This window comes from Hemiscyllium ocellatum, chromosome 6, assembly GCF_020745735.1.
Source record: "Hemiscyllium ocellatum isolate sHemOce1 chromosome 6, sHemOce1.pat.X.cur, whole genome shotgun sequence".
In the NCBI taxonomy this organism is placed as follows: Eukaryota; Metazoa; Chordata; class Chondrichthyes; order Orectolobiformes; family Hemiscylliidae; genus Hemiscyllium; species Hemiscyllium ocellatum.
In genome coordinates, this window is record NC_083406.1 from 103,620,217 (window position 1) to 103,681,836 (window position 61,620).

At 40.3% G+C, this 61,620-nt stretch overlaps 3 protein-coding genes across 4 annotated transcripts in view; 2 read left to right on the plus strand and 1 right to left on the minus strand.

Moving 5' to 3' along the window:
• mgat4a (alpha-1,3-mannosyl-glycoprotein 4-beta-N-acetylglucosaminyltransferase A) overlaps positions 1–5,520 on the plus strand; it is a 270,750-nt gene extending 265,230 nt beyond the window's left edge. The window contains exons 14-15 of the mRNA XM_060826225.1: positions 3,062–3,174; positions 4,350–5,520. Of these exons, the coding sequence (XP_060682208.1) occupies positions 3,062–3,174; positions 4,350–4,376 (140 nt within the window). The 3' untranslated portion in view covers positions 4,377–5,520. The remainder of the gene's footprint in view (positions 1–3,061; positions 3,175–4,349) is intronic.
• A 30,685-nt stretch (positions 5,521–36,205) lies between these two features.
• Positions 36,206–46,168, minus strand: unc50 (unc-50 homolog (C. elegans)). 2 transcript variants are annotated; one of them, XM_060826824.1, is made up of 6 exons: positions 46,002–46,168; positions 42,967–43,248; positions 41,633–41,753; positions 39,743–39,882; positions 38,187–38,288; positions 36,206–37,178 (listed from the first exon to the last, which is right to left on the minus strand). In XM_060826824.1, the coding sequence occupies exons 2-6, from the start codon at positions 43,244–43,246 to the stop codon at positions 37,042–37,044; spliced, it is 780 nt and encodes a 259-aa protein (XP_060682807.1). In that variant the 5' UTR covers positions 43,247–43,248; positions 46,002–46,168; the 3' UTR covers positions 36,206–37,041. The 2 variants fall into 2 exon arrangements, with proteins under 2 accessions (XP_060682807.1, XP_060682806.1); XM_060826823.1 differs by having other exon boundaries at positions 42,967–43,251.
• Positions 46,169–46,387: 219 nt separating this feature from the next.
• On the plus strand, positions 46,388–49,544 carry LOC132816847 (cytochrome c oxidase assembly factor 5). Its single transcript, XM_060826825.1, has 3 exons — positions 46,388–46,691; positions 47,631–47,714; positions 48,921–49,544. Exons 1-3 carry the CDS (start codon positions 46,590–46,592, stop codon positions 48,960–48,962), a joined length of 228 nt encoding a protein of 75 aa, XP_060682808.1. The 5' UTR covers positions 46,388–46,589; the 3' UTR covers positions 48,963–49,544.
• Positions 49,545–61,620: the final 12,076 nt, after the last annotated feature.

The window sequence follows — 61,620 nt, forward strand, 5'->3', positions numbered from 1 at the left end:
CCTTTGATCAATTATATCAAGCTAATTTTGTGCAGTTGCTAGAGAAGATAAGACAGGACCTTCGACACTAGGGGGCTCTTCCGATACCCAGGTTGGATAGATTAGCTCTGTTCAAAATGAATGTTCTTCGTTGTTAATTATATCCCATGAGAATTGTTCCTTTGATGCTGCCCAGGCAAGCACAATGGAGGATTAACAGTTTGCTTGGATCATTCATCTGGCATCATAGGCAGCCTCTCTTGTTAAGCTTGCCAAGTTGCAGTTTCCACAGGGGATGGGAGGTGTGGATTTCCCAGATTTTAAGAAATATCAATTGAGTTTCTTACTATTCTGTGTGGCTGACTGGGCTTGCCAGGACTCACGGTCCATTTGGCTGGACTTCGAGGCCTCCCAGGCAAAATGCCCCCTTATCAATTTGTTGTTTATGGACAAGATGAGGGCCATTATGGACCATTGCAGAAATCTGATAGTCCTTAACACGGTTAAAGCATGGAGAATGATGTGACAAGGTGAGGGCAATTTACAAAAAAAGAAACTTCTCCTTTTACTCCCATAGGAGGAATGTTAGGATTCCGGCCAGGATTGATGAATTCTGGCTTTAGGGTCTGGGAATCTAGAGGAGTCTCCTGTTTGGGAGATCAATTTGAGGGGGAGGTCATGATGTCTTTCAAGCAGCTGAGCCAGAATTATGAACTATCTAGGAGGGATCTCTTTCATTACTTTCGGATAAAGACAGATACAGAAAAAGACTACCTTGATGGTTAGTCCCTATAAGTCGGATATGGAGAGGAGAGTGTTTCGGTCCACAGGTGCTCTCTTGGTCGGTGCCCACTATCATTTATTAGGAGGTAGTACCTCAAAGGACATTGAGCAGCTGTGTGGAATCTGGACTCAAGAATTGGGGATGGAGAGCTCATCAGAGGCATGGGAGGATATTTGGGAGAATGTAAGGAAGATTTTGATTTGCAATAAGAGGCAGGCTGTGCAGCTAAAGGTACTCATTTAGCATCGGAGCAGCTTGCGAAGTTTAAGACAGGAGCATCCCCAATTTGCCTCAAATATAAAACAGAGGTTTGTACTCTTATTCGTTGCTTGTGGTCATGCCACAAGCTTCATAGGTATTGGGGTGCCAAAGCGAGTGTTTTGGAAGGAGTCTTGGGAACTGAGGTCAAGGTGGATCCGGTGTCCCTCCTCTTGGGTTTCCCAAATCCTCCCCTCTTTGGATGCGCATGAGAAGAAACTGTTTAATATTCTTCCATTCTGTGCAAGGAAGAACATTCTAATGAGCTGGGTGACAGAGAATCCCCCGGCACTCAAGGGATGGTGTAGATTAGTTATGGAGCACATCCCCTGGACTTTCTTGCAAGTATAGTGCACCAGAAAATGGAACTGTTTTATAGAAAATAGCAGCTCTTTCTGAATTATATAGAAGCAGACTTGTTGGCTATATTGATCAGAGCCTTTGTTTAGTTGTGACGGCTATGTCTGGTGTGCTTGCCTATACAGGTTTGCCTACTGATGCTCCCAGTGGTGGGGAGCTTTGGTGGGATTACACTGAGTGCGGTAACTTAACTTAATGTAATTTAATTTGCTTTGGTTCAACTCTGTTTAATTTAGTTTATTTTTAATTGTTTATTGAATTGTAGTTTGTGTAGGTTTTTCTTTCTCTCTCCTCAGTGATTTGTGTAGAGTGGTAGTTTGTTTTCTGTTATTATTGTTATAGAATAAGATCGCTATATTGTTTTGTAGAGATTTTATAATTTTGTAAAAAAATTTTAATTTTTTTCTCAATAAAAAATTTACAAAAAAATTTTCTTTTTACAGGTGCTATCTTCCTGAGAAAATAATACTTACCAAGATGGCAGCAACCAAACTGCCTGAATAAACAGTGTGATAAATGATACTTGTGAATTTCAGGCTGTTGTTACCCTTTCTATGCCTATTCAATTGACCCTGTTATCTTTACAATTGCATTCTTAGCCAGGAAGAGTTGTTGCCCTTCATGTGTATTGTATCAAATCTGTGTTGTTCAAAATTGTTATACGTAAGGTGACTAGGGAAGATAAAGTTAAAAATCACACAACACCAAGTTATAGTCCAACAAGTTTAATTGGAATCTAGATTAGTGGTGCTGGAAGAGCACAGCAGTTCAGGCAGCATCCGAGGAGCAGTAATGGAAGCACACCAGCTTTCGGAGTGACGCTCCTTCATCAAGTGATACTATCACCTGATGAAGGAGCGATGCTCCGAAAGCTAGTGTGCTTCCAATTAAACCTGTTTGGACTATAACCCGGTGTTTGTGATTTTTAACTTGTACGCCCCAGTCCAACACCGGCATCTCCAAATCATGACTACTAGGGAAGATAAGTAACTTTTCCAGGAGGAAAATTGTCTCCCTCTGCTTTGGCTCAAAATACCATTTCTGCAGTTTTTTTTTGTTTGGGCAGCATATCTAGCTATTCAGTTAACATAGTCAGAGTAGAGTGTAAGAGTCCTGATTATTGAAGATGGTATTGTAAAAGTTGAGTATTTGCATCAATTGTTCCATCAACATAAACCATCCAGAATGTGAAGTCATAGTCTTAGGATAAGGGCTAGAAGATTTAAAACCAAGATGAGGAGAAATTACCTCTCTCAAATGGTCATGAATCTGTGGAAGTTGCTACCCCAGAGTGTGGTGGATGCTGGGACATTAAAAAAATCTATCTCCTCCTTAAGTGTACTTAATTAGTACCAGGTTGAAGGGTTATGGGAAGTGGGCAGGAAAAGGGAGTTATGGCCGAGACAAGGTCAGCTATGATCGTATAAAATGGCGGAGGAGGCTCATGGGACTGAATTGCCTACTCCTCCGAATTCTTCTGTTCTAAGGTTGTGCCTCAGCTGCATTTTCATTATCGATGAATAACATTGCCAAACTTTCTGAGGCTTCTACTTTTTTTTATATATCCCTCTTCTCATTAATTTGTTATATAATTTGTGGCCACATTTCACTTAGGCAGTGGCCTCAACACAAAAAAAAAACTCATATATGTTCTTCTCTTTCTTTCTTTCTTGTGCACAGGCATATTTGCAAATGGAGTAGCTGAAGGTGCTATTGACCAGCGACTGAATCCCATCACTGCCATTAGGTTGTCAGTTTTACAAGATTCCACTGTGTGGGCTCTTCTTGATGAGGTGAGATGTCCCACAGCATATTCCGTGTTGCTATTCAATTGTGTGATGCCATGAACAAACTATTTCTTCGGAAGCTGGTTTGAGGGTCCTGTGGAGTGTTGTTCTTTGAAGTCATGCACAAAGAAACCTGTGCAATTATAGGAAGCCTTTCATAACTCCAAAGTACTTTGCAATCAGCAAGGTAATTGTTGTAATACATTCACTGGTGTGATGTAGAGAAGGCAGCAGCCAATTTTCACACAGCAAGGTAGCCAAGAGGCGATAGGCAGATCTTAGCTTTTTTGACATTGAGGGAGAAATATAGAACAGCACACCATGAATAACATCTTTCATATAATGCCATGGGATTTTTACACCACCTGAAAGCATATGAGTTTATGGGCTTTAGTTTGTTGTCTCACCTGAAATCATTGTCCAATTTCAAGATTTGTTTTGCAACAGTTCTGCTTTAATTAGGAAATAGAATGTCTCAGTAACCAATAATGAGCCAGTCATTAAGTTACCCTGTTTATTACATAGAAATCTGGGCCAGCCTGGAGGAGAGAACACTAGCAATGACAGTGCAATCAGGATCATCCATATTTCTAATGGGGACAGCAAATCCCGTGGCCTCACCAAATAGAGCATCACTAATGTCAGATATTGTGGTCCTCTAATATCTCAGGCTAAACAATCTGCAGAAGTGCAAATGGAAGGAAAATATAGAGCATTTTCTAAATAGATCATAAATTTAATAAATATTTTGTTTAGACTACTTTCAGTGCAACATCCTGCCTTTATTTCACACTTCTTAGTTTGTGAAAACATCACAGGAGTGTTTCAGATAATATTTGGCACCACCTTATATTTGACAATTGACCAAAAGTTTGATCAAGGAGGTAGGTTTTCAGGAGTGACTCATTGGACCAGAGAGTGTGATAAACATATAGAGAAATTTAAGGCGACCATTACAGATTAAGGTCAAGCCACCTGAATGCCCAGCTGTCAATGCTATCGTAATGCAAAATAGGGAGTACAGATATCTGTGGGTCTTGTGGCTAGGTGGATTTACTCTAAGTTAAAGTGTCACTGAATGCTTCAAAGAAAAATTGTAACAGTTTGTCAAGGTGGTCATTGTCTCTATAACCCATGAGAACTTTTCATACTGCTTATAATATATCTTTTTCCCATTCCAGATCCAGCTTAAAAAAGCTGCCAATTAATCAGTATTTAAACAAGATTGAGAATGGATCTATTTTATACAACAAAAAGTCCCACAGAAGTTTAATAACTTCGTAGATACTCTTTAATAATGAAATGTTGGTACTGATCACAGAATTCATGGATATATCGCCTCATCGTCTGATCGCCGTGGATGTTTATTGTTCCCGGACACTACCTCCTGTGAAATCTACTGTAATTTTCTATGTAACAATCCTAATTTTGAAGAATTATCAGCTGGAACTTCTTGGTAATCAGAAGCTAATAGACTGGTCTACTTATCATGAGTTTAGCTGAGGTATAAACGTATTTTTTGTTACCCATTTTATCAGTAAAATTTACCTAAATGCTAAGTAAAGATAAACAAATAAGTAAGACTACTTCTGTATAAAGAGGTTAAATGTGTTACAATGTTTGAACATACATTGTGCATCAGGGACAGATACTGTACAAACAGGCGGGAAAGGATAGGTCAGGCTGATGAGACAAGGAAACCTTTAATTTATTGTAAATATGCATATCATAGATGTGTATCATGTTTTAAGGCATTCCAGGCAGATGTAGTTTTTTGATCATAAATACTATATTTAATTTCTAAGCAATTATGTTAACTTCTGAAGAAATGTTTTAATTTTTATGAAGGAGAAAAATTGCCTTTTCGAAGCCTTGACTTGTGAATGTTGAAATTTGCCATGTCCTTGAGACGCAGATGTATCTCATTGTGTTCCAGCAGCATTGAGGCGTGTAAAGACATATGTGCCTTAAGTGTCACATTGCTACAGCTGGTTAGTATTGGCAATATTGAGCTGATAGCAGGCAACAATTCTTCTTTTTGTTTTAACAAGTTATTCACTTATAAAGAGGCCAAGAAAAAGTGGAAATCTTGCTTATTGGAAAATATTCTTAATGATCTCAACATCATTTTCAGGAAAGTAATGTATTATTAATATAGTACTTATACATTACACCCATAAGGCAAAAAAGTAACTTTTAAGGTATCAGGTAGGTCCTTTCATAGTAGCTTTGTATCATCACTTAGGAGAAAGTGAGGACTGCAGGTGCTGGAGATCAGAGCTGAAAATGTGTTGCTGGAAAAGCGCAGCAGGTCAGGCAGCATCCAAGGATCAGGATGCTCATTCCTGAAGAAGGGCTCATGCCCGAAATGTTGATTCTCCTGCTCCTTGGATGCTGCCTGACCTGCTGCGCTTTTCCAGCAACACATTTTCACTTAGGCAGGCCCAGGTTGCAAATGGGTTCCATTCTTGATTTCATTCGCATGTCAATTCATATGCAAGTTGGAGCACAGTGCAGGACAAAATAAAATAGCCAGTCATATGTATGAGGAAACTGCCTTGTCTGATCTTTTAAAATGTCACCCCTGTATGGGATATTGTTCCTAAGTGTGTGCATTCACAAGTTGGATGTTCGTAAATCAGAGCTCCCTGTAGTTTGAGTGACATTGCAAGGTTTTTTCTTGTAACTTGGATAATTTTCCTCAGCATACGTGTACATTTGAAGATTTTATTTCTGGCTACATGAGTTGGATGCATTGGATACAGAGTTTACTTGCTGTGTTTTTTTTCATATGAACTGTATGGATTCTGCAAATGCTGGCTGTTGGGACCACTTTGTCCAAAATATTTACCTAACTGTATAACCGGTGATAATTCTTTCCAGTTTTCTACTGGAAAGCTTTACTTTTAGCAGATATAGACAGGCAAATGTGCATTAAATTAGATGTTTATGATCATGTGCAATGATCCATTAAATTGGTGGTGTTTTAACACCATTTGAAATGTGATGAGGGAAGGGGTTTCTCTGTTGGAGGAGGGCATAAATATTATAAACTCTGCTTGGATATGCCAAAGTTTGCATTAATAGGTGCAATATGGAATGTAGTGACTCAGATAGTAAGTGTAGATTCATGTTTTCAGTGATTCCATTTATTTAAAAATTCTATTTAAATTGGAAGATCTTAGTATTTTAAAGTCTTGAAGAAATAATTATTGAAAAGATCATGATAGACTTCAGTTGTCTCCCAACTACATCAAGGTAATTTATAGATATTGGGAAAGGGGTGGATAGAGAGGGAATACAAAAACAATTCAACAGTGTTGGGGGACAAAATGTTTGCTTCATAAAGAAATTACCAACAAAGTTGAGCAAGTTGAAGTGAAAGATTTTGTTCCAATTATTAACAATGCACAATTCATAGTCATAAGATGAGCTGCCTACATATTAAGGATCTGCAATGTAAAAACAGGAAATGCAGGCCAGTCAATACCTACAAAGTGAAAAGACACATTAATAAGTTGGGCATTGATCCTTAATCAGACCCTTTATTGTCAAGGGTCTCTAATAATAGATGCATTCATTTTATGAAGTAATTATTTAATAAGTCAACAATTGCACAGCAAAGACTGACAAAAATATATATTTTTAAATTATTTAAAGCATGAAGCTAATACACGATCAAACCATTTGATTTCTGTTTCAATTCTTCTGATAAAACTATTTTCATCAGCAAAACAGGATAAATGATGAATGTTAAGCAAATGTCAGAGTGGATAGATCTGAATTTAAATTGTGAGATTCCTTGTGGGTCTTCATTGAACTTTTCTGAATGTCAATTAAGAATCAATCTAATCTTCCAAAATATCTGAAGCTGAGGATCTATTTATGGCACCTCTAACCCATCCTTCATCTTGTGTACATTGTATTTGTATGATTTCCACAGTTGTTTTCTGTGTGTGTGTGTGTTTGTATGTTATAACATACCAAAAAGTTACAAACGTGTGCGGTCTTTGCTTTTCTTTCTTGCAATTTCTTCTTAAAGTCAAAAGAATCACGTAAGGATACGAGAAAACAATACTTCAGGGGTTTTCCATGAAGGTTTAAGATTAGAGTGGTGCTGAAAAAGCACAGCAGGTCAGGCAGCATCTGAGGAGCAGGAAAATCTTTTATCATTAAGGTTTAAGACTGATCCATATTTTAAATCTGTGGGAGTTAGGGGGAACATCAAAATTAATTCATTAGATGAGAAACAGTTTGGTTTGTCTTATGGATGGATGATGCTTTACATTTATTCACATACATTCTATTTGTATTTCTGCTACTGCTAGAAGCTGTACAACAGATACATGTTCATTGCTCACAAATTTTAATTAAATTCTGCAACATAGAATGAAATAAAGTACAGTACTGTTGTTTTGAAGGGTTGGATCCTGATTTTTAATTATTGCATTTAAAATGAGAAAAATAAAGTTGAAATGTTGATTATGTGAGGTAACTTACTGCTAAATCCCTACTTGCACGGTGATTTGTTTTTTAAAATTTTGGTGAACCACATGTACAGATGAGCTCATGCCTAGTAAATAGGAATACAAAGAGGGCTCATCTGTAACACTTTTTTAAATAGTAAATTATAGATTCACGGTGATTCAGGTTTTAAGGAATCCCTTTTACATAATATGCCACAGATCATTTGCTTCTTGAAATATGATGCTTTTGCTTATTTTTATGGATATGTTTACGCTTTTGTTTGTAAGAATGCTCCAGTGCACCTGCTTGTTTTAATGTCAATGTGCCTTTCATCAATGGTCTACATTATTTTCATAAATGTGCCATAATTTTGCAATGAACACAATTGTAATAAAATTGAACTTGTCATACGTTGAATTGTAATTATGTGTAGGATGTTCTGTATAACTGGCTTCTTTAACTTCGATCCATTGTGTAATAAATTGCTACAGTTTTGGACGTTAATTTTGGCATTGAATTAGCCATTTGTTTGTAATGTTCTTTGCAATATGTGGATACAATAATATATTGGTTTATAATCACTGGGTTTGACCTAATGATCTCAAGACAAGAGTTCAAATACCACCACAAAAAAGTAAATTCAAATGTAAATTGTTAATTTTTATAAGTCTGTAATTAAAACAAAAACTAGTAATACTGACCAAGTAATTGCCTGTTTCTTGTAAGAGCCCACTTGTTTCACTAATGCTACTAAGAAATGGAAATTTGCCTTCTGTCCTCTCTCTAGCCTTGTATGTGACTCCAGATCCACAGCAACATCTTGAATCACAATTATTATGGAGCAGAAGGACGTTATTTGGTGTGTCATGTCTGCACCATCTCTCATCCAGCTCTATTATCTAGTGTCAATGTCTTCCTTTTTCTCCATGTCCCTGCTCATCACTGTCTAAATAATCAGCCAATGCCGCCTTGAATGCCTCAGTTGAACCTGCCTCCACCATATTTCCAGACTCTAACTTCAGACTCTAATAACTTGCCGAGGAAATAGGTTTTTTTATTGCCATCACCCTTGTTTCATTTGAACATCATTTTAATTGCCTTGTCAAAAGATCTAAAATGTCATTCAGTTGAAGTGGTTTGCTAAAAAAAGTCAATAAGAATAAAACTGGGTGAACTTCCCAGTCCAATAGACACATCAGAATCCTCCTTACTAACATCTGGAAACTTGGTTAAAAATTGAGTTATCCTACCGACTAGCCAAGTGTCACATTGACGTTTTCATATTCACAGAATCAGACCTTTCCACCAATTCTTGATAGTTCTCTTACATTCTCTTGGTCCTGTTCACAGGCAGGTCAGATTACCTACAGATGAGGGAATAGCCCCGGGTATCATAAAAACATAGAGAATAGGAACAGGAGCAGGCCATTTGCCCCTTAGAACCTAGTCCGCCATTCAAATTGATCGTGACTAATCATCCAGCTCAATATCCAGTTCCCACTTTTGTTCCATATGCCTTAGCCCTAAGAAAGGACATTAGTGACAGTGAAATTACTGGAAATAATTCTGAGGGATAAGATTAATCATCACTTGAAAAGGCAGGGATAGTCAGCACAGGTTCATTAGTAGGAGACTCTGACAAATTGAACTGAGTTTTTTGAAAATGGGACTAAATATACTGATGAGATTATTGCAGTTTACATGGATTCAATGGACATCAGCAGGGCCTTTTGTTCGAGACAAAAAACTGCAGATGCTGGAATCCAAAATAGACAGGAAGAGGCTGAGGAATGTCATGTGTCAGCAAGACCTTTTACAAGGTCCCACACGGAAGATTGGTCCAAAAGGTAAGATCCTATGGCAACTAAGGCAATTTGGCAAACTGGTTCCAAAGCTGGCTTGCAAATGGGAAGCATAGTGTGGTGATGAGGGTTGTTTTTGTGATTAGAAGCCTGTGACCAGTGGTGTACCATAGGAATCAGTGCTGGAACCTTGTTATTTATTACGTATATTAATGACTTGGATGTGAATGTAGAAAGTATAATTAGCAAGTTTGCAAATGACATAAAAATTGGTGGTATTGATAATGAGGAGGATGGTCTCGGGCTACAGTCTGATATTGATCAGGTGATAAATTGAGCAGAGCATTGGCAGGTGGAATTTAGTCCTGATAAATGTGTGATGATGCATTTTGGGAGGTCTCATAGGGAAGGATATACGCCAAATGGTAGGTCCTTTGGGAGTACTGAGGACCTTAGTGTAGGAGTTCACAGACCCCTGAAGGTGTCCACAGAGGTAGAGAGAGTGGGAAAGAAGGTAAAAAGGATGCTTGTCTTCATTAGCTGGGATATAGAATATACAAAAAAGCAAGTCTAGTTACAACTTTATAAAACATTGGTTAGGCCACAGATGGAATACTGTGTGCAGTTTTGGTCACCACCACTTATTGGAAGGATGTGATTGCACTGGAGAGGGTGCAGAGGAGATTCACCAGGACGTTAGCTGGGATGAAATGTCTTGATCATGGAGGAGAGACTGGATAGGCTGGGTTTGTTTACCTTGGAGCAGAAAAGGCTGAAAGAGGATCTGATGGAGGTATACGCGGTTATGAGAAGCATTGACAAAGTAGCTCAGGGGAACTATTTTCTCAGGGCAGACGTGTCTAAAACCAGCAGGCATGCATTTAAGGTGAGGAGTAAGTGATTTAGAGGCAATCTGAGAGAATTTTCTTTTGCACCCAGGAAGTTGTAGAAATATGGAATATGGATGAGTTCTTAAAATGCCAAGGCATAGCAAGCTATGAACTGAGTGCAGGTAAATGGGATTAATGTAGTTTAGTATTTGTTGGTCAGTATAAACATGGTTAGCTGAATGGCCTGTTTCTATACCTTATGACTCTATGACTCTCAGATCTATATTTATCTCCTTCTTGAGAACATTCAATGTTTTAGCTCCACAGGCTCACCACGGTCTGGGTGAAGACATATTTCCTCATTTCACCCTTAAATGGTCTGCTCTTTACACTATGACCCATAGTTCTGACTGTCCAGTCATTGGAAACATCCTTCCTGCAATTACCCTGCCTAGTTCTGCTGGAATTTTATAGGTTTCTGTGAGATCCTCCTTCATTCTTCCAAGCACCATTCAATAAAGTCCTTACCATTCCAGCTTCTCTTCATATGTCAGTCTTGCCAACCCAGGAATCAGTCTGGAGAACCATCACTGAACTCTTTACACAGCCAGAACATCGTTCCCCAGGCAAGGAAACAAAAACTGGTCAAGATACTCCATGTGGAATTTCATCAAGGCCCAAGCAAGACATCAGCAGAAGTTGCTGGAAAAACAAAACATCCTTGCTCTTGTACTCAAATCCTCTGGCTTTAAAAGCCAACATGCTTTGTATAATTTGCCTTCCACATCTGCTATATCCACACGCTAACTTGGAGTGACTGATGTTCAAGGACTTCCAGGTCTCATTACACCTCCCTATTGCCATTCAGATAATAATTTGCCTCCCTCTGCCTCTCTGTTTTTCCCATAAAAGTGAATAACCTCCAGACCCTCATGAAGTCTCCTGGCATCAGGTCAAACATGAGCAAGGCAATTTTCTCTTGGCTTGGCTGATGACTCAGTGCTGTTCCATGTTGAAAACCACTTGGAAAGAAACATTACGTGGGCCAGGACTGTAGTCGAGGTGGGAGGCTTCGGTTTCCATGATCAAGAATAGCTCAGTGGCATCATTACTGACGAAGATGGCTGCATTCTGAAGGACATCCAACTGCAGAGGTATCTGGCCATGACCATATTGGTATCAGTGAGCACAAACAGATTCACTCAAAACTAGTCATCAATGTGATGCTGTGGGCAACAGTATGAGCCCTGATGAAGGGCTCTGGCCCGAAACGTCGAATTTCCTGTTCCTTGGATGCTGCCTAACCTGCTGTGTTTTAACCAGCAACACATTTTCAACAGTATGAGTGTATTCCATTTGGTGGCCACTTTAACAAGACAGCTACGCTGGTTCAATGAGTATAGAAGTGCATGAAGGAACAGTACGAGGTGGATTAAAAGTTAAACTGGTGAAGCGATGAAACAGGACTAATGTCCAACAAACAGCAGAAGTAAAACGCAATACAATAAACTAATTAATCCCACAAAAACTATGGAGACCTGTCATGAATGATGAACAGAGAATCAGGCTCTATGAAAAATCCCACCTTCAATATGACAGAGCCTAGCATCTGAGACAAAACAAAAGCATTTGGAAGCAGTAGCATTGATGTCACATGAAGTATTATCCATCTCAACTGCTTCCTGATTACTCATTCTCACAGAGGCCAAGTTTCAGCTAATTTGATTAATTCCATGTGACATCAGTAAACAAGTACGATACAGCACGGGCAACGATCTCTAAAACAATCTAACTGCAACGCGAAATGCTTGTATTCTGGAACAACACTGTTGTGAGGAATAAAAATAAAAATTGCTGAAGAAACTCAGTATCTGTGGGAAGAAAGCAAAGTTAACATTTTGAACCCGGTGACTCTTCATCAGACTGGACTCAACTCTGCTTACAGGTGCTGCCAGACCTGATTAGTTGATTAGTTTCACCAGCTATTTCTGTTTTTACGGCATCTGCAGTTCTTTATTTTCATTATATTACTGTTATGAGGAATACTGCCTCATCGAATGATTAGGCATTTTATAACCTTTGGACTCAACAGCTTCAAACCATGAAGTTAATTTGACCTCCATTTTGATTTTTGTTTTGCCAAGTTCTAGACAGTAAATTGTTTTCATGCTTTTGCTTTCATACACCTGTCCTTTATTCTGCCATTAACACTTACTTTGGACCAATGCATTATTTCTTTTGTACAACCATTATCACTCCTTTTTCTTTTTGTTTGATGACATCTTTGTCAGTTAATCCCATCCTGTAACCTTCCTTGACATTTCCTCTGGTTCTATCTGACCCTTGAATTCTTTTTTAACTTGGGAGTAAAAATGTAATTGGTTTGAAGTTCCAAACAAGAGTCATGTTGGATCCTGTCCCCATTGCCCCCCACAGATGTTGCCAGAGCAGCCGAGTTTCTCGTAATTTAGGATTTCCCGCTTCTGCAGTATTTTGTTTGGCAATATTTCCATCTAGTGGCCAAAGTGAAATATTGCCCAGCATTTTAAAATTCATTTACGGAATGAGGATATCATTGTCTGGGCCAGTATTAGCCATCCTTTATTGCCCAGAGGGTAGTTAAGAGTCAACAACATTGCTGTGGGTTTGGAGTCACATGTAGAGCAGACTAGATGAATTTTCTTTCCTAAAAGACATTAGTGAACCACATGTGTTTTTTTTCCCAACAATGGGTTCGTAATCATCATTAGACTGTTGTTCCCAGATTGTCTTTTAAATTGAATTCAAATTCCACCATCTGCCATTGTGGGATTCAAACCTGGGTCCTCAGAACATTCCCCTGGGATGATTTCAACATTAGGGTAAAAAATGAGGTCTGCAGATGCTGGAGATCACAGCTGAAAATGTGTTGCTAGTTAAAGCACAGCAGGTTAGGCAGCATCCAAGGAACAGGAAATTCGACGTTTCGGGCATAAGCCCTTCATCAGGAAACATGATTTCAACATTAGTTGGGTCCATTACAGATAGCGAGGCAGTGGACAAGAGATGGTGACGCAGGCTTCATTGATGACGAGCTGGCTCAGGTCTGATGGACTCTCTTTAAGCGATATCTTTCAGTATTTTCTTCTGATCCTTAAAACTATTTAAAGTGGTGCTGATTGTGGCAACAGTGGTAAAGTTTTTCACTGTATTTTACTGTTCTTCTCACTGTAACATACACAGGACAATAAAATCATCCACTGGATTAATAGTCCAGCAATAATACCACTCGGCCATCACCTCCTCACCTGTCCTGTTCACCAAAAGCAAAAGAAATCCAATTCAGGCTATTTGCCCATTAGTGTTCTTTCAATCATCAGTGAAGCGGTGGAAAATATCGTTGACAATGCTAAGCAGCTGTTACTCAGGAATAATCTCTTGAATCAAAGCAGGATTTTCAGGGTAGCTTCCAGGGTACACGATGCAGACTTCTAAAATGTGGCACTAATGATCACAGATGACGTGTACTTTGACTGAATGAAACCCATTATTGATTAAGTCAACCACATGATGACAGTGTGTAATCAATGGGACATGTACAAAATCTACAGCACTGTACATCTTGGGGATGTAGTTGGTTAGCTCAATGGGTTGGATGGCTGGTCTCTGATGTAGAGTGACACCAACAGAGTGGACTTAATTCCTGTACTGTCTGAGGTTACTATGAAGATCCTGCCTTCCCAATTTTGTCCCCTTTGCTGGAGGTGAGGTGACCATCAGGTTAAACTCATCAGCAGTCATTTCTCTTATAGTGAGAAAGTGGGACTATGGTGACTTTGCATCTTTGGAAAACCAGCTATTCTGAAAATGTCCACAGCCCAGGCTGCAACACTGACCTTGTCATGGGGAAATGGGGAAAAACCAGTGTGATCTGGCTCAAACTGCTTTGGAAACGGCCTGGCTATGTTTATGTATGGATGGTTGTGAGATTTCACACAAGTCCCCAGTGGCACCTTTCAAGCAGTCAGTCACACAAGACCCGTGCACCGCTGTCACCATAATGTCCACTGGGATGAAATGGCCTCCTACCCCTTCACATTGTAGGTCCAACTCCAGCAGTTGACAGTGTCCCGGGACATTCTCATTGACTGGGCCGGTATTGGTCTCATCTGGAGGAAAAGGCATTGAGTATGATAAACACTGAAACTCCTGTATGTTCTTCACATCCCGAGGGTAACTTCAACTGTGATCTCTTCTTGTGCAGGCTGTTCTGCTGTAGGTTTCTGCTGGTCCCTGGGCTGGTTGTTATACCTGTTTCTTTTCAATTTCTCTGAACCTTTTCTGCACTGACCCATAGTGATGAAGACCCCTGCTATAGCTAAAACCATTGGTCATGGTTCCAATGAATGTGTGTCGAGATATCCAAAGCAAAAAATATTCTTAGTAACATGAATAGCCAGCATTCAAATCACTCTCAAATGACAGTTCAGCATTGTCCTTCATACAGTGGGATATGGAGATCTCTGACAAGGAAGGCCAAAGATAACATCCTTTGACAAAGCAGATTATTCTGACACATACAATACACTGAACATGGTATACAAAGTCTGACTTTGCAAACGAGGTAAGATTACTGAAAAGTGCTCATTCCTGCCCTTATCCCTATGTAACCCCCAAAAGGCAGCATTGCATATAAGATCATGTTGACAAACACTTAGAGTTCAAAGTGAAAGGACATTAGCTCTATGCCCTTGTGCAAAATATGAAATTTTAAATTGACTTTGTGAATATTGGCCCGAAGGTGATCCTTTTAAAGTCACATATGATCACTGCTTTACAGAGAAGACTATGAATAATTAGTACTGACCAATAACATGGTGAAGGTTGGTGTGACCAGGATTTGTATCCTGCACAGTTAGACTTTGCAGGTATTTCACATGCAGGGTACAATGATTAAAGATGATGCCGTATTGATGCATCTGTCCTTGAAGGTCCTCACACAAGCAGCCTGCATTCCCAGAGACAATAAAGACGTCATAGTTACTCTGTGTGTATCACAGACATTTTTTGCTTGCATTCCCCATTGCCATTCAGGTGAGGGTGGAAAGCTAAACAGGTTGCCTGTTTAGTGGGTCATAGTAGAGCCTGGTATCTAGGTGACACCTAAACTTGAATGCTTCATTCTTACTTGTATTCTCTGCTGATCATGTCAGTTCTGAAATTGATTTGGGAGAAACAGGTTTGAATTACAGTCATAAGGTCATACAGCATGGAAACAGACCCTTCGGACCAACTTGCCCATGCTGAACAGGTGTCCTCAACTGAATTCATGGGACATTTGCACCTGGGGATGAAGGGAGTTGTTCCAATGGGACAGGCTTTATCTGAACTGTGCCGGGACTAGAGTCCTGGCCAATTGCATTACTAGGGCTGTGGGTAGGGCTTTAAACAAAATAGTGAGGGGTTTGATGTGGTGGTGGTGTTTCATTTGGATGGAAAATTATGGAAGGGAGGCTTGGCCTCAACAGAAGATACTAAGGTTTCCAGAACAGATAGTAGGACAAAGACTATGGAAAAGGGTTAGGAATCTAACTTCAGGCGCAGCAGATAAGGGGACAACTATGAAGAGGGGGATAGTCAACGCAGGACTGAAGGTCTGAAATGCACGCAGTACATAAAACAAAGTAAATGATCACGTCACGCCGATTGAATTTGGCAGGTACGAAGTTGTGAGTATCACAGAGATGTGGCTGCAAGGGGATCAGGGCTGGGGATTAAATATCTGACGTTATATGTCTAAAGGACAGGCAGATGGGCAGAGGGGCTGGGTTGCCTTGTTAATTAGAAATGAAACTAAAGCAACAGCAATAATTGATATAGCATCAGAAGGCATGGGTAGTCCTTAAGGAATCTCAAAGGACAAATGGGAGTTATGTACAGGCCTCCTAGCAGTAATCAGGATGTGGGGAAGAAAATAAATCAGGAGATAGAAAAGGCATGTAAGAAATCTGACTTAGGAATCCTAGTTCAGGATTCTCTTAAGATTAACATGCAGATTCAGTTGGCAGTTACAAAGGCAAATGCAATGCTAATATTCATTTCTGAGATCTAGAATAAAGGGCACAGATGTACTTCTGAGTCCGAATAAGGGTGTGGTCAGACCACATTTGGAATATTGTGAGGAGTTTTGGGCCACGTATCTAAGAAAGTATGTGCTGATCTTGGAGAGGTCAAGAAGAGGTTTTCAAGAATGATCCTAATGATGAAGGGCTCATCATATAAGGAACAATTAAAGACTCTGGGTCTGTACTTGATGGAGCTTAGAAGGATAAGCGGGGATCTCAGTGAAAGTTACATAATACTGAGAAACCTGGATAGAATGAATGTGGAGAAGATGTTTCCGCTAGCGGAAGAGTCTAGAACCTGAGGACACAGCCTTACAGTGAAGGAATACACTTCAGAACTGAGATGGAGAGGAATTTCTTCAGCCAGAGAGTGACAAATCTGTGGAACCCATTGTCACAAAAAGCTGAGGAGGCCAAGTCACTGTGTGTATTTAAGAGAGAGATAGATCGGTTCTTGATTGGTAAGGGAATGAAGGGTTATGGGGAGAAGCTGGAGAATAGGTTGGAGAAACATATCAGCCATGATTGAATGGCAGAGCTGACATGATGGGCCGACGGGCCTAATTCCTTTCCTATATCTTCTGGTGTTATGGTGTCACGGTCTTGTGAGCTTCCATCTATTCTCACCCAACTCCATCATTTAAGCTTTCATCTCCCAACATTACTTCTTGAGACGCAGACTTACAGCTTCCATACCAATTGTCATAATGTTCCTCTATCTGTCTCCAGTGAAGCTACAGTGGTGGTTTCCATCAGCAAACCCTACTCTGTAGTCACCCATATCCACCAGTGCATTATTGTTTCCTACTCTTTTATATTGAGATGCCCTCTGTCATAAGTATTGTCCCCTCTGAATTCCAGAATGAGGGCTTAAATCTTCACAATTGACTTCCACAACCTTTCTACAGTAGTGGGGGCTCCTGATAGCCTCGGGTATTAGCAGGCAGGCCCCAGGACTGACAGCAGCCTAACCTCCTGATTAAATCGGTGGCACAGCCCTGACTGATCAGTGACCAGACTCCTGATTGATACCTGTGCAGTTCCTCAATAACAATTCTATTCCCAGACTGGTTGTACTGGATCTGCAAGATTGATTAGAGCCCATTTCCCAGACTACAGTGGCATGGACCCCACAACCCTGACCGCCCGAGACAGCTCATTAGCAATGCCCAAACCTCTGGTGGGACTCCTGGCTGAAGTTCATTCTCCATTGACCTGAATGAAGTCTACTCTCATTAGACTTTTTGACATGGCCAATTGGTTGAAACACATGTAGTATGATTGCTGCCTAAGTGGCTGGCACATACTGTAGGGACAAACACTGATATATTATAGTGCTGTGCAGCAACATGTTCACCTCCTTGATTGATCGCTGCAGACAAAAATGACAACCTGCCTGACTTTTCCCTATGCTAAATGATGGGGCAAAACAGAACTGCGAGCCTTTAAGCGCTGATTGAAGTGGTGATGGGCAAAAAGTTAAAGCAAGGCAGAGATGTTGTGAGCATCCAAGTAGATAAGAAATGAGTAAATATTAAGAAAGCAAGTGAAGAGTTCTGAGATGCACTGTGCTCCAATACCTGTCTCTGTGCACCCTGGCAGCAACATTACAGTGAAAGGTGTCAATGCATTGGAGTGGAGAACTGTATTGAGTGGGTCAGAGATGTGACAAGATGGTGTGGTGAGGTTGGTGCTTATGTGATGCCAATAGCCATTGACAGGGTGCTTCAGTGATCATTGCCTATGGTGCAAACCCTGAAGTGTTGAGCACTACCAGCCAAGATGAAGGCTCCATTGGAGCCACTAGGTACCCACACTGACTTATTTGTTGAGAATTATCATTATCTGACTTCCCTCTGTCTGGTGAGAGAGTTGCATATAAATGAATCAAGATTAGATACCACTAGGAAGTAAGTGCAAGGACACAGGCCTCTCACTGTTCAATGAGCAGGATTGTCATCTTGTCATTCACATGTTGGGTGAAAAATTATGCTTTCTTTTCTCAATATCATGAATCTCATCATACTTTCCTAATTGACTCACCATTGCCCAAGTTGTTCAGAGGCTGGGAAATTCAACCCCAAGAGATCTTTTACAACCACTACAGTGAACAGGTGTTGTGGTGAATGGGGAATTGCAAGATATTTACAAAGTGACAATACAGACAGGGTAAATAACATTTCCAAATCAGTGTATGTGTGATTGACTGTATCAGATTTCCTTGTTGTCTCTTGTGTGAGGTCCAACGATCCTCTTTGCACAAATTCTGGAATGACACAACATAACAAAATACCCAAAATTGAGCTATGGTCAGACTGAATTTAGAATTGGAATGAGTCATCCACTGAATCATGAGGCCATTTATCCTGATGTGTTCACATTAATCCCTGCAAGAACAATTTATAGTCTCCCACACCCACACTTTATCTGTTGGACTGTAAGTCATTTCTCTTTAGACTCTTATGCAATTCTCTTTAGAAACTGCAAATTCATTTGCCTCCAGTCAGTGCATTCCAAATTCTAACCACTTGCTACATTATAAGACCTGTCCTTAGCATCATCATCACTGTTTCTTAGACAATCATCTTAAATCTGTGACTATTTGTTCTTGACTTTTTTTTTAACTAGTCTCTCTCTATTTACCCTGTTAGAACCCCTTCATGATTTTTAACACCATGATTGAATCTACTTTCAGCCTTCTCAAAGGAGAATTACCCCAGCTCTTCCAATCTTATCCACATAACTGAACTCCTTCATCCCTGGAACCATTCTTATGTTTTTCTGCAATTTCTTTGAAGACATCCTAAAATGCACTGTCCAGAACTCTACACAAAATACTAGTGAAGGCTGAGTCACTGTTTTGCAAAGGTTAACTATACCTTTTATTCATTTATTTATAAATGAGGAGGTGATGGCCTAGTGGTATTATTGCTAGATTATTAATCCAGAAACTCAGCTAATTTCTGGAGACCGGCATTCAAATCCCATTTTGATAGATGGTAGAATTTGAATTCACTAATAACCTGGAATTAATAATCTACAGATGACCATGAAACCATTGTTGGAAAACCTATCTGGTTCATTAATGTCCTTCAGGGAAGGAAATCTGTCACCCTCAGCTGGTCTGGCCTACATGTGACTCCAGACTCACAGCAATGTGGTTGACTCTCATTGGCCCTTTGAAATGCCTAGCAAGCCACTCAGTTCAAAGGCAACTAAAGATGGGGAATAAATGCTGACTAGCCAGTGACACCTATACCCCACAAGAGAATTGAAGAAAAACTTAGTTCCCCTACGCCCTTTTAACCACTTCTGAAACCTACCTGCCAACTTCAATGAATTGTTCAAATTCATGCTAGGTCTTTGTTACTACCTCTTCTTTAGAATAATACCTCAACTTTATATTGCATTTTTACATTCTTGCTACCAAAATGTATCACTTCAGACCTCTCTGCATTAAAGTAATTTGCTATAAGGTCATTAACATTGTGTCTATTGATTCCACCAGCTGAGTTGTTTCCTCTTGAAGTTTATCTCTACCGTCCTCACAATATCTCCAAGCTGTATGCCATCTACATGTTTGTGCCCTTCATAACCAAGTCCAAGTCATTAATTTATATCAAGGAGATCAGTGGCCCTCAGATCAACTTTCTCCAGTCTGAAAACATCCAATTCCCACTACACAAAAGCAAAATGCTGCAAATGTTGGAAGTCTGAAATGAAACGATAAAATTGTGGAAGCAGACAGTAAGTCTGGCAGAAATTATGGGGAGGAAGACAGAGCTAATATTTCAGGTTGGGCCCTCAGTCCTGATGAAACGTCTTCATCTGAAATTTTAGCTGTTTTTCTCTCTACAAATGCTATCTGGACTGCTGAGTTTTTCCAGTATATATTTTTTCAGCATTATCTGATTTTACATAGAACAAAGAAAAATACAGCGCAGTACAGGCCCTTCGGCCCTCGATGTTGCGCCGATCCAAGCCCACCTAACCTAAACTAGCCCACAATCCTCCATATGCCTATCCAATGCCCGTTTAAATGCCCATAAAGAGGGAGCCTCCACCACTGTTACTGGCAGGGCATTCCATGAACTCACGACTCGCTGAGTAAAGAATCTACCCCTAACATCAGTCCTATACCTACCACCCCTTAATTTAAAGCTATGCCCCCTCATGATATCTGACTCCATATAAAACTCCATTTTATAACCAATTATCACAATTTTGCTTCTTGTCACTCACATAACTTCATATTTATGTTGCCACTGTCTCTTTTATTTCATGAGCTTTGTCAGTAAATCTATTACCAAAGACCTTTGGAAATCAATGTTTACCACATAAACCGTTTTAAGCTCATCAAGTCTCTCAGCCATCCCAGCAAATAACAATTTGCCTTTAAATAAAATCTGTGCTGGCTTTCCTTGATTAACCTGCACTTGGTCCAAGTGACCATTAATTTTGGCCTGGAAAATTACTACTTAAAGCCTTTCCAACACCTAGGATAAATTGACTGACCTGTGGTTGCTGGGTTTATTCTTACAGCCTTTATTAGGTCTTCTAGCACAGCGTCTGTCTCTTAAAGGAGATTGGAAGATTATGGCCACTTCCAATACCTCTGCAATTTGTTGGTGACTCAGTTGGTAGCACTTGCACCTTTAAGTCCCAAGATTCTAGGTTTCAAGTCCTACTCAAGGCTGGAGCACAAAAATCTAAGGTCACAATTAATGTGGTATTGAGGGAAGTGTTCACTGTTGGAAGTGAGGTCATTTGGATGGGACCTTAAAGTTACATCTATGTATTTGGCTGGATACAATGTATTTCTCCACATTATCTTTGAAAGGCAGGGAAGCTATCCTGGCTCTACTGGACGGGATCTACCACTCAATTAACAGCACAGAAATAGATTTTTTACTTTGGAGATTAAATGTGGTGAAGGTTGTCTGAGATGGTATCACTCCTGCCATGGTCTGTGTTGACTTCTCAGGAGTGATCAATTATTTTACAGCTTTTCATATGCAGGTGAATGTTTCTTGGCCTGTATTTCTTGTCAGAATGGCATTACTTTATTGTTGGCAACGTAATCATTGAGAACACCTTAACCTGACTGTTCATCCACTGGGCTCCTGAAACAATTGGACAACCTCTCAAATGACCACAACATGAAATTTGTAACTACATCCTCATGAAATCTCCTCCCACTCTGGGTGTAACCATTTCTGCTTCAATAAAGTGTTAGAACATAGAACATAGAACAATACAGCACAGAACAGGCCCTTCGGCCCACGATGTTGTGCTGAACATTTGTCCTAGCTTAAGCACCTATCCATGTACCTATCCAATTGCCGCTTAAAGGTTACCAATGATTCTGACTCTGCCACTCCCACAGGCAGCGCATTCCATGCCCCCACCACTCTCTGGGTAAAGAACCTACCCCTGACATCCCCCCTAAACCTTCCACCCTTCACCTTAAATTTATGTCCCCTTGTAACACTCTGTTGTACCCGGGGAAAAAGTCTCTGACTGTCTACTCTATCTATTCCCCTGATCATCTTATAAACCTCGATCAAGTCACCCCATATCCTTCGCCATTCCAATGAGAAAAGGCCTAGCACTCTCAACCCATTCTCGTACAACCTATTCTCCATTCCAGGCAACAGCCTGGTAAATCTCCTCTGCACCCTCTCCAAAGCTTCCACATCTTTCCTAAAGTGAGGCGACCGGAACTGCACACAATACTCCAAATGTGGCCTTACCAAGGTCCTGTACAGCTGCAACATCACCTCACGACTCTTGAATTCAATCCCTCTGCTAATGAACGCTAATACACCATAGGCCTTCTTACAAGCTCTATCCGCCTGAGTGGCAATTTTCAAAGAGCTATGAACATAGACCCCAAGATCCCTCTGCTCCTCCACCTTACTAAGAACCCTACCGTTAACCCTGTATTCTGCATCCTTATTTGTCCTTCCAAAATGGACAACCTTAACTTGACAGGGTTGAATTCCATCTGCCACTCCCATTGCACCTGCCACCTGTTGCACAGCTATTTTGAAAGGAAGGTAAAACAAAATTCAAGAAAGAAAGAAAAGCGAGATTGCTTTCTCATTGGGCAATTTATGTGCCAAACTATCACTTCCCTGCCTCTGCTCCCCCCCACCCCCCATCATTTTCCCACTATTCTGTTCATCTTCACCATCTTGTTCTGACCCCATCCTCCATCCTATCTACAGTGTTGCCCATCATTGTCACTACTGAGGACTCCAATTTTTCCCTGGAGCCCCTCACAATTGAGGCATCTGCTGAACCTCTTGCCTTGCAAATCAAAGCCATCTGAAGTCTTAGATTGATTGACCCCACAGACTTCATGAGCCTATAGACCTGATGAAGGGCTTATGCCCAAAATGTCGATTCTCCTGCTCAAATGCTGCCTGACCTGCTGTATTTTTCCAGCACCACATTCTTGAGACTGTACACCACCCAACCTTCAGCTTCCAATACCCAGACCCCAAAATTCAACTGCTAGCTATCACAGTGACCATTCCCTCCACTACACTAGGCTCCCAGAAATGGATTGGCCTCGTTATTGATGATATCCTGGACAGACAATTCACTACTCTGAACTGACGACTGACTAATACTCCGCAGGCACTTTGGACCCCAGTCCTGGGCTGACCACAGAAAAGCATATGCTTTAGAATTAATCATAAAGAATGCAATAACTGGACAGTTAGAAAAGAATGATAAAACTGGCAGAGACAACATGGATTTATGAGAGGAAAATCACGTTTGGCAAACCTATTGTAGTCTTTTGAAAAGGAGATAGTGTGTGTGGTGTATTTAGATGTTTAGAAGACTTCTGACAAAGCTCTTCAGAAGTTATGAAATAAAATTAGATCACATGGTATGAGAAGAAATATACCAGACTGGATTGACAGTTGGTTAACAGGCAGAAAGCAGAGAGTAGGAGGAAATGGATCATTCTCCGAATAGCATGCTGTTACTAGTTGATTACTGCAGTTACTAATAATTCTAGGTCTACAGCTCTTCACAATTTCTGTAAATAATTTGCATGTGGGGACAAATAGTAATTTTCCCAAGTTTGCTGATGACCCTAATCTTGGTGAGAATATAAGCTGTAAGGATAATGCAAGGAAGCTTCAGGTGGACTTGGAAAAGCTGTGTCAATTGGATAGGACATGGCAGGTAGAATATAAGAAGTCTGAAGTTCTTCATTTTGGTTGGAAAAAAGTTAATGCCAAAGTATTTCCTAAATGGTAGGAGGTTGGAAACTGCGACTGTCTGAAGGAACCTAGGTGTATTTATTCAAGTACCACTAAAAGTCAGCATGCAGTTTCACACAGTAATTGGGAAGGTAAATTGTATGTTGACCTCTATTACAAAGGTATTTGAGTACAGAGTAAAGCTGTCTTGGTGCAGTTGTGTACAGCATTGATGAAACGTCACCCGGAGTATTGTATAGTTTTGCCTGCCTTATCAAAGGAGGGATATACTCACCACAGAGGAACTGCAACAGGTTCATCAGATTAATCCCTGGGATGATGAAATTGTTGAATGAGAGGTTCAGGAGACTGGATCTGTATTTGCTGTCATTTTGAAGAATGAGCTATGAGCAGATTGTAAATTATAAAATTCTTCCAGGTTGTTATATCTCACTGGGATAGCACCACGGTACTCAAGATCAGTTAGCCCCAGAACCATTGCAAATGTTAAAGATTTTAAAATGTACACAAAGTTCCCCAATTTACTTGGTTTTCAGACTCACGTTCAGGATTCTGTACTTAATAAGAATTACAGTTGATTATGAATAAATAGACTCTCACTACAGAAAAAAAATTACGAACTGCTGGCATATAACTCAAGGATTAAAACTTTAATTCCTTTATAAACTCTTTCTTACATACATATACACAGACAGGAAAAAAACATAAGTGTTATGAACAGAGAGAAGACTGGGAATGCAGGTCAGTGGGCTCTGTTCACAAGATATTGCCCTTGACCTTGTCTAATGTGTTTGAGGTTCTGGCTCTAGGGTGGATGGGCAAACTGATTATAGCCCTGTGGTACAAAGAGCCAAAGATCCAGTTGTCATGGTCCACATTGTTATCGGTAATAACGGTTTCTGCTGAAGGAATATGAACAGCTAGGTACTAAATTGAAAAGCAGAACCAAAAACATCATAATTTCCTGATTACTAACTGAGCCACAAGCTAATTGACATAGGGTCAACAAGATTAAAGAGCTAAACATGTGGCTCAAAGATTGGTGTGAAAGAAGTGGGTTTTAATTCATGGGACATTGTCACCATGTACTGGGGAAGGAAAGGACTATTCCAGTGGGGCAGGCCGCACCTGAATCATGCTGGGTCCTGATGAATCGTAAAAACCAGGGCAATGGAAAGGGCTTAAAATTAAATGGGCGGGGTGGGGGGGGGGGGGGGGGGGGGGTCCAGTTCATGAAAAAGTATAAAATCAAAGGCAAAAGAGAAGATAGGATTGTAATTTGGTGATGGGGCTGACTGTCACCAGAAAATAAAAAGGGACAGAATGTGCTAACGTCATATTGGACCAGGAAACCATAAAAGTGTAGAGAAATGTGATACAACATATTTGAAGGCTTTGTATCATAATTCATGAGGCTTTCGGAATAAGGTAGTTGAATTGATGGCACAAATCCATGTAACTGAGAATGATCTCATAGCCATTATGGAAACATAGTTACAAGGAGATTAAAATTGGGATCTAAACATTCAGACAGACAGGAGGGTTGAAAAAGATGGGTAACACCATTAATCAGATGAAATGAGGGGAGTTGATCTAGACTCAGATGATGTAGAGTCCATTTGGGCAGAGTAAAACAAAACAAGGAAGAGAAGGCATAGGTAGGAGAAGTGTACATGTCCCTAAACAATAGCCACTCTGTGGGAAATGCTATTAGTCAATAAATAAAAGGAGCATATAAAAAGAATAGAGCTGTAACTATGTGTGACCTTAATCTTCATGTTGATTAATCAAATTGGAAATGGTAGCCATGACAACAAATTCATAGAATGCATTGTAGGATCACTGAGCCAACCAGAGAGCAGGCTATCTTGGATCTGATAGTGTTAGATGAGGCAGTTTTAATAAATGGCCTCAGAATACAAGATCCACTTGGAAGTAGTGATCATAACATGACAGAATTTAATATTCAGTTTGAGAATGAGAAATTTGGATTGGAAACAATTGTGTTTAACTTACAAAAAGGAAATTACAATGAAATGAGGATAGAGTTAGCTAAAGTGAACTGGGCGGATGGATTAGAAGAAATGAACAGAGAGAAAGCAATGGCAAACCTTTAAGCAGGTTTTTCATGACTCTGAGCAATAATGGGAAGCTAGAGAAGTGATTGGTGGACCTCTTGTTGAGATACTTGTATCATCGATAGTCACAGGTGAAGTGCCGGAAGACTGGAGGTTGGCTAACATGATGCCACTGTTTAGGAAGGGTGATAAAGACAAGCCAGGGAACTATAGACCAGAGAGCCTGACACCGGTGGTGGGCAAGTTGTTGAAGGGAATCCTGAATGACAGGATGTACATGTATTTGGAAAGGTAAGGACTTATTAGGGATAGTCAACATGGCTTTGTGAGTGGGAAATCGTGTCTTGATTGGGTTTTTTGAAGAAGTAACAAAGAGGACTAATGAGGGCAGAACGGTAGATGTTATCTATATGGACTTCAGTAAGGTGTTCAATAAGGTTCCCCATGGGAGACTGGTTAGCAAGGTTAAATCTCATGGAATACAGGGGGAACTAGCCATTTGGATACAGAACTGGCTCAAAGGTAGAAGACAGAGGGTGGTGGTAGAGGGCTGTTTTTCAGACTGGAGCTGTAACATAACCTCTCTGCTTTTTTTTTGTAGATATTTTTATTGAAATTTAACATTTTTGCAAATTTACAAAAATAAACAAAACTCTCAAATACAAACATTGATGTACAATTAAATCATATATACAATAGTCATAATTTAACAAAGAAAAGAGAAAGAAAACAAAAAAAGAAAAAAAAATGAAAAAAGAAAAAAAAACTCAACTTTCTACTATTCTAACCTATAACTAACCAGAGTGTATACCTAAGTCTCTTACATGCTCGGAATGTATAAACATCAAATATAATAAAACCCGTATTCGCGCAGGATTCCTCTTCCAAGGGGCCCCGGAGCAGCCCGGTCTGAAATCTTCACTAAATAAAAGCCCTTGTTAGGATAGCCGAAATATCTGCATTTATATAATTCAAAAAGGGCTGCCATATTTTATAAAATAATTCAGTCTTTCGGTGCACCATATTTGTGAGGAAGTCAAGGGGGATATATTCCATAATTAATCTGTGCCAATTTGAAAGTCCAGGGGGGCCCTCAGCCACCCAGTTCACCAAAATATTTTTCCTTGCACAGAAAGAGAGAATAGAAAATAGTCTCTTCCCATGCATATCTAGAGATGAGAGGTTCAAAAAGCCCAAAAGGAGAGATACAGGGTCCACCCTAATTTCCGTTCCTAAAATTTCTGTCAGGGTATTTGCCACTTTAGTCCAGTATCTGCGGATTTTCTGACAAGTCCACAGACAATGTACAAGAGTACCCACCTCTATTTTGCATTTAGGACACATTGGAGATGCTCCTGCCTTAAATTTTGCCAGTCGAGTCGGAGCTATATGGGCCCTATGAAGTATCTTTAGTTGGATAGCCTGAGTTCTGTTACAGATAGCAATTCTTCCAGCATTTTCCCAAATGTCATTCCACATATCCTCAGAGATTTCTAGCCCCAAGTCCTGTTCCCATGTTTTAAGCAGGTCATCCATGTCTCCTGAGACTCCATCATGTAGCAAATGGTATATAGTACTAACGGAGGATGCCCCCGCTGGTCGTAAGACATTACGTTCTATGTCTGATTTATAAAGACTATCTATTAATGTAGTCTTCCTCTGTATATAATCTCGAACTTGGAAGTATCGAAAGAGATCCCCATTAGGTATTCCGAATTTCAGACGCAACTGCTCAAAGGACATCAGGATCCCATCTTTAAATAGGTCCCCTAAGCATGAGATGCCCCTGGATCTCCAGAGTTTAAAGGTGGCATCTGTAATCCCCGGTTGGAATCCCCATGCGCCTACTATTGGTGCATGGGGGGATGTTTTATGTGAGTTACCCTCATTTTGCCGCATTATATTCCAGGCCTTAATTGTGTTTAATATTATGGGATTTTTACAGTGGTCTGTAATGATTTTCCTCTTATCTGAAAATAAAAGGTTAATAAGTGGGTATTTTACTTGGGAGGCTTCGATATCCAGCCAAATTGATTGTGGATCAGATGAAACCCAATCAGCTATGTAACTTAGTAGGGAGCTTAACTGATATTTCCTAAAGTCTGGGAAGTCCAGTCCTCCCCTTGCCTGTGGAAGCTGTAGCTTCTTCAGCTTAATAAGGGGCCGTCTATGGTTCCAAATAAAGGAGCCCAACCAGCCATATAATTTACGTAGGGCTAGTCTTGGCAGCATCAGCGGGAGCATTCTCATAGGATATAAGAGACGGGGCAGAACATTCATTTTAATTAATGCTATTCTCCCTAGCCAGGAAATTGGAAGGTCTCTCCATTGCTGGAGGTCCTGCCTTATCCTTTCCATTAATTGTACAAAATTAGCCCTATACAGCTGATCAAATACTGGCGTGATAAAAATACCTAAATATAAGAAGCCCTCCAGGGACCAACGGAAGGGAAAAGGGGATCCGTCCATTAAGTGGGGTATCATAGCCAGACCACCCATTGGCATGGCTTCTGATTTTGAAAAATTAATTTTATAGCCTGAGAATGCACTAAATGTATTAATAACTTGAATTAGACGAGGCACTGACATTAAAGGATTACTGAGGAATAAGAGAACGTCATCTGCATAGAGGGTAATTTTGTGTTTACCTGTACCAATCCTCGGGGCCGTTATATTAGGATCAGTCCGGATGGCTTCTGCTAATGGTTCGATTATCAGTGTAAACAACAATGGTGAGAGAGGACATCCTTGACGGCAGCCCCTACCCACACTGAAGCCATCCGATCTTAACCCATTAGTAATAACAGCTGCTTTGGGGTCATTATACAATGTTGAAACCCATTTGGTAAACACCTGTCCAACGCCAAACCTTTCCAATGTGTAAAATAAATATGACCATTCAACCCTATCAAATGCCTTTTCCGCATCCAATGAAATTACTACTCCTGGTATCTTTCCCTGATGACAGGCTTGGATCATATTCAAGACCCTTCTGATATTATTGGATGATCTGTGGCCCTTAATAAATCCCGTCTGGTCCTCCTTTATAATATATGGCAGTACCCTTTCTAGTCTTAGTGCTAACATTTTTGAGAGAATTTTAAAGTCTACATTTAGTAAGGATATTGGTCTGTAAGTTGCACAATCTTCTGGGTCTTTTCCTTTTTTGAGGATAAGAGAAATATTTGCTTCTTTCAGCGTGGGCGGGAGACAGACCTGACTATGCGCAAAATTATACATATCCATAAGTGGGTCAACCAATATTCCTGTAAATTCTTTATAGAATTCAGCTTGAAAACCATCCGGGCCCGGTGCTTTTCCGCTCTGAAGTTGCCTAATTGCCTCAAGTATTTCTTGGACTATTAAAGGGGTATTTAGGGCCGACACCTGTTCCGGAGTCAGGGCCGGGAAGGTCAAATTTTTTAAAAATGACTGCATCCTCCTAATCCTATCTTCACAATCCTGCGATCTATATAGTTCAGAATAAAATTCTTTAAAGGTCGCATTGATCTTTTTATGATCATGAGTCAGGGTACCTGTACTTTCCTTGATGGTCGGAATAGTTTGAGGGGCTTTCTTTTTCTTTGCAAGAAATGCTAAGTATCTACCCGGTTTGTCGCCATATTCATATAATCTTTGTTTCGCAAATAATATTTCCCTTTTAGCCGTTTGAGTAAGCGCGGTGTTTAAAGCTGTCCTAAGAGCTGTAATCCTCTGCAATTTTGTGATAGAAGGTCTATCAGCGTATGCTGTTTCGGCTGCTTTTAGGCGAGCTTCGAGCAGACGCTGTTGCTCTCCCTTCATTTTCCTCTGGGTCGCTGAATAGGAGATGATCAAACCTCGTGCATAAGCTTTGATGGTCTCCCACATCATTGACGGATTGCTAGCCGTACCAGTATTAATTTCTAAAAAAGTTTTAAGTTCTTGGGAGAAGTACTTTAAAAATTTGCTATCTTTTATCAGGAAGGGGTCCATACGCCAATGCCGAGCAGATGTCCCATTGTTCTTTACCTTAGTTTCCACGTATACAGCGGCATGGTCAGAGATTGCTATAGTACCTATTTTACAGGTTGCTATAGAGTTTAGAAAAATCGATGGGGCAAAAAACATATCAATTCTTGTGTGACATTTATGTGGATTAGAGTAGAAAGAAAAATCTCTACCCTGTGGATGGAGACATCTCCATACATCTACCAATCCTAATTCTTTATTCAGGTCCGCCAGTTGTCTAGATCTGGGAGATACTCCAGCGGCACTCTTGGGAATCCTGTCTATTTCCGGGTCCATAATACAATTAAAGTCTCCCCCTATAATTGTATGACGGGCACCAAAGGCCATCAGTTTTGAAAAAGCTTCCGTTATGAATTTAAAGGGGTGTGCCGGGGGGCAGTATACATTTAAGATCCCATATTCCTCTCCATTTATGAGGGCTTTAATCAAAATATATCGTCCAGATTCGTCTTTTATCTGATTTAGAATTTTCAAAGGGAAGTTCTTCCGGACAAGGATAACGACTCCCCTGCTTTTTGAATTAAAAGAGGAGAAAAAGGCCTGATCAAATCCGCCCTGTCGTAATTTTAAGTGTTCTTTATCCGACAGGTGTGTCTCCTGTAGGAGAGCTATATCAACTCTCTCCTTCTTAAGATTTGATAATATTTTCTTCCTTTTAACTGGCGAATTACTCCCCCTGACATTCCAGGTGCACCACTTAACCGACTGTTCAGCCATAATCATCTGGACAGATCCGAGACCCCTCGGGAGGGGAAACCCTATCTAGAACATCCCGAGCATGGAGCATACAAGATTTACAAAAGTAAAGATTCTCTGATACACTCAAAACAATATAACAAAAAACTCTTTCTAAGTATAAAAAATATAAAACATTCCGAATTGGAGATTTTCTCCCTTGTTCCCAGGGAGCGTCACTTCCTCTCCCACAGTCCATCTTACCCTCTTCCAACCAGTGCCCCACCCTTGACCCAGGTGTTCCTCAATAAAATGAGGAGAATTCAAATATAATATAAAGCTAGAGTTAATAGTGAACACCCCACCCCCACCCACACCCACATCTAAATATATTTGGGAATATTAATACCATATATAACTACAAGATTACAATCTCAACATGTAATACTTAAATATAATACCACAAAATAACAGGGGAAAGAAAAACAACCCCGCTCCTAAAAACAGAAGTAAAATAGAATAAGGTAACCACCTCTCCCCATCAACATTAACCAAACGCCCCAACATATATATATATATATATATATACACACACACATACACACATAGGGGGAAAGATAAGAAAAGATGAAGGGATGTAAACCAAAATAATGGGAAAGGCAGACCAGCGTCCACAATCTCTTACAGTTTATTTAAGAGAGTCCAAGAATTCCTTAGCCTTCTCCGGTGATCCGAAGTTATATATGGGTCCTTCGTGGCTAAGGCGTAGCGTCGCTGGATATCGTAAGGAGTACTGGATATTTAAGTCCCTTAAACGCTTCTTCGCCTCATCGAATGCCTTCCTCTTTCGGACCAAAGCTGGTGAGAAGTCCTGGAACAGCATGATCCTGGATCCTTTGTGGGTCATAGCTTGGGGATCTTTTCCCAGATTTCTTGAGGCTTCCAGGAGCATCTGCCTCTCCCTATAGCTCTGCAGCTGGAACAGGACCGGGCGTGGGCGCTGGGTTGAGCCGGGCCCACGTACTGTGACCCGGTAGGCCCATTCTACCCTTACCTGGCCTGATCCAGCCTGCAGATTTAAAAGTTGTGGCAGCCAATGCTCTAAGAATGCTGTCAGCTGACCTCCCTCTTCCTGCTCGGGCAGGCCCAACAACCGAATATTTTTTCTACGACATCGATTTTCGAGGTCATCAATGTGGTTTTCTAGGTTCTGGACTCGATTCTCAAGAAAACGGATGTGGTCGGCTGTTGATTTTATCCCAGTCTCTGAGGCTGTGGCCTTCGACTCCATCTCTCTGACTCGGCACTCCAATTCCTGAATGTCTCTGCCCTGCTTCTGCAGCTCGGCTGATTGAGTCTCGGCAGAGCAGAGAAGCACTTCGATAAAAGCATCAATCTTCGCCTCCCACCTGGCAAACATCTCCTCAAAGCTCATCTTCATTGGTAAATCTCCTGAAGTAGCTGAAGACACCTTTGTTGCAGCTGAAGAGGGAGAGGGTGGGGGAGGGGTCCCTGCTTTCTTAGAGCCGCCTGTTCCCTTCCCTTTACTCATTTTCCAGCTAGTATTAGACTATTTAAATGTACTAATAGGTAACTCTTTAAGGTTAACAACTATTATAAATGGTTTAGTGAGTGTGGTGGGGGTGGATAGCCCACTTTTCCCAAGTTTTGGGTAGAGCACTGTGGACTCAGTCTTGCTGGGTCGCCGCCATCTTGGATCCCCTCCTCTCTGCTTTTAAAATCAACCCCTTAAGCAATGAAGGACAATATTCCATTAGCCTTCCTAATTACTTGTTGTACCTACAGACCAACCTTCTGCGATTCATGCACAAGGATACCCAGGCCCCTCTGCAAATCAGCATGCTGCAACTTTTTGCCATGCAAGTAATAACCTATTTTGCTGTTACTCCGACCAAAATGTATGACTTCACATTTACTAACATTGTATTCCATCTGCCAGACCTTTGCCCAGTCACTGAATGTATTTATATTCCTCTGCAAAGTTTAACAGTCCTCTGCACATTTTGCTCTGCCACTCATCTGTGTTATCGGTAGATTTTGACACTGTGGTGCCTAATTCCAAATCATCTGTATAAATTGTAAATAAAAGTAAAGTAAATTGTAAATAAAATGAAAGCAAAAACATTTAAAGAGGCCACAGTGATAGCCGAAAAAAACTGGAATAAATTGAAATTCCTGCAGAGGAGGACTAGAAAGATAGTGAAGACGGAGAAAATAAACTGAGGGCAAACTAGCGAGGAATGTAAAAACTGACAGTAAGATCTTCTTTAAATATATAAAAAGGAAGAGAGGTCAAAATGAACAATAGGCCCCTCAGAAAATGAACAAAGAAATATGGTGGTGTTAAACGGAAATTTTGCATCAGTTTTTATGGTGGAAGATAATTTAAACATCACTTTATTAAAGATGATGGGGCAGGAATTAAGAACCATCACCATCACTGAGACAAACTAATGGGGCTAAAAGCAGATAAGTTCCCTGACCCTGACACTTGCATTCTAGGATCCTTACAGAGGTAGCCACAGAGATGTGGATGCATTGGTTGCAATTTTCCTTAACGTCTTTGGATTCTGGAAAAGTGCCAGAAGATTGTTAAACTGTGAATGTGACACCCCTATTCAAACAGGAAGGGGGGGGGGGGCAAAAAGTGGATAACTATAGGCCATTTAGCTTAACATCTATTGTTGGAAAAATGCTGGAATCATTACTTAATCAAGCAGAATCAGCATGGCTTCATGAAAAGGAAATCATGCCTAACCAATCTATTAGAGTTTTACAAGGAAGCTTCAACCAGAGTGGATAGAGGGGAACCAATAGATTCACTCTATTTGGACTTAAATGGCATTTGACAAAGTATCTCACAAAAGATAAAGTTATAAGATAGAGCTCACAATGTTGGAGGTAATATATTGGCAAAGGGCAAGAAAGAGCAACTGGGGATAAGGTCTTATGATTTCAGGAGATGGTTCTTGAGCTGATCAGAATGCTGCTTCTTGGTCTTCCTTCACTGGAAGTTTTCATTGGTTTTCAAGAAGTAAAGGTGGCTGGTTCACACATATAAAATTTCTCATTTTTAACTGCAAGTCACAACTTAGAGCAACTGCAAAGATGAGGTGGTTTTCCTTACTTAAAGTGGCTTCATTGCAGAGAACAGAGAAAGCTTCTGACGTGAAGGAGATCAGTTGGCTTCCCACTATTCTGTTCATAGTCCCAAGCTGCTGTTCAGGTCCCAGACAGCCAATCACATAATTGATTACAGGCAGAAGACCTTCATCATTGATAACTGGTCACTCACCGATAGACCAATCAAATACTTGCTGCCAGCTGAATCATTATCTGTATACACATGTGGCTCCAGCTCATTTGCAAACTACTTTTCAACTACTGCTCAAACAATTAGCTGTGTAAATGATGCTTGCAATGAATGTCAGTCTACTTGTATTTAAAATTTGCAGCAATCCTTACTTTTTAAAGCCATTCTTTAATCCGCACTCATAAAAATAGAAAAATAAAAAGATGTAGTCTTTACGAGTGTGATAGGATGAATGTAAATATCATGTTTCCTCTGGGCGATGAGTGTAAAACCAGAAAACATAGTGCCATGAGTAATATATGCAAGACTGAGAGGCAGAGGAATTTTCGCATTCAGAGGTTACAGAAACTCAATCAGTGAGCATGATCAAGTCAAAAAATGAATAGATTTCTGGAGGCAAATGGCATCAGGAATTTCGAATCATAGAGTCCTACAGCATACAGACAAATCCTTTGGCCCAAACTGATCCATGCTGACCAAAATGTCTACTAACACTAATCCCATTTCTCTGCACTTTGCCCATATCCTTCTAAACCTTTCCTATCCATGTATTTGCTCAAATGCCTTTTAAATGTTATTAATCCACCTCAACCACTTCCACTAGCAGCTCATTCCAAATACGTACCACACTGCGTGTAAAAAGGTTGTCCCTCAGGTTCCTTTTTATTCTTTCCCCTCTAACCTGATGACCTCTAGCCCTTGATTCCCCAAACCTGGGAAAAAGACTGAAAGCATTCACCCTATCCATGTCTGTCAATGATCTTATACACTTGTATAAGATTCCCCCCTCAGTCTCCTATGCTCTAGCTTGTCCAACCTCTTCCTATAACTCAGACCATTAAGTCCTGGCAACATCATTGTAAATTTCTTCGGCACTCTTTCCAGTTTAATAACATCCTTCCTTTAGCAAGGTGACCAAAACTGAACACAATATTCCAAGTGCAGCCTCACCAACGTCCTGTACAACTGCAACATAGGTTCCCAACTTCTATACTCAATGCCCTGACTGATGAAGGCCAGTGTGCCAAAAGCCTTCTTCACTGCCATCTACCTGTGACTCTATTTTCAGAGAACCTGAACTCCAAGGTCCCTTGGTTCAACTACACTTGATTAGATTAGATTACTTACTTAGTGTGGAAACAGGCCCTTCAGCCCAACAAGTCCACACCGAAACTCTGAAGAGCAACCCACCCAGACCCATTCCCCTACATTTACCCCTTCACCTAACTACGGCAATTTAGCATTGGCCAATTCACTTAACCTGCACATTTTTGGACTGTGGGAGGAAACCGAAGCACCCAGAGGGACCGCACGCAGACACAGGGAGAATGTGCAAACTCCACACAGACAATTGCCTGAGGCGGGAATTGAACCCGGATCTCTGGCACTGTGAAGCAGCAGTGCTAACCACTGTCCCACCATGCCGTCCACTTCTTAAAGCTTTATCATTCACCATAAAACTCCTACCTCGATTTGACTTTACAAAATGCAAGACTTATTAAATTCTGTTTGCCATTTCTCCTCCCACTTCCTCAGCTGAATAAGGTGTTGCTGCAATTCCTGACAACCTTTCTCACTGTCCACAATACCTCAAGCTTTAGTGTCATCTGCAAACTTACTAATCATGCCTTATACATTCTCATCCAAATCGTTGATATATATAACAAACTGCAATGGGCCCAGCATTAACACCGGAGGCATTCCACTAGTCACAAGCCTCCAGTCCGACAAGAATCCTTCCACTATTACCCTCTGTTTCCTACTGTCAAACCAACTGGGTATCCAATTTGCCAACTCGCCCTGGATTCCATGCAATCTAATCTTCCAAAACAGCCTACCACGTGGAACCTTATCAAAAGCCTTACTGAAATCTATTTAGACTACATCTACCATCCTGCCCTTGTCAACCTTCCTGGTCACTTCATCAAAGAACTCTTAACAAGTTTGTGAAGCATGATCTCTCATGAAATCATGTGCAGGAAAATGGCATAGACCAGCTACGATCTCATTGATGGTGAAGCAGGCTCAGAAGACCGAATGTCTTGTTCCTGTTCTTAAGTGTCTAACATCACAATTATAAAACATTTATTCTTTTTTAAATTTTCCCAACATTTAATCCCTTCTTGCCTTTGTAATCCCGAGAGCTATGTGCCCTTCCAATTTGGTTGCTTCCACTTAAAACTTCCATTAAACCATATCTGGTAATTATGCTTTTAGCTGTCTAGGTCAAGCTCTAGTGAGCCCCAGCCCCTCTCTCTGGTTTAATGGTACTGCTCAAAGCCAACATTTTTGACCAAACTGTATCATCTGTCCAATTTCTTGTTATATAGGAAGCGTTGAATTTTGTTTGATATGCAGTTTAGTATATTAAAGCACCATTTATGTCTAAGTTGTTGTTACAGCACCCTATTACCTGGTGATTTCAATACTTTAATACACAAGCAACCTCACATCTCTAATCATTTATATAATTAAGTTCACAGAAGAAATTAGCATTAGTCTTTGTTCGCATCAATACTTTATTTTTGATAAAAATGTATACCTTCTGGTAGGCCTTCGAATGTTTAAACACACAAACTGGTCAGATAATACTACCTGAATATTTGTTTCCCATTCCCCTTGCCCACCCCCCAACCAAAGAAAAACATAATTTAACCAGTTTTGCAGCTTGCATAGGAAGTGTGAGCGAGCAGGCTCACATGTGGAGACTTTAAGAATTCATTCAGTTTTTGTTTAACCTATCATATGCTTTAACTGGAAAGGAGAGAATTTCATTAACCAAGACCAAGGAAACATAAATTGAAAATTAAAAGACAACTTCCTTCCCCTTTCCCCATTCTCCCCACAGTCCCCTTCACTCAGGAATAAGTGCTGCCCAGTCCCTTCCAGATGGAATTCTCACTCTCCCTTCCCTCTCCTATGAGTACATTCATAGACACAATAGCTCAAGTAGGGAAAGACAGAAAGAAAATATTTATTAAAGATTCCTAATAAAAGGTTATGACCTGTAAAAAAATTGTCAGATCTATTGCTAATAAAGGAATGCACTTCATTGAAAGGTTTGATCAATATAAAATATACAATCTGATCTGGTATCTGGGTTCAATGATCAACCATTCACACAATAGAAAACGTTCTGCCACAATTGAGTAAACATTTAAAAACAAAGCAATTCTCCTCTTGGAAATATCCCTTAAATATCTCTGGGTGTGTAGATATCAGTATGTACTTATTTACAAATCATACAAATGTTAAAGCTGCATTACACATCGTCAACACAGCAAAAGCAACCATAATATTTAGCAACTGTTTTATTAGATAATTGAATCTTCTACTGAACTCTGTACTTGTAGAACCAGCACAGTCCTTTCGTGAAGTTCCATCCCAGTCCCAGCGATAACAAGAACAAAAGGATGAGGAGGCCAAATGGATATAGTAGGGCAACTGTGTTCTTCAGAAATGGCAATGCTAAAAGAAGAAAAATGCTAAATAAGTGCATGGCCACATAAGGGAGAAAGGAATTGAATATGCTGCTGGAGTCAAATGATGAAGGATAGGAGGCTTGTGTGCAGCACAACATCAACAAAGAATAGGTGGGCTGAAGGGCTTGTTTCTGAGCTGCAAAATAAATAGGTAGCTACATGAAATGAAAACTGTTCAAAGGAAAATAAACCATGTGGGTTATTATATGGACTAACTCCAGTCTATTTCTTGTAATTCAACAACAAATCATTATATATTCAGCTAATAGCAGCTGCATACTTCATGTAAACTGGTCCAATTCCTCTCACAATAACTGAAGTCTTCAAACTCAGCTTGGTATAATCCAAATGGCTTGCTGCGGAGTGTGGATTAGGCACAGTGGTTAGCACTGCTGCCTCACAGCGCCTGAAGACCCGGGTTCAATTCCCGACTCAGGCGACTGACTGTGTGGAGTTTGCACGTTCTCCCCGTGTCTGCGTGGGTTTCCTCCGGGTGCTCCGGTTTCCTCCCACAGTCCAAAGATGTGCGGGTCAGGTGAATTGGCCATGCTAAATTGCCCGTAGTGTTAGGTAAGGGGTAATGTAGGGGTATGGGTGGGTTTCGCTTCGGCGGGTCGGTGTGGACTTGTTGGGCCGAAGGGCCTGTTTCCACACTGTAAGTCTAATCTAAACACATAAATCACTGCACAGCAGGACAGGATCATATGGATTAGGAAAGGCATTGTCCTGGGTGGATATTTTTACTAGTTCTTCTCAGAGCAAATATCAAAACAAGCAGTATTGTGTGACCTCTCCTGAAAAGCACAAGTGAATGTTAAGCAAAGACATGCTTGCCCAGCCTCCCATTCAGAGTTGAACTTTCAGTGAATGTCAGCGCCTGAGGACAATATTCTTAGATAATAACTAAGCAAAGGAATTAAACGTGGACAACCTAGCTCCTTTCATTTTGGGTTCATAAAAAAGTTCATAAAACATTTTAAAACTTAATATTTACCGCTATATCCAAGAAAAGTAATATAGATGTAATATCCAACGCCAACCAGCCAGAAGATGTTACCAACAAAGTAAGCAAGAAACCCATCTCTGATGATAATGTCTGCAAAGCAAATATTCAAGATTAATTACTTGCTTATATACAACTACAACCTTCACAAAACGTTATAATCTTGGCTGCATTTGCAGCACAAACATCACTGTTACAATAACTGCATGAACAAACATTTGAGCAGCAACATACAGCAAGAAACTGGTCAGTTTAAGAAACAGGGCACCTTGGATTATTTTGTTTAATTCAGTAATGCAACCAAACCTAGTTATTTTATCAATAGATTCTGGCTCAGATTCCCTAACAGTTAGCTCGGATGGCTGATTTGCATTGCAAAGCGATGCTAACAAAGTGGGTTCAATTCCCACACCGGTTGAGGTTACCATGAAGATCCCACCTTCTCAGACTTGTCCCTGACCTGATATTAAACTCACCACCAGTTGTCTCTCTAATGAGAGAGCAGACCAATGTTTTGCTGGAACTAAGGCAACTTTACTTTTCTACCCTGAAAAGACAATATTGAGTCTCTTCCTCCATTCTGCTATTGAACAATCTTTGATCAGAATTAACAGAGTATAGTGTGCAAGTGTAGTGATGATTTAACTGATCATCATGACGTTTGAAATAAAAACTTAACTTTGAAAACGTAAGCCGAGATGGAGCAACTTTGGTAATCAAGATGATTTAGTGAAAATCGGAGCTAACAATTATGGTGGTCTTCCCTCCCATGACACATGATTACTATCAATGACATCATTGCAATGAATAACATATTTATTGCAAATAAAGAACATAATCAGTGAACGCATCATAGCTTAAATTTAGACAAAACCAATAAAGACCAATAGCGGTAATTTATTGCGACATTGTAAATATAGTAGAATGGAGTCTGGGCAAATGTCTGATTTAAAAATTTTCTATTCTTTTTCCACCATTTGGCTCCTTTTCTCCTGAATGACAGGTTTCGCCAAGCACTCTCCAGCACCATTTCCATAATCTGTTATAGAGTCTGAGCATCAGCCAAACTTACTGATCTCAGGAACATCACAACTGAGTCCAACACTGAACCAATGCCAGCATTTGTATACTTCCAGCGGTAATTGCTGGGTAGGAACTTGGTGTAGGACCTCAGTCCAATTTGTATCTTCATAACCAGTATTATTCAGCCCCCACTGTAGCACCTTTGCTGCTAGTGGGGCTGAGATTAACTCTGAAATTTGTAAAATACAGTTTCTCCCAAGATACATTTAAACAAATCAATAGCAAAGACTTGTGAGCAATTTCTAAAGAACTGTAGTGCAATTAAAGGTTGGGTGGTACCAGAATGCATATACCTACAGTAACATTAATTGTGCCACACTTAACTTCAAGACCGTACAATTCAAAAGTAAGTTTGGCCCTTCTCTTTTTTCAGTGTTTTAGGTACACAGAGGCAGGAACAACGATGAAGAATTTTAATGTGCTCAAAAAATTAACCTTTGTAAACAAGTAAATAGTACACTTACGATTAATAAAGAACAGTTGAATAAAATGCAAGATCACAAGGAGTGGATAGAAAGCATTCAGGTGAATGTCAAATGCGTATCCCCATTCCACATCATAGCCTTTACTCTGAGGCTTCATCAAATATTTGTTGGTAATAAACCTAGAAACAAAATATCACAGTGTACTCATAACAGAACAGCTGATTGGACTTTTATCAATGTTTTAACATTAAGATGGTCCCAATACTTGAGGATAAACAAACAACTACTAAGACTAAGAACCATTTTACTTGAGGACCCTTGTGAAGAAAGTGATGATTAGATTCCCTTAAGTGTGGAAACAGGCCCTTTGGCCGAACAAGTTTACACCGACCTTCCAAAGAGCAACCCACCCAGTCCCATTCCCCTACATTTACCCTTGACTAATGCTCCTAGTACTATGGACAATTTAGCATGGCCAATTCACCTAACCTGCACATCTTTGGACTGCAGGAGGAAACCGGTGCACCCGGAGGAAACCCACGCAGAAACGGGGAGAATGTGCAAACTCCACACAGCCAGTTGCCCGAGACGGGAATTGAACCTGGGTCAGCAATGCTCATCACTGAGCCACCGTGCCACCCCATCATATTGAAGAAAAATAGAGGGGATTGGAAATTTATTCCAGAGTTTAAGGGCATGACAATCTAAGGATCAACATCAACAGTGGCACAACACAGAGGAAGAAATGGAAGGACACAGATTGGAGTCAAAGCAGAGGAGTTACAAACTGGGAGACAGGACTGGAAGAGGTTCAAAGTATGCACAGCATGTCAGGAAAGAATGTTCAGGTATAAAGTTTAAGTGTTGTCTGTGTATGTGTATATGTGTCTGACGGGGGCTTGCGGGGGGAAGAGAGAGACGGGGGAAGAGAAATAAATGACAATATCTGTACAGTTTTGTTCACACAGTGTGGAGTAGGAGGCAATTCAAGACAATGAAAAAAAAGAGTTGGGGAAGGGTAGGGAAGTTTAGAAGGTTTTGTTGTAGGGGACTTGAAAATTACAGTAACATCCCTGTTGTTTTACACAATGGGCCAAATGATCTTCTTCCAAACAGCAGCAATCTGTGAATCTGATTATCATGCAATCAAGAGCCAAAGAGGGGTAGATTGGTTCTCACAGCAAATGATAGACCAGTGGCAAAAGAACGAACAGAAATGAGGCCCTGCTTTTTAAAACTTCATCTATTTTTCTAATAAAGCTGTTCAAAGATGTTATTACACAACTCTAAAGCAGATGGGACTTGAACCTAGGCCTCCCAGTTAAGTGGAGGGAGACTATCATTACTCCACAAGAGGGCCTAAAGTAGTATTTAACATTTAAGACAGTAGTTGCCATACATTTATTAAGTTACATTGCTCTTTGCTGAAAAGCACATGTTAATAAATTATTTTATTAGCATCAAATCAGGCTACCGTTGCCTGTTTATTCCTGGTGCAATTACTTAAATTAATATTGCTCCACATCTCTACTTCCTATCGGAAAGATGTTGTGAAACTTGAAAGGGTTCAGAAAAGATTTACAAGGATGTTGCCAGGTTTGGATGATCTAAGCTACAGGGAGAGGCTGAACAGGCTGGGGCTGTTTTCCCTGGAGCGTCAGAAGTTGAGGGGTGAAATTATAGAGGTTTACAAAATTATGAGGGGAATGGATAGGATAAATAGACAAAGTCTTTTCTCTGGGGTCGGGGAGTCCAGAACTAGAGGGCATAGGTTTAGGGTGAGAGGGGAAAGATATAAAAGAGACCTAAGGACGGGTTGGACCGAAGGGTCTGTTTCCATGCTGTACATTTCTATGATTCTATGTCTCCTGCACTCGATATGCCTAGTAGCAAGGGCAAGGTACTAAAATGAAATGTTTTAAATCTTACCACATTAATGTTGCGATCAGTAATCCAACTCCCACACAATCAATGAAGACAACCCAAAGTAAAAGCTTCATTGTTTCAAAAAATCCCATTCCTAATACAAATCCAAAACCTATGGTAGAGACTAGAAAGAACAAATAAAAACATTATTATACTGCATTCTTACAAATTTTCACCACAATGCATTGTTTCACAAATGTTTTTTAACCCAAGGACTAATTTGCAACAGACATCATAAAGGTTGAACATTGAATCATGAAAATTATAGCACAGACAGGCCATTTGGCCACTCAAATCAGTAACTCAGTAAAATGCAAATTATGAACAAACAACATATTTGTAGCAGTCCTTTGATCTTTTATTGTGCATGTTATTAGGAAATGAATGCATTGCAGAAGAGATTATTGAAGTTGAAACAATGAAAGGGCCTAAAAGGGATTTAAATACACATTTGGAAAATTATAGGCAGGAGTACAGAATAAAAGTTGACACTGGAAATCAGACTGGATGAATAGATCTAATTTACATTGAGACTTCTAGAATTCCATACTAAGGGTACAGTAGCATAATGGATATGTTACTGGACCAATAACTAACAGTTTTGGACCAATAGCTCAGAGATTGCAGTTGAAAATGTGTTGCTGGTTGAAGCATTTCCTATTTCCTATAGGAATTTCCTATTCCTTGGATGCTGCCTAACCTGCTGTGCTTTAACCAGTAACACATTTTCAACTGTGATCTCCAGCATCTGCAGACCTCATTTTTTACCCCAATAGCTCAGAGACACAAGTTCAAATCCCCCTTAAACAGTTGAAGAATTTAAATTTAAAATAAATTGTCTGAGGCCAATTTAAGATAGTTGAATAAGTATGTATTGGAGTTTATTTACATACATGTATACACAGAGGCCCTTTCTGTGCCATCAAAAGTGATATGTTTAAGCATTAATCTGAGCGACCTGGGAATCCTACAGTTCCCATTGCTTGTTCAATGATATTGGCTCAGCCAAACAGATTTTATTTGCTAAACCATTAACACTTCATTCTTCTGTGGTATAAATGGTCATGATTGTTTGAAACCTGGCAATGTAGCATTAATGGCCTAATGCGCGAGAGAGGAAAAGCTTCAACATGTTTCTCTTTTCAGCAATGTTCAAGTTTTGTACAACTGTTTACAAAATTCTCAAACTAAACCTAAGAATTGTTTATGTTACTGTCAATCTTAGAGTGACATTAGTCATGAATAATCATGCAACAGTCAGTATGTTCTACTTCACATCACAATTCATGTCCATTAATAGGGCGTCTTGCAATGGAATTTTTTTTAAGGACACTCACCACATAACCAGATACTGAGCAAAACTAGGAAAGCAGGGTCATCTCTGGCCCACTGGTCCTTTGTCTGTTTTCTGTAATGAAAATTTCTGTATACCATCTGTGGGGATGTAAACAGGTACAACATCTGCCACATGGCAAATTCAAAATCCATCTGCTTAAAACGAAAGAGCCGCCTGAGGTATTTGTACCGCTTGGCTCCAGCTGTGTGTCGTGCAGCATCCCGGGAACTTAGTGCACCATTCCCTTGACTGATGGGACTATAACTTGTCGTTGGTAACATATCTGCTGCATAAAATAGCACAAAATCCAAATCAGAACATTTTTATATTACACTTCCAATCATCACTTTCCTGCACTGTTCAGTTTCCAAACATGTACACCAATTGCTAACCAATCTTCTGTTGCTTGGCAATAACATGTTTGCCTGAATTATTCTTATTTGTAAGAAATCTGCCATCAAACTGGTGAAGTGACTGTAATACCTTGACTGACACTATATGTTTGCTGAATTTTGCTTTCATCACTTTTAACTTAAGCCAATAAATATCAAATCTGGATTGTGACTATATAGAAATGTACATTCAATAATAACTATGTTAAAGTACCAGTATTAACACTGCATACATTACATTTGCAATATTTTAAAAAGCAATTTATTTTTCAACACAGCCAGATGGTGCAAAGCTGCAACAGCAGTGTATTCACTGAACCAACTGAATAGGTTAGTGAGGTCATTTCCACAAATCTGCAGTCAGAAATGTTGTTTAGGAGTGTAGGTCAGAGGACATCACAAAGCATCTTTTAACTGCTGATGGTACTCTTTCATTAATTCCTTTTAACATCTTGAAAGTTAGTTATCAAAAACAGGAGCACCCTTTGTTATAAATTATTACTTGCAACCATTGCAAAGTTATTTTAAAAATTCCAGAATCTATTACCAGAATTTTTCCCAGCAAACTTGTTTAAGCTCAAAACAGAGCTTGAGCAAATGAAGCGAGCTACCCACTATGGCAAGTAGCGACAAAAAGGCTTCAGACTATAGTTTCCGAAAGATAGCCACCTCTCAAGTATACAACCTGAAGCAGAGAAGACAATCCTTAGAAATCATTACAAAGCAGTAAAATGGCCCCCATGTCCACATTTGCCTGCATATAACCAAAGCAATTCTTCAAAAGTATGTAACGACATGAAATTTCTGAGGCATGCTGACATGACAAGTGCAAGCGTTAGCACATAACCAGCGGAGTCCCTGAAATGATCGACATTTTTCTGTTGAATAACAACATATCATATTGAAAACATTTTTTTTTAAATCTCAGAAGTTTTGAAATTGATAGAATTGCATTTTGCTTTTTTTCCCTTCAAGTCTTCAATTCAGGTTAATTCCTCAACAAATTACCCTGTTCCATGCATACAGTAGACAATAACAAAGGTAGCAATGAATATCACAAAGATCACAAATATGATCTCAGACACAGCTTCCAACAGGTACTACTATTCAGCAACTGAAATGAACATCCTGCTCATTAGTTTTGCACTTCATCATAACAACAGAAATAAATAAAATTGAATGTGAACATCATATAATCAACGATATTAATGCAGAAGGATGGCATTTGGCCAATTGTTCCTGATACAGCTTTCCAAATGAGGAATTCATTTATCGACATTCTCCCACCTTCTCCCTGTCAGCTAACACATCCACTGTAGGTGAATTTTCTACATATCATACACAGACAGAAAGATAAATGAAGAATGCTAGAAATGGCTGAAGAAAAATAGAATCTAATAACAAAATGAGAGAAAGATACAATACTATAGTCATATCATTACAGCAGACAGTAGACAGATCCAAAGAAGGGTCACTGGTCACAAAACATAACTCTAATTTTTCTTCACTGATTCTGCCATATCTGTTGAGCGTTTCCAGTCATTTCTGTTTATGTTTCTGATTCAAGCAACTGCAGTTCATTGAGTTCTGTTTTGTTTTAGACAGAGACAGTTTTTAAGAGGGTGAAGATCGACAGAACACATTAGAGGGAGGAATTGAGAAGAAAATGGATGGCACATACAATTCCACATTTTATCTCTTATGAAATGTGTAAAGAGTAGGTACAGAGCAGAATTTAGGAGAAAGTGAGGACTGCAGATGCTGGAGATCAGATCTGAAAATATGTTGCTGGAAAAGCACAGCAGGTCAGGCAGCATCCAAGGAGCAGGAGAATCGACATTTCGGGCTTCAGGAATGACAACTCAGACAACTCTTCCCTGACAACTCAGAGTAGAATTTAACTCATTGGCAGTTAATTCTCTGAAAACACGATGTGAATGAATGAACGGAGAAAAGATGAATCCAAAACCATTTGTGAATTATGCAGCAGAATAATGTTCAACAATGGGATAAGACAGCCAGACTCCCAAATTAAAACTAAAACAAAGAACTGCGGGTGCTAGAAATCTTAAACAAAAACAGAAGGCTCAATGGATATTAAATGCACATTAACGTTGCTAACTTTGCTTTCTCTCAACTGAGGAGATGGCGAGAACAGCAGATGCTGGAGAGTCAGAGTGGATAAAGAGTTGAGCTGGAAAAAGCACAGCAGATCAAGCAGCATCAAAGGAGAAGGGGAGTCGACGCTTCTCTCCACAGATGCTGCTCGACCTGCTCAGTTTCTCCAGCGATTCCTGTTTCAGAATTTCACATCTATAAGGTGCAGCTCCTAACTGCACACCCTGGAGGAGATCCTTCTGACCAAATGATCTCCCCAGGACGGATCCTTCTGACCAAATGATCTCCCCGGGACGGATCCTTCTGACCAGGGGAGGCCCAGTGATCTCCCCGGGACGGATCCTTCTGACCAGGGGAGGCCCAGTGATCTCCCCGGGACGGATCCTTCTGACCAGGGGAGGCCCAGTGATCTCCCCGGGACGGATCCTTCTGACCAGGGGAGGCCCAGTGATCTCCCTCGGCCTCCCTGACAACCCCGTCCGGAAACAGCGTCCGTCCGCCCATTGCCCCAGTGTTCCCATCTTACCTCAGGGCACCACTAACCCAGGCCCCAAGGCTGGTGGTGGAGTTGGGGGGGGGGTAAGGGGGTGGGGAAGTATAAGGTGCTACCCTTCCCCCCAAACCTTCAGCCGAAATCCGAAAACAAACCCCGACCGTCGCAGGTAACGGCGCCGACGTCGCGCTGCCGCGGGGCTGCCTGGGTGTTGTGGTCCTTTGCTAGGCGCATGCGCCACCACGTGGAGCCAGCCGGACGGCGAACGCCTTGGCGCGGTGCCGCATGGGTGCTGTAGTCTTTCGCGGGCCGGCAAGGGGAACAGATGCGTTAAGGAGGAACTACAAGCCCCAAGGTTCCATGCGGCATTGACTTGGCGAGTTCCCCGCTGCATTCCCCCCCCCTCCCTCATCCCAGCAGTCAGCGGGCGGGAAGGTGAAAGGTCGTGGTTAGTTGACGTCGACAAGATGTTGTGCCTGTGTCCCAATGTAGTGGGGAAGGGGATGTTCTGGTGATCGGAGAGCGGGGCGCGACATTTGTACAGGATTAGGGACTCTGTGGGCGGGCGAACGAACCAGCGAGGGAGGCTCGTCCTTGTGTTGACTTCCCGGCGGCCCAGTGATGCCGAAGTATTATGAGGAGAAGGAGGAGGACGGCAGAGCGTGTGCCGGGGTCAGGGAGGACCTGAGGAGCTGCTTACTGGAACATGACTGTGTGCTGAAGGTGCGGAACGACACCCAAACCTTCAACACTTTCTGTTTTTTCCTGCTCCTCGGATGCCGATGGTTTCTCTATCGTTCTAAGGATGGCAGGAAATTTACCGTAACACTTATATGGCACTGAGTGTAAGGCTGTACAACTGAGGTTGATAATATGTTAGAATAATTTCTTAAATTATAATGTGATAAGAATCACATTGGGTGGCACAGTGGTTAGCACTGCTGCCTCACAGCGCCAGAGACCCGGGTTCAATTCACACCTCAGGCGACTGACTGTGTGGAGTTTACACGTTCTCCCCGTGTCTGCGTGGGTTTCCCCCTGGTGCTCTGGTTTCCTCCCACAGTCCAAAAATTTGCAGGTTAGGAGAATTGGCCATGCTAAATTGTCCGTAGTGTTAGGTAACGGGTAAATTTAGGAGAATGGGGTCTGGGTGGGTTGCGCTTCGGCGGGTCAGTGTGGACTTGTTGGGCTAAAGGGCCTGTTTCCATACAGTAACTAAATTTGCCTGAACACAGGTGAAAAGGTATGTGGCCTTTTTGGTTTTGTAATTGAAGTCGTGGAATACAAAAAATAGAAGCAGTGCAAAAGCAAATGACTAGCTGTGCTGACAATATTCAGTAGGTAACTGTGCTGAATTATTCCTATGACATTATTCAGTTCTGGACATCGCATATTTTCTGACGACTTTACACCAGGGACCTGGAGCTTTGTTACATAACCCCTTTCTGTGCCCCATCCATTGTATGATTCAATGGAGCAAAGCAAGACTTCCTGAGTGCAAACTGTGAGCAATTTTGTTGGTACACCTTTGGAAGCAATACCCAGCTAAATTACTCCCAAAATGCCAATAGTCAGTGGACTAGCTCTCTTCATGTCTTATTTAGCAAACAGACAAATCTAATCCAATACACCTAAATTTTAATTCCTTTGTATTTCAAGTAGGAAGGAAAGACACCAAAACAGTGCCTAAAAGAAGGACATTGCACGGCATTACAACGTACTTTCTTTGAATGTAAAAGGTCAATGGTATGTATCAATCTTAAATAGCCATTTTTAGGGTTTTTTAAATCCATGACCATATTACGGCATCATTTTTGGAGGATTTCACAAAATTTCAAAGCACCTTCTTACAAGTTTTGAGTTGAGAGTTTAGTGATAGCCAATCTTCCAACTCTCTTGGATCTCATATAGCATGTTGATGCTTTTCATTTGGTGACTGTTGCCCACAAAATTATGTTGGTAATTCTGACATTGTAGCCCATGACAGATATTGAGGAATGACTTCAAAATAAACTCAGTGTTGGCCATTATTACCCCTCTGAAACTAGTTGTATCTTCAGGATTTAGCATGTGGCAGGTAAATTCCGGAAATGCTGAAGGTGATGGTCTGTTATTGTCAGCTTCACTATAGGCTGAATTGCCAGTCTCCCCCAACTACATAATGTGGTCACTCATAATGTGAAGATTTCCCTTCGCTCTAGCAAAGTTATTAGAAACCTATAACAGGTGTAGCCAAGTTTTTAACAGTGCATGAGTAGTAATTATTATTGGTCAATTGACCTGGGCTTGAAAAATAATTCTGTGTATGGATCATTACTAATAACTAGATATTTTTAAAAATTTCAAGATATTTTAGCTTCTTTCTCTACGTGTTATTTGTTTCTCGATCTTTATTTATCCCTTTAATTGATTTTCCTGCTACACTTGGTCACATGTTTTTCGGATTTTTAATGTGATTGTACGTTTTTACAGCCTGATCACATTACTGTAGCACCCTAATCATGATCCCCATTACAGACTGCTACAATCTGCTGCATGGCAGGAAAGTCAAAGTGCTTGTCTCAGACATTGTTGCTTTTCTTAGCAGCACTTTATTTTGAGGCACTTGCTTTGCCGCTCACTGCGAATTCCAGATTTATGACTTGGCATGGTTTTGAAAAGTGTGAGACAGAATGGGATTGATAAGGAAATGATAACTCAGGATAGTGCAGATATGTTCAATAAGAGTGTTGATCTTCAGGATACTGTCTCAAAATATAAAAGGCTTATTCTATTGGTACCTTTTTCAATTTATAGTGCAAAAACAAGTTGGGAATTTGGAAGAAACTAATGGAGTATAATGTTTCATCATACATGAAAGATATGACTGTACTAACACCTAATTTGTCCCAGTAGCTGCTTCAGCATTATAACATTGCACTTTATTAATGTCCAATTAATTTTGTTTTAAAGCTGGATAACAGAACTCGGTTCAGAGGAAGAAAAGGATATTAGCGATTCAAATGCAATAGAGGAATACTTCAAAATTTAAGTGCATTGATGGCTTCAAATCAACATTTTGAATAATGAATAAAATAGTTCTCATTTGATTTAGAAAATCACTTCTCAATGTTTGTTCTTTTTGTATGAGAATTTAGTAAGGGGATCATTTTTAAGTACAACTGTTTGGATTATTTGGCTTCTGGAATGGCTTTAAGATTAAGAGGGAGAAAAATGATCCAGGTGTCTTTGCCATAAATTTCAGCAGTTGTCAGTTTCCTACATTAAACATAAAGCTGCTTATATTACAGGGAGAGGTATAATCACTGAAGAGCTTTAAGAAATTGGAATAAGACAATTTTGGGGTACTTTCCTGTATTGTGTGTAGGATAAAGTAAATGGAATGAAGCAAAAAACTTGTGGAGAAGGGCCATTGGGCTCAACATTAACTCCCCTGCTTTCCCCCCCCCCACAAAACTAATGGATTTTGCTGATATTCTAAAGCCAGAAAAGAATTCTAGGTAGATTGGGAATGAGAATGTATCTCAACATAGTATTTGCAATGTATCATTTTGCAATTAAAATAACTACAATCTTGATGAGTGTCATAGTTAAGTACTTTAGAATGTGTCACTTGTTATGTGTGAAAATAAATCAGTAAGGAGACTGGTACAATTGCAATATTTAAGAGACATTTGGATGGGTATATGAATAGGAAGGGTTGGAGGGATATGGGCGGGGTGCTGGCAGGAGGGACTAGATTAGGTTGGGATATCTGGTCAGCATAGACTGATTGGACCGAAGGGTCTGTTTCTGTGCTGTACACCTCTATGACTCTAAGTGGCACACGGCAAGGCTCATGAAAAAACACGTGAACTAAATGGCTAGTTCGCTTTTTAATTTGACTGCCCTATGGGTTTGATTGTTGACCGCTTTTTAAAATAATGATATAGGATCATTTATGATTATTTGAACAGACAAGATTTTTATGAATACATTACTAGAAGCTTAACAATGTAGTAAATGGAGCTTAAACATACACCTTACATACATCCAGCAATATCCAGTTGACATCACGAACTCACCACAGAAATATCTACAGCAATAATGTTATTCCAAGGTTTGAGTGCCTGGAACATGTTGCCAGAGGATGTGATGAAGGCAGACCCAATATCAGCATTCTAGATTAGACTGGTGCTGGAAAAGCACAACAGTTCAGGCAGCATCCGAGGAGCAGGAAAATCGACGTTTAGGGCAAAAGAAGCACCTGGACGAATACATGAATAGGAAGGGGATGGAGGGATACAGATCCTGTAAGTGAAGACAGTTTTACTACGGAAGGACAAAATGTGTTAATGCAGGCTTGGAGGGCTGAAGGGAAGTTCCTGGGCTGTATTGTTCTGTATAGCTAAGTGCCTTAATTTTAATAGAAATGCCTTGCAAACAATAGGTCACATATTAGATTACAGAAACAGGCCCTTTGGCCCAAGAACTCCACACCGACCCACCGAAGCACAACCCACCCAGACCCATTCTCCTACATTTACCCCTTCACCTAACACTTCAGGCAATTTAGCCTGGCCAATTCACCTAACCTGCACATTTTTGGACTGTGGGAGGAAACCCACACAGACACAGGGAGAATGTGCAAACTCTACACAGTTGCCTGAGGCAGGAATTGAACTCGGGTCTCTGGCGCTGTGAGGCAACAGTGCTAGCCACCGTGCCGCGCACATATCTTCACATGCCTATTTAAAAGTTTGCCAAAATTCAATCTGATCCATTACAGCCTTTCCTGTTCAGCGAAATTTGGGATTGTGAAATGGATTTCTATATCCTTCAATCCATTAAACTTGCTGTGGCATGAGACCATACTCATATCATCCACATCAATGCGTCCTTCCTTCCCCCCCCCCCATTATTCCCATGTTCTTTAATATAAATGGTATTTAGAAGTCTGTCAATTTCTATTTTAAACAGACTCAAATGACTGAGCCCCTGCAGCCTTTTGGGTAAGAGAATTTCAACAATTCACAAACCTCCGAGTTAAACGTTCTCTTCGCCTCAGTTTTGAGTAGCCAAATCCTTCTCTGATATTGTGTTCACCTGACTATTCCTTTAGGTATTTTGTAGGTTTCAATTAAATCGCCCCTTTAGAGAACACAGACCAGGCTTTGCCAATATCTCTTCGTAAGCCCTGCCATTCTGTGAACATGTCTGGTGAATTTTCATTGCATTCCTTCAATAACAATAATAGCCTTCCTTAGCTAAGGGGACCAAATCTACTCGCTAATCCAGGTGCTGTCTGTCTGGTATTTTATACAACTAAAGTAATATTTTACCATTCCTGTACTCTCATTATCTTGTGATGAATACTTAACATAATATTAGCTACCTGTATTGCTTGCTGCACCTGTATGTTAGGCTTCTTTGATTTATTAATAAGGATGCTCAGGTCACTGAATATTTACCCTGTTCTCTTACTATTTAAGACTTTGTACATCTGATCTTCCTACCAAAAGCACACCATTTTTCTACATTACATTCCTCTGCCATGTTCTTGCTCACTCACTCAGTCCAAATTTTTTTGAAACTCCCATTTCCACCTAGCTTTGTGTCATCTGCAAACTTGGAAAATATTACATTGGTTTCTATCTCCAATTCATTGATGTGTTTTGAACATTTGAGCCCCCATGTCTGGATCCTTGTGGTACCTTGCTCGTTGCAGCCTATCAATGTGAGAATGTTTATTCTTACTGTTTTCTGCCTTTTCTCCCTAACCCATGCCAGTATAATACCTCAACACATGCTTTAATTTTGCTAAACCATCTTCTGTGGGGCCCTTTATCAAATTCTACAAGTTAAAGTATACTTTTTCCACTAACTACTCTTCACTAAACCCTGTGAATTCTGTTGATATCCTCAAAGGTGCCCATTTTGTCCAACATGATTTCCCCTTCACTCATCCATGCTGACTATACAAATTAGATCATTATTACAAATGTCATTTATCATGTCCTTCATAATATATTCTAGCATTTTTCCTACAATTACTGTAAGACTGACAGGTCTGTAATTCCACATTTTCTCTCTCCCTTCTAAAAACTTTATCTTTCAATTTGCAGGTAGCTCTCACAACCTATAGCATTTTGGAAGATGATCACCAATACACTCACTATTTCCACAGCTACCTCTTTCAATATATTGTGTTGTGGAATATTAGACCACTTACCAACTTCAATACCATTCATCCACTCAACCTTCACAGACATACTAAATTCCTTATATTTTGCATTTTCCCAGGTTCTTTAAATCTCTAATTCTGGGAGATAACTTGTATCTTCCTCAGTGAAGATACTAAGTAATGATTTGGTTTCTCTGCCATATCTGTATTCTCCATTATAAATTCTTCTAACCCTGCTTGTTTGTCTGTCTTAGCCAGATGTTTCTTTTTCATGCATGAATAGAAACTTTTATACTTCATTCAATGTCTTTTGCTGGCTTACATTCATACTCTGTTCCCTTTATTAGTTTCTTGGTCCTCCTTTGTTATATTCTAAAGTCCTTCAACTACTTCGGTTTGTTGCTATTTCTATTACTTTATAGGCCTCCTCTTAATCTTATGCAGGTTTTAACTTTTTATTTGTCCTGAATTTATGGACCACTGCATTGCAGTGTTATCACATCAGAACCACCGCATGCTCTGCATGCAAAACAGCTGGAACTGTTCATTATGCCTGTTTTTCTTTCATGTCTAGCTAATTGGAATGGCCATTCCTTTCTCAATAAAATGATGCTGAAGCCTCATTTGTGTTAGCACATTAAAATCATGTGCCTAATAACTTTTTTATTTGCCATGACTGAATTGCCAATTAGCCACATGTGACACTGGCTAATGTCTATCGGCACCATAAGTACAAAAGTTCCATAAATCCTTTGGTTGTGTTGAGGCTTTGATAGCATCCAGGAAATGATACACTGAAATACATTAAACAAAATAAGAATGCTTATGTAAGAAGCATATGACAAGAGTAAGTCTGTGTCTGCAAGCAGTGAGACCTGATTAACAATCCAGCTTGAGTTAATACGTGGTAAGTGTCATTCACACCATAATTGCCAGACAATGACCAATAAAATGTCACTCCTTAATGGTCAACAGTATTATCATTACTGAATTCCCTGCCATCAACATTCTGGGGTTGTTATTGACTAGGAATTTAGTTGACCAGGTACAAGAAAAAAGTCCAGGTATTCTGTGACAAATTAGGGGTAGGGCAATAGTGTAATGGTATTGCCACTAAACTAGTAAGCCAGATACCTAGGTAGTGCTTGGAGAACCCAGGTTCCGGCCCCTCCATGGCAGTTAGTGGAATTTGAAGTCATCGAAGTCTGGAATTAAGTATCTAATGTTACCAATGTAACCCCTATCAATTGTCAATTTTTTAAAAAAATCCATCTTGTTCACTAATGTTCTTTAGGAAAGGATTACTGCCACCCTTACTTGGTTTGACCTTAGTTGGCTTTTACTTACCTTGTGAAATGGCCCACCAAATCATTCAGTTGTATCAGCTACTAATAAAGATCCAAGAAAGGAATGAAACTGAATGCACCACCTGGCCTTGTCTAAGACACTGGAAATCACAGCAGCAAACTCAGCTCTGTCAACCCTGTAAATTCCTCCTGACCAATACCTCGGGACTTGTGCCAAAACTGGGAGAGCAATACTAGTCTAGTGATAATACCGCTATGCCAACATCTCCCCTATCGCTAATCTTATTTATTTTATGCCAATTTGTTTTTGGCTTAAGTAGCATTTACATCACATTTCCATTGGCCAGGGCTAATCCTGTGTTGGAGAGGCCTGGAAAATTTCTGTTAGTGTCTCTGCTATTTGAATTAGGTTTATTGTTGAATGTACTCACATGGAGTACAGTGGAAAGTTTACAAGTCACCAGTTATGGCATCATTTTAGTACAAAGGTACCTAGATATGGAACATTGGTCCGAAGCAGAAAAATAAAACAAAGTTAAAACGTTTAGCATTACAATCCTTCTTTGTAAAAAGTAGAAAAACAAAGAAACACAGTTAACAATCCAACATCACAGTCTGCTCTGTTCTATTTCCTCCCCACTATTTGGAGATCTATAATAAATACCCAACAAGTCACCACTCCCTTCCTGTTTCTCACCAACCATGTAGATTCTAATTCAGAAACTGCATCTCGTTCAAGGGTTACCTTTGACTAAGACTGCTACATCTCCTTCCTTTTTACCACCCCCAACTCCACTACACTATCTTTCAGCCCGGAGATTCATTCCATTTCTGCTCAAATGAAGCCCATCTTTTCTGAATAGCTTTTCCCAAAAGTGTTCCTAATATCTCAAAAATCTAAACGCCTCCCTTCTACATGATCCCTTACGCCATGTATTTACCTCCCTGACCTGCCTTTGGCCAAATGGTGAAGGTCTGAGATTACTACCATGTAGGTCATATGTTTCAGTCAATTCCCTAACTCCTGAAACTGATCCTGACACATCTCCAAGCTGTCCCTCCCAATGAACCACAACCACTGGATGTTCACCCTCCCTTTCCAGAAGTTAATCCAACTGTCCTGTTATGTTGAACCTTTGCACCCAGGAGGCATCAGACCACATGTGACTCATAATCCTGGCTGCAAACTAGACTGTCTTTCCCTCAAACTACAGAGTCACCTTTCTAATCTGCCTACTAGCTTCTTGCTGTTTTCCCAGACTAGCCTTGGGCACCATGATATTGTGGTGTTCCCTGGAGTCAATAGCCCTGACTCAATTGTATTGCTCAGTAAATAGGCATCTAAAATCTCATACCTGTTAGACAGCTTCAAGAAGTCCTGGATTTCCCCAACCATCTGTCTTCTTCTCCTTTTCGGCAAATAGTCACCTATTCTCCTGTCATCTCTACCCCTCTCCCTGCCTGCCTAACACAATGTGGAGTGACTACCATCTGGTCCAACTGTTCCAGAAACCTCTCCTTGTGTAGCACACAATGAAGAGACACTGCTCCGAATCAGTCTATGTTGTTCAAGGGCCGGTCCTGTCTAGCACTTTGTGCAAATGTGACTGCCCTGGTTGTCTTGTGGATCCAAACCCCCTCACATTTTAAACACTGCACATATTACAAGATTTTCCAGAGTCCTGTCCTTTGAAACCAGGTCCTCTGTGATCCCCATCTCAGTTGTGGTGAGCAAGCCATCTTCTCCAAAATCCTCCTCAGTCACTTCTCACTGCCACTCACTGTTGGATGCTCTTCTTCCTGTTGAGAATCGGGTCATCTGTCATCCCCTCATTGGCATTTGTTTTTGACAATCAAAGTTGAGCTGTGATTTGGAGATGCTGGTGTTGGCTGTACAAAGTTAAAAATCACACAACACCAGGTTATAGTCCAACAGGTTTAATTGGAAGCACTAGCTTTCGGAGCGCCGCTCCTTGAAGGACTATAACCTGGTGTTGTGTGATTTTAAAAGTTGAGTTATTTCCACTCCTCTGCTTAGATATTAACCACTTTAGCCAGAAGAGGGCAGTAAATATGCAATTTATAACAAAAGCAGTCCTTTGCAGGTGAACATTTAAATGGTCAGCAGAACAGATCCTTCCATGAATATTAATGTAATTACAATGATGCAGTACAGACGAGGATCAAGCCTGTGATGAAATAATGCTGCAGAATATTGAAGTTTTCTATAAGGGAGCATCAACATCTCAGTGGCCCTCATTGCAGCTGTGTAAGGAAAATACACAGCAATTAACGTCAGTAAGAAAGTAAAGAATGCAAGGAACAACAATATGGTACTCTAACTGTGCTATCGTTTTGCTATGAAGTATGTTAAATCTGCATCCTTTTCACCAATATAACAGCACAGGGTTGCATCCTAAGGTCAGTGAAAAAAAGAGAGTATTATTTATTTAATAGTCAATTAAGAGAAGATAGTTGTGGAGAAGGGAGAAACACAAGTCCAATGGGGAAAGAACCTTAATCCTGAGGCCTAGATCTGTGCAGTCTGCAAAGTTTATCACGTAAATCTGTTCTCTGTCAGGTATTTTATAGTTAGGCTGGTAATAGAGCATTTATAAAAGGTGTGGCATTCTACTTTAAAAATGGTTGGGTAGTGTAATTGTTCTACATTTCTTCAATGTCAGGAAATGTAGATTTATCTAATGACTGAAAAAATCAGTTTTGTTGGAATGATATTTTCCATTATAAATATGTTTTCAGTAGTAAAGATTTCTTAAAATATTAATTTACAAGTTATTAATTGTAAAGTTACTTAATCAATTACATTGGCTGAATATTGTGGTTTATTACATATATATATATCATTTTAATTAAGTTATTGGATCACATAAACTTCTTGAGAAGCCAAATTAATGGGTTTTGCAACATGGTACACTACAGTTAAAAAAAGACTGGCTAAATAATACTCTAGAGTCTTGTTTCAGGCTACAGCAATGAAAAAAACTGTGTGAAAATAATGATTTAAAAGGAAATAAAATACTACTGGGTAGCACAATGAAAGGTATGTCATTTATAGTTTTAATAGTTTTAGAGTTTGGATTTCAACCAGTGACCTATGAGTGTTGGGCACATTTTTGAAGAATTTGGAAAAAAATCATCAGAGAGAGCCCTTGCCAGAACAATGACCTAATTCAGTATGTGTCAGAAAGCAGGGATGTCCAGAGTGCTAATGAAAGATTATTAGTACTTGGATTTTGACAGTGTATGTAAAATTGAGGGTCATTAGTCTGTTTTTGGTTCAGGAAAATCAAGGAAACAGCTAAAGAAATCCAGAGATTAGAGTTTTTGAACAGGTTTTGGAGAATGTGTAATTAGGATCAAAAACATACTATAGTTTTGTTCCTACAAAGAAGTGTCGGAGAGTCCAGGGAGCTCAATTACCTTGGTGTAAAAGCTTAGTTTGTGTGAATTCCAGATCAGGAGTGTTTAGTTCAAAATCTGCAGGTTATAGAAAGTTGCAGAAGCCTAAGCTCTTAGTTTTGTGAGTGTTCATGTAAGAAGACTTTATACTTAAGCGAACCAGTTCAGTTGAACTTAAAAATTTGAGATATGGGGTAATCTTTCTAGAATTGAATTTCTGTGAAATGATGGTGTTTGGAAGTAGATCGAAGATATTTAAGATTTTTCTAAACTAATTTCTGTACTTCTTTCATTGTGGTGCACAAGAAAGCCATTTTGCCCATCATGCTTTCACCAGTTCTATCACCTCTCCTGCTTTTCCCCATAACCCAGCATACTTTTCTATCCAAATATTCATCCAATGCCCTCTTGAATGTCTTAATTGAACCAGACTCCACCACATTTCCTAACAACTGGCTGTGAAAAAGCTTTTCTCACATCACTTTGCTTCATTTGCACAGCTGTTTAAATTTATGCCCTCTCATTCTTGTTTTCTGTTACATTATAGGAAAGATGTGAATGTACTGGGGACTTGCAAAAGCTGTATTCTGTCCAGTTCATGCATGGATTTGAAACATCTGTCAAATCTGCCCTCAGCCACTTTCTCTTCATGAGAAACAGCCCCACCTTCTTCAATCTATTTTGACAGGCTCTTGTGATACCTCTGAGCCAGGTGGCCTGGGTTCAATTCCCACCTGCTGTGTCATAATATCTCTGAAAGGTTGATTAGAAAATATCCATTCTCATAACTGAAGTTTCTCATTCCTGGAATCATTCTTGTAAATTTTTTCTGCACTCTCCTCAGTGCTTTCACATCTTTCCTAGGATGTGGCACCCACAACTGTATCCAATACTTCAGCTGAGGTCTAACAGTGTTTCGTACAGGGTCAACATTATCTCTTTGCTCTTGTCTATGCCCTTATTAATAAAGTCAAGAATACTGTATACTTTATTCTCTGCTCCCTCCACCCATGCTGCCACTTTCAATGGTCTGTGCAAATATACACTCAGGTCCCTCAGCATCACCTTTAGAACTGTATAACCTATTTCATATTGTATTTCAATGTTCTTCCAAGCAAAGTGCATCACTTCTTACTTATCTGCATTGAATCTCATCTGCAACCTATCTGCCCACTCCACCATTTTGTCAACATCCATTTTGGGTTCCACACTGTTCTCCTCACAGTTTATAATTCATTCAACTTTTCTGTCATCTGCAATCGTTGAAATTGTCCCTGGCAGGCAGATTGCAGATTACCAGGAAAAACAAGGGACCTAATACTGACCCCGGGGGATTCCTGTGCAAACCCTCCCCCAGCCATCAGTGTTGCTACTGTCCTACGACCTATAACTTTCCTCTCAAGTCTGTTGAGTGACATTGTTTTAAATGCCTTCTGGAAATCCATGGATAGGACATCAATTGTGTGACCCTCATCAATCCTTACAGTTACCTTTTCAAAAAATTCCAGCTAGTTGGTTAAACACAATTTCTCTTTTGAAATCCATGCCGACTCTCCATAAACAACTGTCATTTTTCCGTGTGCTTACTAATTCTATCATACATAATTATTTCCAGAAGTTTCCTCCACCAACAAAGTTAAATGAACTGGTCTGTATTCCTGGAATTATCTTTACAACTCTTTTTGAACAAGGCAATAATATTTGTAATTGTCCAGTCTTCTGGCACCTCCTGAGTCCAGGGAAGACTGTAAGATTATGGCCCGTGCCCATACAATTCCTACTCTTGCTTCCTTCAAAATTCTTGGATGAATTCTCATCTGAACCCAGTGCCCTGTCAACTTTAATTACCAACAATCTATCCAAAACTTCTTCCTTATTAATTTGGAACTTTTCTGGTGACAGAATTTCCTTCTCTGTCACCATAGCCTGGGTAGCATCCTTTTCTTTTGTAAAGACAGATGCAAAGTGTTCATTGAACACCTCAGCCACAAGCCCCTGCCTCCGTGTCTAAATCCCCTTTTGGATCTCTCATTGGCCCTACTCCTCCTTTAACCACTCTCTTACCATTTGAATGCTGAGAGAAGAATTTATGATTTCCCTTTCGGTTATCTGGTAAACATTCCTCATTCTGCCTCTTTGCTCCTCTTATTTGTTTTTTTTTAAATTAGACTTTTTTTTTAGATTAGACTTACAGTGTGGAAGCAGGCCCTTCGGCCCAACAAGTCCACACCGACCCGCCGAAGCGCAACCCACCCATACCCCTACATTTACCCCTACCTACACTACGGGCAATTTAGCATGGCCAATTTACCTGACTGTGGGAGGAAACCAGAGCACCCGGAGGAAACCCACGCAGACACAGGGAGAATGTGCAAACTCCACACAGTCAGTCGCCTGAGGCGGGAATCGAACCCGGGTCTCAGGCGCTGTGAGGCAGCAGTGCTAACCACTGTGCCACCGTGCCGCCCACGAAGTATCCACCAAGTAAACCTTTGGTGTTTCTGTTGATATTGATTGTTTACTTTTTACTTATTTCTTCTTTTGTAATAAAACCCTGTCATTAAATCATGTCTTCCAGCTACATGTGACTGTGTTGCTGTAAATGACCACCAGTTTAAAACAAAATGATGCATCAAACCTCATTTCATTCTGGGATCTGACTTGTTCTGTGGCATGGAATCATAACAACAGTTGTGTAATGCTTTGGAGGAATATTGTCTCTTTTACATTCTTACTGCATTTTCATGTTCCAAACTGCACTTCAGAATAACTAACACCTGCCACCCCCAAGGATGCGTCAACATTAAGTTCCACTCATACCATGAGTAACAATGGTGGAAAGTACTCTCTTTTCACTATGTGACTAGAATAGAAGTTAATTGATAGTAAATCATTTATATTTCATGGAAAATATGAGTTAAATGTAAATTTATAATTTTTAAATCGCTGTCATGAGTCACAAAGCTCACTTGGGTGGCATCGTGGCAATTCTATGAGCAATATAGCTTCAACCAGCTAGTTACTTTCAAATTGGAAAATTATAACAAAATAGTGCTGATCTCCATTTTATGTTTAACCCTTGCCTCAAGTTCAGGATGTGGAACTTCAGTTACAGACGGAACGTTTAGGAAGATTGGAACACAACTACTAGGAAAAGCTTTGAGATCCAGTTGTTGGTTCAAATATAAATTCTATGTGAAGATTTTAAACGTTGTATAAAATCAAGTAGGTAAATACTTACATCTTATTCTAACCACTGAACATTTGGGTAACATGATCTGATCACACAGTTTCAGCTTGAATTGTTAATTTAATGTCTAATGAACTGAGATGAGTTCTTTGAGGAGGTAGTCATGTACTTCATTTTGAGAGAGAGAGAGTAGCTTTTTATTTGTCATTTCTATCATATACAACTGATACAGTAAAAATGAGACAGTGGTCCTCCAGGACCGAGGGTGCTGCATGGGCAGCACAGATTGCACACTCATACACAGCATAAAGCGCAGAAGTGCAAAACACACAAGTTACAGTGTAATAGAAGAATGATGAATAATAGACATTTTTCCAGCAGTAATTCAAAGTCGTGCAAAGAATTTCAGATGGGAAAGAGTGCGATCATATTATGTTAAGGAGCTTGATGGCTTGAGGAAAGAAACTGTTGAACAGTATGGTTGTGAGAGACCAAATGCTGTGGTATCTTCTGCTAGATGGCAGGAGGGAATGAGTTTGAGTGAGGGGTGTGTAGGGACTTCCACAATGCTGTTAGTCTTTTGGATGCAGCGTGTGGTGTAAGATCTGTAATGGAGAGAAGAGAGACCCCGATGATCATCTCAGCTGTCCTCACTATCCATTGTATGGTCTTACGATTCAAAACAGTGCAATTCCTGAACCAGGCAGTGATGCAGCAGCTCAGGGTACTCTCAATGAACCCTCTATAGAATGTGGTGAGGATGGGGGTGGGAGGTGGGCTTTTCTCAGCCTGTGCAGAGAGTAGATACACTGCTGGGCTTTTTGGGCTATGGGGCTGGTGTTGAGGGTGCAGGTGAGATTCTCCACCAGGTGTATGCCAAGAAATTTGGTGCTCTTCACGTTCTCCATGGGGGAGTCATTGATGTCCAGCAGAGAGTAGTCACTCCGTGTCCTCCTGAAGTCAACAACCATCTTTTTCGTTTTGTCCATGTTCAGAGACAGCTTGTTGGCTCTGCACCAGTCCATTAGCCACTGCAACTCCTCTCTGTGTGCTGATTCATCGTTCCTGCTGATGAGATGCACTACAGTCATGTCATCAGCGAACTTGATGATGTGATTCAATCTGTACATCACTGCACAGACATGTGTCAGCAGGGTGAACAGCAGTGGACTGAACACTCAGCCCTGGGGGGCCCCTGTGCTCAGTGTGTTGGTGATGCTGTTCCCAATCCGGACTGACTGAGGTCTCCCAGTCAGAAAAATCCAGGATCATAAGGTAGTCTATGGATAGTGTATTTATTCAATACCAGAAGACATGCAACAAGAGACATAAGAGACTATTAACAAAGAAATCAAAGTGCATGGATGTGGAGGCAACCTATATAGCTTGACATATTTATATTCTCAGAATCATACCTGTTAGACAATGTCCTAGACAACACCATCACCATTCCTGAATATGTACTGTCCCACCAGCAGGACAGACACAGCAGAGGTGGTGGCTCAGTGGGATACAGTTGGGAGAGAGTCACCGCAATCTTCATCCAGAAGTGCCAAGTTGATAATCCATCTT

Bases quoted from the DNA above. Each gene is read 5' to 3' on its own strand.
- unc50 (XM_060826824.1), bottom strand. From the start codon at position 43,246: ATGTTACCAACGACAAGTTATAGTCCCATCAGTCAAGGGAATGGTGCA. The intron at 39,883-41,632 runs GTAAGATTTAAA...TTTTGTTTCTAG, and splicing joins CTGATCGCAACATTAATGTG to GTTTATTACCAACAAATATT. The intron at 38,289-39,742 runs GTAAGTGTACTA...TTTGCTTTGCAG, and splicing joins TCAACTGTTCTTTATTAATC to ACATTATCATCAGAGATGGG.
- LOC132816847 (XM_060826825.1), top strand. From the start codon at position 46,590: ATGCCGAAGTATTATGAGGAGAAGGAGGAGGACGGCAGAGCGTGTGCC. The intron at 46,692-47,630 runs GTGCGGAACGAC...TATTTCAAGTAG, and splicing joins AACATGACTGTGTGCTGAAG to GAAGGAAAGACACCAAAACA. The intron at 47,715-48,920 runs GTATGTATCAAT...TTTGTTTTAAAG, and splicing joins TTGAATGTAAAAGGTCAATG to CTGGATAACAGAACTCGGTT.